We start from the raw sequence: 72089 nt of genomic DNA, 5'->3' as shown, positions 1-72089 counted from the left end.
CAAACACTAACCCTAACCCTGACCCTTATTCTGACCATAGCATAAACCCTAGGGCTAAACCTGAACCTAAACCTAAATGAAACACTAATCCTAGCACTACTTGTAACCTTATACCTAAACCTAAACCTACCACTAGCTCTAGACCTAAAACTAATTCTAAATCTAGCCTGAACTCTAGCTCTAGACCTAAACAAAATCCTAGGCCTATCCCTAAAAAAACCTTTTCCTAACCCAAACACTAACTCTACCCCTAGACCTAAACCTAGACCTAATTCTGGCTTTAAACCTAACTTTAACTCTAACCCAAACACTGACCCTGCATTTAACACTAAACCTACCTCTAAACCTGAAACTAACCAAAACCTAATCCTCATTCTAGACCCAGCCATAAACCTAACCCTAAAACTAGCCCTAATCAAAACCCTAGATCTTACATTACCCATAGCCCTAACCTTAGGCCTAAACCTAACTCTAAACATAGAGCTAATTTTAGGCCTAAACCTAGCCCTAAGCCTAACCCTAACCCTAACACTAGCCCTATACATAACCCTAGCCCTCGCCTGAGTCCTAAGATAGCTCAAAGCCTAACCTTTACCCTAAACATAAACTTAGACCTATCCCTAACTCTCACCCGAACCCTATCCCAAATCCTAAACTTAACCCAGCCCCAAACCTAGCTCTAAACCTACACATTACCCTAACCCTAAACCTAAACTTATTGACAATCCTGGCCCGAAACCTTATGTTAACCCTAACCCTAACTGGAAAACTAACCAGAGACATAACCCTGAAATTAACATTCAGCATAGCGCTAACTCTAGATCAAACCATAAACCTAACCCTAAACCTAAACACAACCATAGCTCTAATCCTAAATATATCACTTTTTCTAACTCTAAGCCAAATCGAAACCTAAACTAACCCTGTCCGTTACCTTAACCCTTACCCTAATGTTAATGCTAATCTTAAAACTAATGTTAATCTTAAAACTACCGTAATCCTATCCCTAGACCTAACCCTAAACCTAGCCTTAGCCCTAGCTCAAAACCTAACACTTATGCTAAACTTAACTCTAAACCTAACCCTAACCCTAGTTCTAACACTAACTCTAACCCTAAATCAAGGCACCCATAAATCTAGTTCTAATCTAAGCTCTAACCCTATCAATTACCCTAACCATAACCCTTACCCTAATGCAAACCATAAGCCTAAACTAACCCTATGACTAATGCTAACCATATCAATTACCCTAAACCAAACCTGAACCTTAAATCAAACCCTAAGTATACCCTAACCCTTACCCTAATGGTAATTTGAGCCGTAATCCTAAATCTTTACCTAAGCCAAATCCATATCCTAATTATTCCCCGAGCTCTAAACCTGACCTTTACCTTAAACCTAACCCTTACACTAGACGTAGCCATAAGCCTAACCTAAAACTATCTTTAACCATAACCCTAGACCTGATATTAGCCCTAGCACTAATCCTAGCCCTGAATATAAAACAAACACTAGCCCTCATCCTAGCCCTAAACCTTGCCTTAATCATAACCCTATCCCCAACCCGAACCCTAACCCTAACTCTAACCTTCACTCTATGTCTAAACCTAGCTATAACGCCATTCTTTATCCTAAACTTAAACCTAACCCTATACTTATCACTAGGCCTAAGCTGAACACTAACTCTAGCCTAATCCTAGCCCTAATTTCACCCTATCCCAAACCCTAACTCTAAGTTTAGCCCTATCACTAACTTTAACTCTCAAACTAGCCCTATCCCTACTTCTAGCCCTATCCCTAACCATAACTCTAACCCTGGCCCTAACCCTTGCCCTATCATTAATCCTAGCCTAATCCTAGATCTAAATCTAACTATAAATATAACCCTAACCCTAAGTCTAAGCGGAAAACTAACACTAGCCCTAACCCTAATACTAATTGTAAAACTAGCCCTAACCCTAACCCTAGAACTAAAAGAAAATAGAGCAATAGACCTAACAATGAACCTTAACTTAAACCAAACCCAAAACTACAATAAGAACTAATCCTAGCCCTAATTGAGTCCTAACCATAACCTTAAAACTAAACCTAACCCTGATTCATATCCTAACACTCACCCTAGTTCTAAACATGGCACTAAACTTAAACCAAATCCTAACAATAAACCTAGCCCTAATTCGAGTTCTAACTCATACCCTAAAGCCTATCCATAAATCTAACACTAACACTAGAAGTACCCCTAACCCTAACTTTAAAGCTAACCCTAATTGTAACCCTGGTTCTTATTTTACCTGTTGCCCTAACCCTAGCCCTAACACTAACACAAACCTAGCCCTAATTGGAGCCCTAAACCTAGCTTTAACCCTAAACCTAACCCTGCCCCTACCCCTAACACTTGGTTTAACCCTATCCCTAAACCTAAGAATAACCCTAACACTAATGGTAACCCTAGACCTATCAGTAATCCTCAGGATAATGAAAACTCTCGCCATATTAATAGTCCTAACCCTAGCCCTCATTCTAGCTCGAACCTTATCCCAAACCTTAACCATAACCCAGACCCTTATTCTGATCATAACACTAACCTGACTCTAACACTAGACGAAACCATAACACTAGCCCTACCAGTAAACTTATATCTAAACCAGACCCTATCACTAGATCTAGGCCTAAACCTCATCCTAAATCTAGGCTTAACTCTAGCTCTAGATCTAAACAAAATCCTAGCCTTAGCCCTAACAATAACCCTTAACTTAATGCAATGACTAACCCTCCCCTAGACATAAACCTAGTCCAAATTCTGGCTTTAACCTTAACTCTAACTCTAAACTGAACACTGACCCTGCCTTTAACACGAAATTTATCTCTAAGCGTGACCCTAACCCAAAACCTAAACCTAACCCTAGACATAGCTATAATCCTAACCCTAAAACTAGCCCTAATCATAATCCTAGCTCTTATTACCCATAGCTCTAACTCTATGCCTTAACCTAACACAAAACCTAGAGTGAATTCTGGGCCTAAATCTAGCCCTGAGCATAACCCCAACCCTAACCCTAGCCCTAACCCTAACCCTAAACCTAAACCTAACCTTAGCCTTATTCTCAAACTTTACTCAAAGCCTAACCCTACCATAAATATAAACTTAGACCTATACCTTTCTCTAAACCCTAACCCTAGCCCTAACCCTAAACTTAACCCTAGCCATAAACCTAGCTCTAAACCTACACCTTACCTAACCCTACACCTAACTCTATTGATAACCCTAGCCTTTACCCTAAACGTAACCCTAACCCTAACCCGAAAACTAACAATAGACCTAACCCTAAAAGTAACACTCGCCATAGCCCTAACCCTAGCTCAAAACCTAACCCGTACCATAAACCGAAACATAACCATAGCCTTAACATTAATCTTAAAACTAAATCTAACCGTAAACCTAAACCTAAACCTACATCTAACCATATCCATTACCCGAACCCTTATTTTAACCCTAATGTTAACCCTAGCCCTAAACTTAACTCTAACCCTAAACCCACCATAATCCTCTCCCTAGAACTAAGGCTTAACCTAATACTCAACCTAGCCCCAGCACTAACACTAGCTCAAACCCTAGCCGTTAACCTAACCATAAACCCAGCCCAAAACCTAACCAAAATCCTAGCCCTAATCCTAATTGTAACCATAACCCAAACTCTAGTTCTAACTCTAAATATTACCCTAATCATATCACTAAACCTAATGATAAACCTAGCCCTAACCATAACCCTAATTCTAACTCTATCCCTAGCCCTGATTCTAACCTGAAGCCTCAACCTATCCCTAACACTTACACAATCCCTGACCCTTACCCTTAACCTTACCATAAGAAAACGATAAGCCTAACCCTAACCGTAACCCTAACCCTAGCCCTAATCCTAAACTTAAAACTAGACTTAACCTTAGGTCTAATACCATCAATTACCCTGATCATAAGCATAAACGTGATGATAACCTTAGCCCTAACCCTAAACCTACTCTAACCCTAACTCTAAACCTAACCCTAGACCTAACCATAAATCTAAACCTTGCCATAATCCTAACCCTAGCTCAAACCCTAAAAATTATGCTAAATTTAACACTAACCCTAGTCCTAAATCTAAACCTAACCCTAACACCCCTAACCCAACATCTAAACCTGTCCATTAACTTAACCCTAAAGATAACCATAATCCTAACCCTAGCCCTAATCCTAAACCTAACCATATCCTTAGCACTAACCCAAGCTCAAACCTTAACCCATACCCTAAACCTAACACTACCCTAACTCTAACCCTAAATCTAGCCCTAATCCTAAACATAACCCTAGCCTTAACCCTAGCTCTAACCGCTTCCATTACTCTAATGATAACCATAAACCTAATGTTGACCCTAGGCCTAACCTCAATCATATCCATTACACTAAACCTAATCTGAGCCCTAAACCTAACTTGAGGCCTAAGCCTAACCTTATCCATTATCCTAACTCTAACTCATACCTAATGCTAATTTGAGCCATAACCCTATACCTCAACCTAACCCAATCCCAAAACCTGACTCTATTATAATACCCCTAGCTCTCAACTTGAAACTCACCCTAAACCTAACTCTGACACTAAACCTACCATAAATCTTACTCCAAAACTAATCCTAAAAATAACCCTAGACCTGATATTAGCCCTAGCTCTAATTCTTGTCATAACCCTAACACAACCGCTAGCCCTCATCCTAGCCCTAAAACTAGCCTTGAGCCTAACCTGAACCCGAAATCTAGCCCTATCCCTAATTTTATCCCTCGCCCTAGTTCTGAACCTTGCTATAACCTCATCCTTTCCCCCAAAACTAACCCTAACTCTAACTCTAGACATAATCCTTACACTAATCCTAGACCTGATCCTAGCCCTAACCCTACCACTAGTACTAAGACTAATTCTAACTCTCACTCTAGCCCTATTCCTAGATCTAACCCTATTCCTTACCATAACCCTAACACTTGCCCTAACCTTAGCCCTAACACTAGCCCTAGCCCTAACCTTAGAATTAACCATAACTCTAAGTCCAACCTTAATCCTAAGCCTAAATCTCACACTAACACTAGCCCCAACACTAACACTAATCCTAAAACTAGCCCTAATCTAGTTCAAGCCCTAGAACAAAACCGAGCTATAGTCCTAACCCTAACCCTTAACCTAAACCAAAACCTAACCTTACACCTAGTCCTAACATTAGCCCTAATTCCAGTCCTAACCTAACCCTAAAATTAACTTTGAGCCTGACTCTGACCTTACAATAACACTAGCTCTAACATCACCCTAAAAGTATACCTAACTCTAAAACAAGAACTAGCCCTTTCAGTTATCCTAAAAGTATCCCTAATAATAACTCTAATTCTTACATTAGCCTTAGCCCTAATCCTAGCCCTAACCTAACCCAAAATCTAGCCCTAAACTGAGCCCTATGACTTATTTTATCCCTAACCCTAACCCTAATCATTACCCTAAACCTAACCCTAACCCTAAAACTGGCCCTAACCCTAAACCTAACCCTAGACTTAATCCTAACCATAATCCTAGCCCTAACTCTACCTCTAACCCTATCCATTACCCTAAACATAACCCTAAACCTAATGTTAATCCTAGCCCTATACTTAACCCTAATCCTAAATGTAGACCTGACACTAAACCTAACAGTCACCCTAGCCCTAACCATAGCTCAAACCCTAACACTTACCCTAAACCTAACCCTAAAACTAACCCTAGACCTAACCCTAACCCTAACCCTAGCCATAATCCTAACTACAAACCTAGCCCTAACCTATCCATTACCCTAAACATAAGCCTAACCCAAACATAGCTCTACATATAGTTCTAACCCCACCCATTACCCTAACCCTAACTATAAATGTCATGATAACACTAGCCCTAACCCTAAAACTATTCTAACCCTAACTGTAATCTTAACCCTTGTCCTAACTCTAAACCTACACTAACCCTAACTGTAAACATAGTCCTAGACTTAACCATAAACCTAACCCTTGCTGTAGTCCTATTCCTAATTCAAACCCTAACAATTATGCTAAACCTAACACTAACCTTAGTCCTAAACCGAAATCTAATCCTATCCATTTAGGCTTAACCCCAAACCAATCACTAACACTAAACTTATTCTTACCTAAACCTAACCTGAACACTAAACCTAACACTATCAATTACTCTAACCCTAACCCTAACCCTATTGCTAATTCAAGCCCTAAAACAAAACCAAGTCTTAACCCAAATTCTGAACAAGACACTGACTCTAATAACACACCTAGCTCTAAACCTGACCCATACCCTAAACATAATCCTTAAACTAGACTTAGCCATAAAACTAACACTAACAGTATCCCTAACCATATCCGGAGACCTGACATTAGCACTCGACCTAATTCTTGCCTTAAACACAAAGCAGAGCCCTCATCCTAGCCCTAAACCTAGCCTTAACCCTAACCTAAACCATAACCCTAGCCCAAACCCTAATTTCAACCTTCACCCTAGTTCTGAACCTAGGTATAAACACATCTTTTCCCCTAATCCTAACACTAACACTATCACTAACACTAAACCTAGCCCTAACTCTATGCCTAATCCTAACACTAACCATAGCTCTAATCCTAGCCCTAATTCATTGCTAAATGTAACCCTAACTCTAACCTTAGCCCTAAGACTAACCCTAACTCTAGCCCTAGACCTATTTCTAGTACCAACCTTATCTATTGCCTAACCCTAACACTAGCCCTAACCTTAGTCCTAAACCTAGTCATAGCCCTAAACCTAGAATTAACCCTAACTCTAAATCTAACCCTAACTCTAAACCTAAACCCCACCCTAACACTAGCCCTAACCCTAATTCTAATTTGAAAACTAACCCTAACCCTAGCCATAGCCCACAAACAAAATTGAGCTATAGCCCTAATACTAACCCTTCACCTAAACCAAATCTGAATGCTACACCTAGTCCTAACCCTATCCCTAAAACTAATACTGACCCTGATTCTAACCCTAGAACTAACCCTATCTCTAAACATCAACCTAACCCTAAACCTAACCCAAACACTAGACCTAGCCCTAATCCTAAGCCTAAAAGAATATCTAAATGTAAAGCTAGTTCTTACATTAGTCACAGCCCTAACTCTAACACAAAACCTAGCACTAATCTGAGCTTCAACTCTAGCTTTAACCCTAACCCTAACACTAAAACTAACCCAAACCCTAGCTCTAAACATATTCCTTACACTAAGCCAAACTCTCACCCTAATGCTACCCTAGTTCTTACCCTAACCCTTAGCTTACCCAAAACCCTAACTCAATTACTAGTCCTAACCCTAGCCCTAATTCTCTCTGTAACCCTAACCCATAGCCTAAGCCTAACCCTTCCCTTATTCTGACCCTAACACTAAACATAGGTCAAAGCCTGACCTTAAGACTAAACTGAACCCTAAGACTACCCCTACCAGTAAACCTATACCTAAAAGTAATATAACACTAGCACTAGACCTAAACTGAACCCTAAATATAGTATAACTCTAGTCCTAGTCCTAAACAAATACCTAGCCCTAGCCCTAAATTAACCATAAACCTAAAGAAAAGACTACCGCTAGCCCTAGACTTAAACCTAGTTCTAATTCTGACCCTAACCAAAACCCAATGCTAGCCTGAACAATGATGCTTATGCTAACACGAACCCTAGCTCTAAACCTTATCTTAACCGAAAACTTAATCATAACACTATACATATGTATAACCCTAAAACAAAAAACTAGCCATAACCATAACCCTAGCTCTTACATTATCCATAGCCATAACACGAGCCATAAACCTCATACAAAACCTAGCCCTAATACAAGCCCTAAACCTAGACATAAGCATAAACTTAACCCTAACCCTAGCACAAACACTAAACCTAATGTTTCCCCTAGATCTAACCCTAGCTCAAACTCTAACCTTTCCTCTAAACATAACCCTATCTCTAACCCTAACTCTAACCCTATCCCTCATCCTAACTAAAACCATAGCCCAAATCCTAGCTCTAACTTTATCCATTACCTTAAACATAACCTCAAAACTAATGGTAAACCTAGCCCTAAACCTAACCCTAACCCTAACTGTAGCCCTGATTCTAACCATAACCCTCGCCCTAGCCCTAACACTAGGTCAAACCCTAACACTTACCCTAAACCTAACCCTAACACTAGCCCTAGATGTAACCAAAACCCTAGCCCTAATCCTAACCTTAACCTAAGCCCTAACAGTAGCACTAAACATATCCATTACTCTAAATCTAAACCTAAACCAAACACTAACCTTAGGCCTAACCTGAACCCTATCCCTAACACTAACCCTATACATTACTCTAAACCTAACCTGAACTGTAAACCTAACATTATCCATTACTCTAACCCTAAACCTAACCCTAATGCTAATTTGAGCCCTAACCTTAAACCTTAATCCAAACCAAACCCTAACCCATACTCTGACCATAATAATAACCTAGCTCTATACCTGACCCCTATGCTAAACCTAACCCTTACACTAGACCTAGCCATAAAACTATCCCTAACTCTATCCCTAACCATAACCCTAGACCTGACATTAGCCCTAGCCCTTTTCCTAGCCCTAACCCTAACACAAACTCTAGCTCTCATCCTAGCCCGAAACATAGACTTAATCCTAAACAAAACCCTCACCCTATCCCTATCCCTAACACTCGCCCGAGCACTGAAGCCAGCTATATAACCCCATCCCTTCCTCTAAAACGAACCCTAACCTTAGCCCTAACCATACACCTAACCCTAACACTAATCATAGCACTAATCCTAGCCCTATTTGTACCCTAACATTAACCCTACCCCTAACCCTAGCTCTAAGACGAACTTTAACTCACACACTAGCCCTATTTCTATATATGACTCTATTTGTTACTGTAACCCTCACAATAGCCTTAACCTTAGCCCTAACCCTAGCCATAGCCCTAACCCTAGATCTAACCATAACTCTAAATCTAACCCTAATCTTAAGCCTAAAACTCATTCTACAACTAGTTCTAACATTATTGCTAATCCTAAAACTAGCCCTAATCCAAGCTCTAGCCCTAAAACAAAACCAAGCCATTGCTCTAACCCTAAATATTAAGCTAAACCAAACCCTAACCCGTAACTAGCCATAACCTGAACTCTAGTTCGAGTCCTAGGCCTATTTTTAAATTAAATCTCCCCCTGACACATATAGAAACACTAACCCTAGCTCTAAATATCACCCTTACCCTAAAACAAACGCTAACACTAGACCTAGCCATAACCCTAACCCTAAAACTAATCTTAATAGTAACACTAGTTCTTATATTGGCCTTAGCCAAAACCTAGTCCTAACTCTAACACAAAAATAGCCATAATCTGAGCCCTAACACTAGATATAACCCTAACCCTAACCCTAAAATTAGCGGTAAACCTAACCCTAATCCTAGCCCTAACCCTAGATCTAATCCTATCCATTACCCTAAGCCAAACCCTATACTTAATGCTAACTCTATTCCTAATCCTAATCCTGAGCCAACCCCAAACAATAACCCTACTACTCCTCCTAACACCAGCCCTCATTCTAGATCTAACCTAAAACCTCACCCTTACATTCACCCTTATTCTGACCCTAACACTAATTATAGGTCTAAATTTGATCCTAAACCGAAACTGAAACCTGAAATTGGCCCTACCTGTAAACTAATACCTAAACCTAACCCTAACACTAGTCCTAGACCTAAACCTAATCCTAAATCTAGCTATTACTCTAGCCCTTGTTCTAAACAAAAAGATAGTCCTAGCCCTAACAATAAACCTTAACATAAACCAAACACTAACCCTACCACTAGACCTGACCCTAGTCCTATTCGGGCTTTCACCCTAACCCTAACTTTAACCTGAACACTGGCCCTGACACTAACATTAAACCTAGCTATAAACCTGACCCTATCCCAAACAAAACCTAACACTAAATCTAGCGTTAAGCCTAACAATAAAACTAGCTCTAATCAGAACCCTAGATCTTACATTACACATAACACTAAAACTAGGCCTAAATCTAACACAAAACTTAAATAACCCTAACCCTAATAGAGGTCTAAACCTACCCTAAGCATAACCCTCACCCTAACCCTAACCCCAGGCATAACCCTAACCCTAACACTCACCTTGGTCCTAACGATAGCTCAAAGACTAACCCTTAGCCCAAATATGACCCTATCACTATTCCTAAACATAACCCTAACCATAGCCCTAATCCTAACCTTAACACTAAACCTAACACAATCTCTTACCCTAGGCATTAGCCTACCTCTAACCCTAACCCTAATGATAACCCTATCCCTAACCCTAACTGAATCCCTAACCCAAATCATAAACCTATCCCTAGACCTAAGCCTAAACCTAAACCTTGCCATAGCCTTAACCCTACCTAACTCAAACCCTAATTTTACCTTAAAACCAACAGTAAACCTAGCCCCAAAACTAAACTTAAACCTAAACCTAATTTTAACCATAAATCTAGCCTTACATCTAACCCAATCTATTACCCTAAACCTAATGCTAACCCTAATGAAAACCCTAGCACTAACCCTGACCATAACACTAAACCTAACCCTCGTCCTAGACCTAACCCTACCAAAAAACCTAACCTTTACCCTAAATCGAACCCTAACCCTATCCTAAGCTAGGGTTACCAGCCCTAACTCAAAACCTAAGCTAACTCTAGCCCTAATGCTAACCTAACCCTAGCCCTAACCATAGCTCTAACCCCATATATTATCCTTATGATAACCCTAATCCTAATTCTAACCCTATGCATAACTCTAACCTTTTTGCTAACCCTAAAGCACTTTATTTCCCTAAACTTTCCCTGAAACCTAAACGTAACACAATCAGTTACCCTAACCCTAACCCTAATGCTCATTTGAGACCTATCCCTAAATTTTAACCTAAAACAAACCCTAACCCTGATCCTGACCCTAAAAATACACCTAGCTCTAAACCTGACCCTTACACTAAGCTTAAAACTTACACTAGAACTAGACACAAAGCTAACCCTAAATCTACCCCAATTTGTAACACTAGACTTGACATAAGCCCTAGCCCTAATTCTAGACCTAAACCTACAACGAACCCTATGCCTCATCCTAGCTCTAAACTTAGCCTTAATCATAAACCTAACCCTAACCCTAGCCCTAACCCAAATTCTAAACCTCACCCTACCTCTAAACCTACCTATAACAACATACTTTACCCTAAAATTAACTATAACCCAAGCCCTAACACTAGGCCTAAGCTGAACACTAACCCTAGCCCTAATCCTAGCCCTAACTTAGCCCTATCCATAAAACTAACCAAAACCCTAGGCCTAAGACTAACTCTAACTCTCACCCTAGTCCTTGACCTAGTTCTAACGCTATCAGTTACTGTAACCGTAAACCTAGCCCTAACCCTTGCCCTATAGTTAGACCTAGCCGTAATCTTAGATCTAATGTTAAATCCAAATCTAACCCTAACCCAAAGCCTAAGCCTAACACTAATATTAGCTCTAACCCTAATGCTAATGTTATAACTAGCCCAAACCCTAAACCTAGGACTAAAACAAAACTGAGCAACAGACCTAACCCTAAACCTTAACTTAAACCAAACCCTAACACTACACCTAGACGTAACCCTAGCCCCAATTTGAGTCCTAACCCTAACTTTCAAACTTACCCTGACCCTGACTCATATCTTAACACTGACCTTAGCTCTAAAGACCACCCTAAATTTAAACCAAACCCTAAAAGTAACCCTAGCCCTAATTCAAGTCATAACCCTAACCTTAAAACAAACCCTGACCTGACTGATATCCTAACAGTCACCCTAGCTCTAAACGCAGCCCTCACCTTAAACCGAACAGTAACCGTAGCCCATATTTGAGTGCTAATCCTAACCCTAAAATTAACCTTGATGCTTTCTCATATCCTAACAATAACCCTAGCTCTAAATATTCCCCTAACCTTAAACCTAAATCTAACACTTGACCTACGCCTAACTCTAACACTAAAACTAACCCTAATTGTAACCCTGGCTCTTGCATTAACCAATGCCCAAATCTAGCCCTAATCCTAACATAGAAACTAGCCCTAATCTGAGCTCAAAATTTATATTTAAGCCTAACCCTAACGCTAGCATTAACCCTAGTTCTAAGGCTATCCCTTAACATAAGAAAAACCCTAACCCTAATGGTAAACCTAGACCTATCTCTAATCCTTAGGTTGACCAAAACTCTAACCCTATTAATAGTCTTAACCCTATCCCTCATTCTAGCTCTAACCCTATCCCAAAACCTAACCCTAACCCTGACCCTTATTCTGACCCTAACCCTAGGTCTAAAACTGACCCTAACCCTCGACCAAACCCTAGCACTAGCCCTAGAACTAAAGCAAATCCTAAATCTAGCCTTAACTCTACCCCTAGGCCTAAACATAAACCTAGCCCTAGCCCTAACAATCATCCTTAACCTAACTCAAACACTAACCTAACCCTAGACATAAACATCATCCTAATTCTGGCTGTAACCCTAACACTAACTCTAACCCAAACACCGACCCTGCCTTTAGAGTAAACCTGTCTCTAAATCTGACCCTAACCAAAAATCTAAACCTAATACTAGAACTAGCCATAACTCTAACCCTACAACTAGCCCTCAACATAACCCTAGCTCTTACATTACCCATAGCCCTAACCCTAGGGCTAAACCTAACACAAAACCTACAGCTAATCCTTAGCCTAAATCAAGCCTTAAGCATAACCCTAACCCTAACCTTAGCCCTAACCCTAACCTAACTATCACCTTAGTCCTAATCCTAGCTCAAAGCCTAAACATTATTCTAAACATAAACCTACACCTATCCCTCAATTTAACCCTAGCACTAGCCCTAATCCTAAGCTTAACCCTCACATTAAACCTAGCTCTAAACTTACCAATTACTCTAAACCTAAACCTAACCTTATTGATAATTCTAGGTTTAATGCTAAACCTAAACCTAACTGGAAAACTAACCCTAGACCTAACCTTAAATCTCACACTTGCCATAGACCTAACCCTAGCTCAAACCCTAACCCTTACTATAAACCTAAACATAACCATAGCCCTAACTCTTAGCCTAAATCTTAATCTAACGTTAAACAGAACCCTAAATCTACATATAATCATACACATTACCCTAACGCTAACCCTATCCCTAATGATGTCACTATCCCTAATCCTAACCCTAACCCTATGAGTACTATAATCTTATCCCTAGAAGGAACCCTAAACCTAACCCTCACCCTAGTCCTAACCCTAGCTCAAAACCTAACCCTTATGCTAAACGTAAACCTAAGCCTAACCCTAGTTTTAACCCTAACCTTAATTCAAGACCTATTCCTAACCATAAACCTAGCCCTAAACTTAGCTCTAATTCCATCCATTATACTAACCATAAACCTTACCCTAATGTGAACCCTAGGCCTAATCTTAACCCTATCACTAATCCAAACCCTATCAATTAACCTAAACCTAATGTAAACTAAAAAAAAACCCCTATCAGAATTCTAAACTATCAAAACTCTAAACAAAACACACACCCTAGTGCTAACTCAAGCCCTAACCATAAACACAAACCTCAAGAAAACTCTAACAATGACCCTGACCCTAATAAGTCTCTTAGCTCTAAGGCTGAATTTACATTAAACCTAACACTTGCACTAGACCTAGCCATAGCCCTGATCCTAAAACTATCCCCAACTGTAACCTTAGACCTGACCTTAGCCACAGCCCTAATCCTAGTCCTAAACCTAACACAAACCCCAGCCCTTATCCTAGCCCTAAACCTAGCCTTAATCCTAACCCTAAACCTAACTTTAGGCCTAACCCCAAAATTAAACCTAGCACTGATCTTATCCCTATTTTAGGCCTATTCCTAACCCTAGCCCTAACCCTAGCCCTAAGACTAAATCTAACTCCCACCCTAGCCCCATCCCTAGTTTGAACCCTATCCCTTACTGGAACCCCAATCCAAGCCCTAACCCTAGCCCAAACCCAAGCCATATCATTAGCTCTAGTCCTGACCTAGATCTAATTTTAACTCTCAGTCAAAACCTAATCCTAAGCCTAACCCTAATTCTAAATCTAACACTAGCCCTAAAACAAAACATAGCCGTAGCCCTAACCCTAACCCTTAATGTAAACAAACCTTAACACTAACCCTAACCTTAGCTCTAATTCTAGTTTAAGCTGAAAACTAGAACTAACACTGACCCTGACTCTGACCATAATACTAACCCTAGTCTAAACATCACCCTAACCCTAACACTAAACCTAATACTAGACCTACCACTAACCCTAACCCTAAATTTAACCCTAATTGTAACCCCGGTACTTACATTAGCCTTACACCTAACCCTAGCACTAAGTTAACTCCAAACCTAGCCCAAATCCAAGCCCTAACCCGAGTTTCAACCCTAAACCTAATCTTAACCCTAGCCCTAATCAAAATCTTAACCCTAGCCCTAAACCTATCTCTAACTCTATCCATTGCCTTAACCATAACCCTAGGGCTAAAATTAAACCTATCCTTAATCCTAAATCTATGCATTATTCTAAATCAAACCTAAACCCTAAACCTCACCCTATAATTACACTAACATGAATCATAAAGATAATTAGAGCCCTAACTTTAAACCTTAACCAATCCCAAATTTCTAACCCAAAACTTGACTCTAATAATACACGTAGCTCTAAACCTGACCATAAACCTAAACCTAACCCTTACATTACATGTAGACATAAACCTAACCCTAAAACTATCTTTAAACATAACCCTAGATCTGATATTATCTCAAGCCCTAATCCTAGCCCTAACACTAAAAGAAACCATAGCCCTCATCCTAGCCCCAATCCTAGATTTAATCATAACCCTAACCCTAATCATAGCCCTAACCCTAATCATAGCCCTAACCCTAATTCTAACCCTCACCCTATCTCAAAACCTAGCCATGATGCCATTTCTTAACCTAATCTTAACCCTAACCCTAACCCTAATGCTAGGCCTAAGGTGAACACTAACCCTAGCCCTAATTCTAGCCCTAATTTAATTCTTTCCCTAAACATAACCCTAACCCTAGCCCTAAGACTAACTCTAACTCTCACACTAGCCCTGTCTATACTTCTAACCCTATCCATTACCATAATTCTAACCCTAGCCCTAACCCTGTCCCTAATCCTAGCAATAACCATTGCCTAATCTTTATTCCTACTCCTAACCCTAGATCTAACCCTAACTCTGAATCCAACCCTAACCCTAAGACTAAGCCTAACATTAACACTAGCCCTAGCCTAATGCTAATCATAAAAATAGTACTAACCCTAACCCTTGCATTAAAACAAAACTGAGTAATAGCCCTAACCCTAAATCTTAACTTAAACCAATCCTTAACACTACACCTAGATCTAACCCTAGACTTAATTCGAGTCCTAATCTTAGCCTTGATATTAACCCTAACTCTGACTTATATCCTAACACTCACCCTAGCTCTAAACACCGCCCTAACCCTAAAACAAACCCTTACAGTAACCCTGGCCTTAATTTGAGTCCTAACACTAACCTTAAAGTAAATCTGATCCTGACAATTAACCTAACACTAACACAGCTCTAAATTTCACCCTAACTGTAAACCTAATCTTAACACCAGAGGTTTAACCCATAACCATCACCCTAAAACTAACCCTAAAAATCATAGTTTTTACATTAGTCATTGCTCTAACCCTAGCCTTAATCCTAACACTAAACTAGCCCCAATCCGAGCCATAAACCTAGCTTTAACCCCAACCCTAGCACTAATCCTAGCTCTAAACCTATCCCTTACCCTATGCCAAACCCTAAAACTAATGCTGATCCTAATTGTAATCCTAATCCTAATCCTTAACCTAACCCAAACCCTAAAACTAATAATAGGGTTATGGTTTGGGTTAGGTTAAGGATTAGGATTAGGATTAGGTTAGACCTAATTCTTCAATTAACCCAAACCCTAACCCTAGTCCTCATTCTAGGTCTAACCATAAACAAAACCCTAACCCTAACCCTGACCCTTATTCTGACCCTAACAGTAATCATAAATCTAAACCTGAACCTAACCCTAAACCAAACCCTAACACTAGCCTTGCTGGTAAACTTATACCTAAAACTAACCCTAACACTGGCCCTAGACCTTAACCGAATCCTAATCTATACATAACTCTATGCCTAGACATAAAGAAAAACCTAGCCCTTGCCCTCATAATAACCCTTAGCCTAAAGCCAAAACTAACCTTTCCCCTAATCTTAACCCGGGACCTAATACTGGCTTTCACATTAACCATAACCCTAAACTGAACACTGACCCAGACGCCAACACTAACCCTAGCTCTAAACATCACCCTAACCCTAAACCTAACCCTAAAATTATACTTAGTTTTAACAGTAACACTAAAACTAGCCCTATCATAGCAAAGTTCTTACATTTGCCATAGCCCTAATCTATTGCAAAACCTAGCGCTAGCCCTAGCCCTACCCTAGATTTATCCATAAAGCTAGCCATAACCCTAACCTTAGCCCTAATCCTAAGCATAACACTAGCCCTATCACTAGATCTAAGCCTATCCATTACCCTAATGATAACCCTAACTCTTCTGCTAACCCTAGGATGAAGCCTAATCCTATTCTTAACCCTAACCCTATTCATTACCCTACACCTAACCTGAACTACAAACCTAAAACTATCATTAACCTATCCCTAACCATAATGATAACTCGTGCCTTATCCCTAAACCTTAATCTAATAAAATCCCTAACACTGACCCTGACCCTAATAATACCCATAGTTCTAAACCTGACCCTAACAAGAAACCTGATCCTTACAATAGACCTAGCTATAAACCTAACCTTAAAACTCTCCCTAAATGTAACCCTAGACCTGACATTAACCCTAGCTCTAATCCTAGTCCTAATCCTAACACATACCTAAGCCCACATTCTAGCCATATACCTCACCTTAATCATAAACCTATCCCTAACCATAAGCCTAAATGTAATCCTCACCCTAGTCGTAAAAGTAGCTATAATCCCATCCCTTAACCTAAACCTAACCCTAACCCTAACCCTAACACTAACCCTAGCCCTCAAACTAGGCCTAACCCTAACACTAACTCTAGTCTTAATCCAAGCCCTAATTTAGCCCTATCTGTAACCCAACCCTAACCTTAGCCCTAAGACTAACTCAAACTCTTGCCCTAGCCTTATATCAAGTTCTAACCCTATCCCTGTCCTAACCTTAGCCCTAATCCTAGCCCTATCCTTACTACTAGCTTAAAGCCTAGATCTAACCCTAACTCTAAATCTAACCCTAAACCTCACGCTAAAACTAGCCCTAATCCTAAAATTAATCCTAAAACTAGCCCTAACTCTACCCCAGCCCTGAAACAAAACCGAATCATAATCCAAACCCTAACACTTAAACTAAACCAAACCCTAACCCTACACCTAGCCCTAAACCTATCTCTAATTCTAGTCCTAACCCTAACTTGAAAACTAATCTAGACTCTGACTCTGACCCTAACATTAAACCTAGCTCTAAACATCATCATAACCATAAACTTAACCCTAACTGTAGATTTACCCTAATCCTGACCCTATCACTAGCTCTAATTATATTGCTACTTTGAACATTAGCTGTAGCCTTAACCCTAGCCCTAACCTAACCCAAAACCTAGCCTTAATCCGAGTCCTAAACCTAGTTTTTTTTTTTTTTTTTTTTTTTAAGATTTATTTTTAACTTTTTGGTGAACACAACATCTTTATTTTATTGGTATGTAGTGCTGAGGATCAAACCTAGTGGCCTGTACATGCCAGACGAGCATGCTACTTCTTGAGCCACATCCCCAGCCGCTAAACCTAGCTTTAACCCTAAACGTAAATCTAACCATAACCTAAACAAAAGCCCTAATCCTATACATAACCCTACCCCTAATCTTAGGTATAACCCTATCCATTACCCTAATGATAACACATTATGCTAACCCTAGGCCTAACCCTAACCCTATCCATTACACTAAACCACACCTTAATCCTAACCCTAACCCAAACAAAAGCCCTAATCCTATACATAACCCTACTCCTAATCTTAGTTCTAACCCTATCCACTACCCTAATAATAACTCTTATGCTAACCCTAGGTCTATGCATTACACTAAACCACACCTAAACCCTAAACCTAACCCTTTCATTACCTTAACCCTAAACCCTAATGATAATTCAAGCCCTAAACCTAAACTCTAACTTAACTCAAACCCTCACCTTGATCCTGACCCTAATAATAACACTAGCTCTAAAACTGACCCTTAGTATAAACCTAACCCCTACACTGGACCAAGCCATAAACCTAAAACTTAATCTATCCCTAATGGTAACCCTAGACCTGACATTAGGCCTAGCCCTAATACTAGCCCTAACCCTAACACAAACATTAGCCCTCATTCTACTCTAAACCTAGCTTTAATCCCTAAACTTAAACCCTAGACCTAACCCAAATACTAACCCTTGCTCTAGACCTCAGCCTAGCTATAACCCAAAACCTTAACCTAAACGTAACCCTAACTCTAACCCTAAACCAAGGCCTAAAGCTAATATTAACACTAGCCCTAATTTATTCCTATCACTAACCCTAACCCTAACCCTAGCCCTAAGATTAACTCTAACTCTCACACTAGCCCACTAGTGCTAACCCGATACCTTAACATATTCCTAAAACTAACCCAAACCCTAGTCCTAACCCTTGCCCTATCCTTAGTCCTAGCCCTAACAATAGATCAAAACCTAACTCTAAATCTAACCCTAACCCGAAGCCTAAACCTAACCAATATAAATACATTTTTGTTTAGACTCTGTGTCTACAGATGTTGGCTTCAATTATTATTTAGAATATAGTCATTAGTTTCACAAAAGGCATACCATTTCTGGTGGTGTATAGAGAACTAAAGGTCAGGGGTAGGATGCTATGTTAAGGGGTGAAGGAATGAGGGTATGTGATTAATCTGACTTAGCAACATTGAAGGAGAACTCTAATGAATAGACAGAGGGAATTTAGGGAAGAAGGTATAAATCCAAACTCCTTATCTGTATTCATTAAATTACCCTATGTATAAATAGTAAAAGTTAGGAGGCTGAAAGTGGGATAGAGGGAGAAAGAAAAAATAACAAGTAAATAGAGGGAGAAAGAAAATAAGAGCAAATAATGAGGTTGTGAGGTGGGGCCTATGCAATTCCTCTGTATTATACTATTCTAGTGATTCAGGTCTTAAAGTCCAATTTCATGGAAAGTTCTTGGTTTCACATATGTTGATGTTGTGAGGACCAGAGGGGAAGAGTAGAGGAGAATGAATGAGAACAGCAAGAAAAGAAAAGTAAGAAAAAACGTCTCTCGGAACTCTGTTTTCTCTTCTTGCAGTAGGTGGAGTTGTCTATTCCTAGCTTGAGTCTCTGTGCTCAGGGTGGTGGAGGTAGCCAGGGTGAGAGAGATTGACCTTCTTCCTGGAGCCTCCCTACTCTTAGTCTCTGAATTGGAAACCAGGTGCCTGTACAGTTGCTGTTCCACATTGATAGCTACACCCCTGAAATGTTTGTAAGAAAAATCTTGAGTTATCATAGCTGGAGGTAGGAGAGTTGGAAACCGCTTACCTGATAAGCTGCAGAACAAAGCTGGTAGCCACGCCCACTGATAGATAGCAAGTAAGGTTTTGCAAGATGGATTGCATCTATTACCCATGTATGGTGTTCAGTGAAGTGGGTGGTTCTGGAGTGACATTGTACTGTGTCCAGAGCTCGTTCTGGTGATTCTAAAGCATAGTCTCTGTGTTCTGTGCTGCCTTCTGTATGCACAGTGAGCGCCCATGTGGCTGAGACTGCAATCTGTGCCCAGAGAAACTGCACAGCCGAGCCTTCCATCTGAGCTGAGAGCACCCATGGTGCCCTAGTTTTCTTCAAATTTCTATGATACTGGGCAGGATTCACCTTTTACTTAGCCTTACTATGCTCCACAGGTTTGAGCCTTCTCGGTTCAATGGTTCACTCTCAGGAACAGTTTGTATTTTAAGGTTTCCCTTCATTATGGCTTATTGATGTGAATGAAAATTGAGCTGGAAATCCAACATGGTTGGCAGGAAGTGCTTGAAACTTCACCCAATCAGTTCTCAGTGGGCACTCTCTGGTTTCTTTCTTTTGAAGGTAGGCCAAAAATGAAGCATGCAAAAGAAACTGTATCCGAGAGCACTTAAGGAGAAAACAGAGAAACATGTATGTACTGAAATAAGTCTCCCAACAATTTGGTCAGAAATCTTTGATACTACACAGTATTCATCTTTTAGCTTGCTGCACTAGGCTCCCCAAGGTTGGCACTTCTAGGATCAATGGTCATCTAAACAGGTAATTGTTAGTGTTACAGGTAGAGTTAGGGCTAGCTTTAGAGCTAGTGTTAGGGTTAGAGTTTGATTTGTTCAAATTTCTTTGATACTGGGAAGATTTATCTTTTCCTATCCTTAGTATATGCAACAGTTTGGGGCCTTCTTGGTTTAATGGTTCACTGTTTGGAATAGTTTGTTTTTAATGTCTCACTTCATTTTGACCTAAATGGGTAAATACAAATGAAGCTTGAAATCAGAGGGTTGGTGCTAGCTGTTTGAAACCTTACATTCTCAATAAGTTGCCTGTGGGCACTCTCTGGTTTCTTCCTTGTAAAAGTAGCCATAAGCTAAAGCATGCAAAACAACTTTATTCAAGAGTACTTTAGTACTTTAGGAGAAAACATGGCAAACATGTACTGAAATACCTCCCCCAATTATTTGGTCAAATTTCTTTGATATTGTGCAGGATTCATATGTAAGCTTGCCCCACTAGTCTCCCCAAGTTTAAAACTTTTATGACCAAAGGTTGTCTTAACAGGTTAGGATTAGGGTTATGGTTAGAGTTAGGGTTAGAACTAGTGTTAGGGTTAGAGTTAGTTTTCTTCAACTTTATGTATACTGGGCAGTATTTATCTTTTTTTTTTTTTCTATTCTTAGTATGCTCCCCAAGTTTGGGCCACCTAGTATAAGGGTCATCTCTCGGGAGTAGTACTAATTTTCATCTTTCACCTCATTTTGCCCTATAGGGGTGAATGGAAATGGAGCTGGACTCAAACAGGGTTTGTGCTAGCTGCTTGAAACTTCACACACTCAACCAGTTCTCAGGGCACATTCTCTCCTTTTTTTTTTTTTCTTTTGGGAGTAGCCCAAAGCTGAATTAGAAAGAAATAGCTTTATCTGTGAGCACTTAAGGAGCAAGCTTCAATTTTTTTGCATGGATTACTTTGAGATTTTACAGGATGCATCCTTTTCCTAGTCTTAGTAGGATCCTCAATTTTGAGTTTTCAAGGTTTGCCAGTACACTGTCAGAAACAGTTTAAATTTTTAGGTTTCACTTTATAATGGCCTATAGATGTGAAAGAAAATGGAGCTGGAAATCAAACAGAGTTAGTAGTAGCTGCTTGAAACTTCACACACTCAAACAGCTCTCTTTGGGCACTCTCTGGTTGTTCCTTGTCCAAGTACCTTAAACTGAAGCATGAAAAAATAATTTATCCATGAGAACATTAGGAGAAAACAGAGAAATATGGACGTACTGAAATACCTCCCCCAATTATTTGGTCAGATTTCGTTGATACTGCACAGTATTCTTCTGTTAGCTTGCCCCACTGGGCTTCTTTATTTGGGGACTACTCTGATCAATGGTTTTCTAAACAGGTTAGGTTAGATTTAGTATTAGATTATTGCTGGGGTTACAGCGAGTGTTTGTTAGATATAGTTTTGTTCAAATTTCTTTGATATTGGGCAGGATTCACCTTTTACCTAGGATTACTATATTCTCTAGGTTTGGGCCTCTTGGGTCAAGGGTTTGCTCTCCAGAACAGTTTGTATTTTAAATTTTCATTTCATTTTGACCTATGCGTGTAAATGGAAATGGAGCTGGAAATCCAACAGGGTTGGTGCTAGCTACTTCAAACCTCACACACTCAATCAGTTTTTTATGGGCATGCTCTGGTTTATTCCTTGTAAAAGTAGCCCTAAGCTGAAGCATGCAAAGCAACTTTATGTGAGAGTACTTTAGGAGAAAACAGGGAAATGCATGTCCTCAACTACCTCTCCAATTTTTTGGTCCGACTTGTTTGATATTGTGAAAGATTCATCTGTCCGCTTACCCAATGTGGCTCACCAAGTGTGGGACTTCTAGGATCAAAGGGACTCTAAACAGGTTAAGGTTAGTGTAAGGGTTAGTGTTAGGACTAGGATTAGACCTAGAGATAGGGTTAGAGTTAGTTTTGTGTTCAAATTTCTATGCTACTCTGCAGGATTAATCTTTTTCCTATTTTGACTATACTCCAAATGTTTGCGCCTCCTACATAAAGGGTTTGCTTTCAGGAACAGTTTCAATTTTCATGTTTCTCTTCTTTTTTCCATGTAGGGGTTAATGGAAATGAAGCTGGAAATCAAACAGGGTTTGGGCTAGCTGCTTGAATTTTCACACATTCTATCAATTTTCAGTGAGCATAATCTGGTGTTTGCCACGGAAGTAGCCCTAAGATGAAGTAGAAAGTAACAGCTTTAACTCTGGGTGCATTAGAAACAAGCAGAATGCCCATGATTGAAAGAGCTTCAATTTTTTTTGGTTGGATTAATTTGATACTGTACAGGATTCATGTTGACCTAGCCTTAGTAGGCTCCCCCAGTTTGGGCCTTCAAGGTGCAATGGTTCAGTGTCAGGAACATTTTGTATTTTTAGTTTTCACTTCATTAGGGCATATAGGTGTGAATGCAATGGAGCTGGAAATCAGTGTTTGTGCTAGCTGCATGAAACTTCACACACTCAATCAGCTCTCTGTGGGCACTCTTTGGTTTTTCTTTGTGAAAACACCTTAAGTTGAAGCATGAAAATCAATTTATCCATGAGCACCTTAAGAAAAAAAAAAAAAAAAAACAGGGAAATATGAATGTACTAAAATACCTCCCCGAACTTTTCGTCAAATTTCTTTGATACTGTGGAAGATTCATATGTTAAGTTGTGCCTCTAGGCTCCTCAAGTTTGGGACTTGTATGATCATAGGTACTCTAAACAGGTTAGAATTAGATTAGGGTTGGGTTAGATATAGTGTTAGAGTTAGAGTGAGTTTTGTTCAAATTCATTTGATACTTGGCATATTTTGTCTTTTACCTAGCCTTACTATTTTCCCCAGATTTGGGACTTATCCCTTCAAATGTTTGCTATCAGCAACAGTTTGTATTTTAAGGTTTCCTTTATTTTGACCTATATGGGTAAATGGAAATGGAACTTGAAATCAAACAGGGTGCTCGCTGCTTAAAACTCCACGCACTCAATCAGTTCTATGTGGGCACTCTGGTTTCTTCCTTGTGTAGTTTCCCCAAGTTGAAGCATACAAAAACATCCCTAACCCTAACCCTAACCCTAACCCTAGCACTAAGACTAACCATAATCCTTGCCCTAAACCTAACACTTACACTAACCCTAAAACTTACCCCAAATCACACCCTAGCCCTATCCCTAAACCGAACCCTAATTCTAGACTTAATCCAAACCATAACCTAGCACCAACCCTAGCTCTGAACCTATCCATTACACTAAACATAACCCTAACCCTAATGGTAGCCCTAACCCGGTTGCTAAACCTAACACATCCATAACACTAAACCTTAACTGAAACCTAAACTAAACCATATCCAGTACCCTAATCCTAAAATAATTCTAATGCTAATTTGAGACTTAATCCTAAAACTTTAGCCAAACCAAATGCTAACCTTGACCCTGACCATGACACTAATAATAACCCTAGCCCTAAAGCTGACCTTTAACCTAAACCTAACTCTTACACTACACCTAGCAATAAACTAAACATAAAATTATTTTTAACATTCACCCTAGACCTAATATTAGCCCTAGACCTGGTCCTAGCCATAACTGTAAAAGAAACCGTAGCCCTTAACCTCGCCCGAAACCTAGCATTAATCCTTAAGTGAAATATAACCCTAGGCCTAATCCTAATTCTAACACTCACCCTATCCCTAAAGCTAAATATAACCACACCCATTCCCCTAAACTTAACCTTAACACCAATGCTAAACATAATTCTAGCCCAACACCTTAGTCTAACCATAACACTAACCCCAGCCTTAAAACTAGCTCTAATGTAGTCCCAACCCTAATACTAACACTAGCCCTAATCCTAAACACTAATTTAGCTCTAACCCTAACCCTAAAATAAGCCCTAATCCTAGCCCTAATTTAGCCCTAACTCTAACACTAACCCTAGCCCTAATCCTAGCCCAAACATAGCCCTAACCATAGCCCTAATCCTAGCCCTAATTTAGCCCTAACTCTAACCCTAATCCTAAGACTACTACTACACCTAACTCTAATTCTCACCCTACCCGTATCCCTAGGTCTAAATATATTCTTTACCGTAAACCTATCCCTCACCCTAATCCTAACCCTAGCCCTAGCCCTAGCCCTAGCCCTAACCCTAGATCTAACCCTAACTCAAAATCAAACCCTAACCCTAAGCCTAAACCTTAACCTAACACTAGCCCTAACCCTGATGCTAATCCATAATCTATCCATAACCGTAGCCATAGCCCTAAAACAAAACCAATCTATATACCAAACCGTAACCGTACAACTAGCATTAACTTTAGCCCTAATTTGAGTTCTAACACTAACCCTAAAACTAACCCTGACTCTGACACTAACCCTAACATAACCCTTGCTCTAAATATCACCCTAACCCTAAACCTAAAGGTAACACTAGACCTAGCCCTAACCCTAACCCCAAAACTAGCACTAATTGCAACACTAGTTCATGCATTACCATAGCCCTAATCCTAGCCCTAACAAAACCCAAAACCAAGCCCTAATTTGTGTCTTAACCCTAGCTTTAAACCTGACCCTAAACCTAACCCTAAACCAGAACATAGCCCTAAACTTTCCCCTAACCCTAGCCAGAATTCTAACTATAACCCTAGTCCTGTCACTACCTCTAACCCTATCCATTACTCTAACCATACCCATAACTCAAATGGTAACCCTAGGCCTAACCCTAAACTTATCCCTAACCCTAACATATTTCATTAACCTAAAACTAACCTCTACCCTAAACCTACCCCTATCATTACCCTAACTCTAACCCTAATGCTAATTCAAGCCCTAACCCTAAACCTTAACCCAACCTAAATTCTGACTTTGCCCCTTCCCATAATAATATACCTAGCTCTAATCCTGACCCTACCCCTAAACCTAACCCTTATACTAGACCTAGCCATAAACCTAACCCTAAAACTAGTCCTAGTCACATTCCTACACCTGACATTTGCCCTAGCCGTAATTCTAGCCCTAAACTTAACACAAAATAACCACATAACCCTAATCCTAACCCTAGCCATAGTCCTTTCCATAACCCTAGACCTAAATTTAGCAATAACCCTATCAATTACCCTAAACATAACCCTAATTATAATGCTAACCCTAGGCCTAAATCTAACCCTATCCCTAACCATAACCCTATCCATTATGATAAATCTAACTTGAACCCAAACCCTATCATTACCCTTACCCAAATTCTAATGCTAATTCACTCTCTAACCCTAAACCCTAACCTAAACAAAATCCTAAATATGACCCTGACCCTAACCCTAATAATACCCCTAACTCTAAATTTGACTCCTACCCAAAACCTAACACTTATACTAAACATAGCCATAAAACTAACCCTAAAACTATCTCTAACCATAACCCTAGACCCGACATTCACCCTAACACTAATCCTAGCCCTAACCCTAACACAAACCCTAGCCCTCATCCTAGCCCTAAAAATAGCCTTAATCATAACTCTAATGAACCCCTAGCCATAACTCTAATTATTCACCCTAGCCCTATCCCTAGCTCTAACCCCATCGTTTACGTGAAACCTAACCCTAAGGCTAAAACTAACCTTAGGCCTAAACATAACCATACATCTAGACCTATTACTAGGCCTACTTAAGCCCCATACCTAACCAAACACTAAGCTTAGCTGTAAGACTAACTCTCACTCTCACCCCAGCCCTATTCCTAGTTCTAACCCTATGCCTTACCAAAACCCTAATCCTAGCCATAAACCAAGACCTAACAGTAGCCCTATACTTAGCTCTAGACCTAATCCTAGATTTAATCCTAAATCAAAATCTAACTTTAACCCTAAGCCAAAACCTAAGCCTAACACTAGCCCTAAACCTAACGCTAAGCCTAAAACTAGCCCTAACCATAGCCCTAGTCATAAAACAAAACCAAGCCATAGCCTTAATTTTAAAACTTAACCTAAACCAAAACCTAACCCTACACTTAGCCCTAACCCTAGCCCTAATTCGAGTCTAAACCCTAACTGTAAAACTACTGTGACCTTGAATTTTACCCTAACACTAACCCTAGCTCTAAAGGTTATACCTAACTCTACCAATAGAACTAGTCCTAACCCTAATCCTATAACTAGCCGAAATCGTAACCCTAGACAATATATTGGCCATAAATCTAAAACTAGCCCTAACTCTCACCAAAACCTAGCCTTAATGCAAGACCTAACCCTAGCTTTAACCCTAAACCTAAACTGAACGCTAGCCCTAACCCTAACCCTAATCCTAAACATAGCCCTAATCCTAGCTCTAATCTTATCTCTTACCCTAAGCTAACCCTAACCCTAATGCTAACCCTAGGCCTTACCCTAATCTTTAGCCTAACCCAAACCCTAACCCTATTACTAGTCCTAACCCTAGCCCTCATTTTACCTCTAATCATAACCTTAACCCTAACCCTAACCCTGACACTAATGGTAACCGTATGTCTAAACCTGACACTAACCATAAACAAAACCCTAACACTAGCACTAGCAATAAACCTTTGCCTAATCCTAACCCTAACACTAGCCCTAGACCTAAACTTAATCCTAATTCTAGCCATATCTCTAGCCCTATACCCAAACAAAACATAGCCCTAGACCTAATGATAAACTTAACCTAACACAAACACTAATCCTACCCCTAAACCTAACTCTAGTGATTAATCTGGGTTTAACCCTAACCCTAACAATAACCCGAACACTGACCATGACCCTAACACTAACCCTCCCTCTAAACATCACGAAAATGGTAACCCTAACCCTAACACTTGATCTACCATAACACTTACCCCAAAAGTAGCCCTAATCATAACCCTGGTTTATACATTAGTTGTAGGCATAACACTAGCCCCAACCTAACCCAAAACCTGGCCCTAAGCCGAGCGCTAACCCTACTTTTAACCCTAACCCTAAAACTAGCCCTAATCCATACCCTAACCCTAGATCTAACCCTAGCTTTTACCCTATGCATTACCTTAAGCTAAACCTTAACCCAATGCTAACTCTATTCCTAACCCTAATTCTTAGCCTAACCCAAACCCTAACCCTATTACTAGGCCTAACCCTCAACTTTGTTCCAGCTCTAACCCTAAACGAAAACCAAACCCTAACCCTGATACTTATTCTGACCCTAATACTAAAGGTAAATATAAACATGACCAGAACCCGAAACCGAACCCTAACATTAGCACTACCAGTAGTCATATAATTAACCCTAAACCTAACACTAGCCCTAGACTTAAACCTAATCTTAAATCTAGCCATATCTCTAGCCCTGGACCTGAACATCATCCTAGCCCTAGCCCTAATAATAACCCTTAACTTAACCCAAACACTAACCCTACACCTAGACCTAACCCTAGTCCTAATTCTGGCATGAAACCCCACACTAACTCTATCCTGAACACTGGCCCTGACACTAACATAATCCTAGATCCAAAGCTCACTCTAAACCAAAACCTAATCCTAACACTAGACCTAGCCATAACCCTAACCATAAAACTAGCCCTAATCATAACCCTAGCTCTTACATTACATATGGCCCTAACCCTAGGCCTAAACTAACACAAAACCTAACCCTAATTTTAGGCCTGAACATAGCCCTAAGGGTAACCCTAAATCTAACCCTAGCCTTAACCCTAACCCTAAGCTTTGCATTAGACCTAACCCTAGCTCAAAGCCTAACCTTTACCCTTAACATAACCCTAGCCATATCCCAAACCCAAACTTAACACTAGCTCTAATCCTAACATTAACCATAGCCCTAACCATAGCTCTAATTATATCAAATACCCTAAAATAACCCCAATCATAACCATAAGCCTACCTCTAAACCTAGCTCTAATTCTATCCACTACCCTAAACATAATCCTAACACTAATGCTAATCCTAGGCTTAACCCTAACCCTATCACAATCCCTAAACCTATCCATTGCCCTAAAACTAACCACAACCCTAATCATAAACCTATTCATTACCCTAACCCAAACTCTAACCCTAATGCTAATTCGAGCCCTAAACCTAAACCTTAACCTAAACCAAGCCTTAAGCCAAACACTGACCCTAATAATACACATAGCTGTAAAGCTGACCCTTACACTAAATCTAACCCTTACACTAGACCTAAACATAAACATAAACTGAAACCTATCTCTAATGTAACCCTAGACCTGACAATAGCCAGAGCCCTAATCCTAGCCCTAACCCAAACACGAATACTAGCTCTCATCCTAGCCTAAAACTTAGCCTTAATCATAAACCTAACCCTAATTCTAACCCTTTCTCCAGCCCTAAACCTAGTTATAACCCCTTTACTTACCCTAAAGCTAACCCAAACCTTACCCTTAACATTAACCCTAGCCCTAAACTTAAACCTAGGACTAACCCTAGCCCTAATCCTAAACCTAACCCTAATTCTAGCTTTAAGAGTAACTATAACTGTCGCCCTGGCTCCAGCCCTAGCCCTAATTCTAACCCTATCACTTACCATAATCTTATTCCTAGCCATAGCCTAGAATAACCCTAGCCCTACCTTACACCTTTCCCTAACCCTAGATCTAAACCTAACTCTAAATCTAACACTAATTCCACAACTAAACCTAACCCTAACACTAGCCCTAACCCTAATGCTAATCCTAAAACTAGCCCTAACAATAGGCTTAAACCTAAAACAAAACTGAGCCATAACACCAACCCTAAACTTTTACCTAAACCAAACCCTAACCTTATATCTAGCCCTAAGCCTAGCCCTAATTTGAGTCCTAAACTTAACCCTAAAACTACCCCTAAACCTGCCTCTGACATTAACACTAACCATACCTCTAAACATCACCCAAAACCTAAACCTTAACCTAACACTAGACCTGGTCCTAACCCTAATTCTACAACTAGTGCTAAACATAAACCTAGAGTATAAATTAGCCGTAACCTTAGACCTAATGCTAAACCAAACCTAGCCCAAATCTGATACCTAAACCTAGCTAACCCTAGCTATAAAACTGACCCTAACCAAAATCTAAATCTAACACTAGATGTAGGCATAAACGGAAACGTAACCCTTACTTTACCATAGCACTAAAACCAGCTCTAAACCTAACACAAAACCTAACCCTAATTCTAGTCCTAAATTGAGCCCAATGTGTAACCCTAACCCTAACCTAACCTTATCCCTTATCTGAACCCTAACCCACACGCTAACCCTAACCCTCGCCTTAAACCTAACCCTAGATAAAACCGATATCTGAACCCTAAACATAACCCTAGCCCTATCCCTAAACCTAATCCTAATCTTAGCCCTAATCATAATGTTAACACAAGCCCTAATACTATCTCTAAAATTATCCATTACCCTAAACTGAATCTTAACCCCAATGATAACCCTAGCTCTAATCCTAATTGTAAACCTAATACTAGACCTAACACTAAACCTAACCCTCATTGTAGCCTTAACCCTAGATAAAACCCTAACACTTACTCTAACACTAACCCTAGCCCAAACCCTAACACTAACCCTAAACCTAAAACTACCCTTTACCCTAACCTGACATCTAACCCTATCCATTACCGTAACTCAAATGATAATCTTAGCCTTAACCTTAACACTAACCCTAAACCTAAAGCTAACCCTAAACCTAACCTCACATCTACCCTATCCATTAACCTAACTCTAAAAATAACCTTTGCCCTAACCCTAAAACTAATGCTATCCTTAACCATAAATCTAACCCTAGACATAATCCTAAACTTAACCCTCACCCTAGCACTATCCCTAGCTCAAAATCTAACCTGTACCCTAAACCTAACCCAAAACCTAACCCTAGGCCATACCTTAATCTAACCGTGAACTTAATGATAACCCTAGCCCTAACCACAGCTCTAACCCTACCCATTACCCTAACCCTATCCCTAATCCTGATGATAACCCTAGCCCTTACCTAAATCTACACTAATCCTAACCCTAGACATAACCATAAACCTAATCCTTGCCATAGAGCTAACTCTTGCTCAAACCTTAAACATTACCCTAAACCTAACACTAAACCTATCCCTAACCCTAACCTTAAGCCTAAACCTAACCTTAACCCTAACCCTAACACGACAACAAACCCTATCCAACACCCTAACCTAATGATAACCCTAGCCCTAATCTTAACACTAACCACTAACCGTAACTATAATCTAGACCTAACCCTAAACCTCACCCTTACACTAGTGCTAACCATAGCTCAAACTCTAAACCATACCCTAAACCTAAGCCTAACCCTAACCCTAGGCCTAACCCTAACTCTAGCCCTAACAATAACCATAACCCTAGCCCTAACCCTATCCCTTACCCTAAGCACAACCATAACCCTAAGGCTAATCCTAGGCCTAACCCTAACCCTTTTGCTAACTCTAACCCTATCAATTACCCTACACCTAAAATGAACCCTAAACCCAAACCTTTCATTATCCTAACCAAATCCTAATGCTAATTCAAGTCTAAACCTAAACCCTAACCTAAACCAAACCTGAAACCTAATTCTAACCCTAATAATAACCCTAGCTCTAACCTGACCCTTACCTTAACCCGAACCCTTACCCTAGACCTAGCCATAAATCTAACCCTCAAACTATCCCTAATGTAAGACTAGACCTGACACTAGCCCTAGCCCGAATTCTTGCCCTAACCCTAAAACAAACCGTAGTCCTCATCCTAGCCCTAAACCTAGCCTTATTACTAAGTCAAACGAAAACCCTAGTCCTCTCCAAAATTCTAACCTTTGACCTAGCCCTAAAATTAGCTTTAAACCCATCCCTTCCTCTAATGCCAACCCTATCCCTAAACCTAAACCTAAGCCTAAACTAGGCCTAACCCTAATACAAACACTAGACCTAATCCTAGCCATAATTTAGCCCTAAACCTTACCTAAACATAGCCCTAAGACTACATCTAACTCTCGCCCTAGACCTGTTTCTAGTTCTAACCCTATCCCTTACCATAATCCTATCACTTGCCTTTACATTAGCCCTAAACCTAGCTCTAGTCCTAATCATATATCAAACCCTAACTCTAAATCTAACCCTAAACCTAAGCTAAACCTCTCACTAACACAGGCCATAAAACTAATGCTAGTGCTAAAACTAGCCCTAACCTAGCCCTAACCCAAAAATCAACCCAGCCATAGCCCTAACCCTAACCTTTAACATAAACCAAACCCCAAGCCTACACCTAGCCCTAAACCTTGATCTAATTTGAGTCCTATCCCTAACCCTAAAACAAACCCTGACCCTGACTCTGACGCTAACACTAACCCTAGCTCTAAACATCACTCAAAACTTAAACCTAAACCTGACCCTAGACCAAGCCCTAACCCTAATCCTAAAACTAGTTCTAATCATAACCCTAGTTCTTACATTGGCTGTAGCCCTAAACCTTACCCTAAACTAACCCGAAACCTATCTGTAATCGGAGCCATAACACTACCTTTAACCCTAAACATAACCCCAATTCTAGCACTAACCCTTACAGTAAACCTAACACTAACCCTAAACATAACCCCTGACATAACCCAAAACCTAATCCTAAACCTAGCCTTAATCCTAACCATAAACCTTGCCCTAATCCCAGCTATAACTCTATCCATTACCCCAATCCTAATCCTAATCCTAGTGCTAATCCTAGGATATCCCTCAACCTATTCCTAACCATAAATTTATACATTACCCTAAACCTAACCTGAACCCTAAACCTAATCATATCCATTAACCTAATCCTAACCCTAATGATCTTAACCCTAAAACTATCTCTAACCATAACCCTAGACCTAACATTAGCCATAGCCCTAATGAAGCTTTAACCCTAAAACAAACTCTAGCCCTAATCCTAGCCCTAATCTTAGCCTTAATCCTAAACCTAACCCTAACCATAGACCTAAAACTAATTTTAACCCTCGCCCTAGTTTTAAAGCTAGTTATAACATCATACCTAAAAATAACCATAACCATAACCTTAGCCGTAAACCTAGGCTCAGCCTTAATACTAACCCTACCTCTAATTCTAGCTCTAATTAAGCCCTTATTCTAACCCTAAATATAATCCTTATTCTAACTCTCTTGCTAGCCCTAGCCCTAGTTCTAACTCTTTCCCTTATAATAACTCAAATCCTAGCCCTAACCCTAGCCCTAACCTTCACTGTAGTCCTAAACCTAGATCTAAACCTAACTCTAAATGTAAATTAAAACCTAAGCCTAAACCACACACTAACACTAGCTCTAACTTTAACGCTAATTTGAAAACTAGCCCCAACCCAAGCCCTAGCTCTCAAGGAAAACCGAGCCATTTCACTGACCCTAACCCTTACCCTAAACCAAACACTTTTCCTACAGTTCGCCCTAAACCTATCCCTCATTCGAGTCCTAACCCTAACCCTAGAACTAATACTAACCCTGACTCTGACCTTAACACTAACCCTAACTCTACAAATCACCCTATCCCTAAACCTAATCCTAACACTAGACCTTGACCGAAACCTAACCCTAAAACTAGCCCTAATTGTAATGCCAGTTCTTAAATTAGCCGTAGCCCTAAACCTAACACAAAACTTAGACCTAATCCAAAGCCTAACCCTAGTTTTAATCCTAATCCTAACCCTGGCCCTAACTCTAACCCTATCCCTAGTCCTAATCTTAGTTCTAACTCTATTTCATACACTTAGTCAAACGCTCACCCTATTGCTACCCTACTCTTAACCCTAATTCTATGCCTACCCCAAACCCTAACTCTATTACTAGTCCTAATCCTAACCCTCATTCTAGCTCTAAACTTAACCCAAACCCTAACACTAACCCTGGCCCTTGTTCTGACCCTAACACTAAACCTAGGTTTAATCTGACCCTAACCTTTATCCGAAAACTAACACTAGCCCTACCATTAACCCTAAACCTAAACCTAACAATAACACTAGCCCTAGACCTAAATCTAATCCTAAAAATAGCCATAACTCTAGCCTTAGCCATAACAATAACCCTTAACTTAAACCAAACACTAACTCTACCCCTAGACCTAACCCTATTCCTCATTCTGGATGTAACCCTAAATCTAATCCTAACCTATCCCTAATCCTAACCCTATCCATTACCCTAAACCAACCCTAAATCCTAAACCTCACCCTATCATTACCCGAACCCTAAACTTCATGCTAATTCAAGCCTTAAATTTAAAGCATAGCCTATCCCAAACCCTAAACAAGGCTCTGACCCGATTAATACCCCTAGCTCTAAACCTGACGTAAAACTGAACATAACCATTACACTACCTGTATCCATAAACCAACCCTAATTATATCTTTAACCATAACCCTAGACCTGATATTAGTCCTAGCACTAATACTAGTCCTACCATAAAACAAATCCTAGCCCTCATCCTAGCCCTAAAACCAGCCTTAATCATAACCCTAACCCTAACCATAGGCCTAACCCTAATTCTAACACTCACCCAACCTCTAAACCTAGCTACATGCCAATCCTTACCGTAAAATTAACCCTAACCCTAAACCTAATGCTAGGCCTAAGCTGAACAATAACCCTGGCCCTATTTCTAGCCCTAATTTAACCCTATCCCTAACCCTAACCCTAGCCCTAAGACTAACTCTAAATTTCACACTAGCCCTATCCCTATTCCTAACCCTATCCATTACAATAACTCTAACCCTAGCCATAAACCTTGCCATGTACTTATTTCTAGCCATTACCCTTGATCTATCCCTAACTCTAAATCTAACACTAACCCTAAGCCTAAGCCTACCATAAACACTAGCCCTAACCCTAAGGCTACTCGTAAAACTAGCCCTAACCCTGACCAAGAAGTAAATCAAAACCAAGCAATAGCCTTAATACTAAAACCTTAATTAAACCAAATCCTAATACTATACCTAGACCTAACTTTTTAGCTCTAATTCAACTCCTAAACTTAACCTGAATACTAACCCTGACTCTCATATCCTAACACTCACCCTAGCTCTAAACACCATCCTAACCTTAAACCAAACACTTACAGTAACCCTAGCTGTAATTTGAGTCCTAACCTTAACCTTAAAACTAACCCTGACCCTGACTACTAACCTAACACTAACACTAGCTCTAAATGTCATCCTAACCTTAAAAGTAATCCTAACACTACAGGTCTAACCCCTAACCATAACCCTAAAATTAACCCTAATTGTAACCCTAGTTCTTACATTAGCTGTTACTCTAACCCTATTCCTGATCCTAACACTAAATCTAGCCGTAATCTTAGCTCTAAACCTAGCTTTAACCCTAATCCTAGCCCTAACCCTAGTTCTAACTCTATCCCTTATCCTAAGCCAAACCCTAACACTAATTCTACTCCTAATTCTAACCCTAATATTCAACCTAACCCAAACCTTAATCCTATTACTAGTCCTAACTCTAGCCCTCATTCTAGATCTAACCTTAACCCAAAACCTTACCCTAACCCTGACCCTTATTCTGACCCTAACACTAATTGTAGGTCTAAACCTGAACCTAACCCTAAACCAAACTCTAACACTAGCCCTAGACTTAAACCTAATCCTAAATCTAGTAGCCATAATTCTAGCCCTAGACCTAAAAAAAAACCTAGCCGCTGCCCTAATAAAAACCATTAGCCTAAGCCAAACACTAACTCTTCCCCTAGACCTAACCCTAGTCCTAATTCTGGCTTTAATTCTAACCATAATCCTAAACTGAACACTGAACCTGACATTAACCCTAGCTCTCAACATCACCCTAACCCTGAAACTATACCTAGCCCTATCATTAACACTAAAACTAGCCCTAATCATAACAAGTTCTTAATTTAGCCATAGCCCTATCCTTTTGCAAAACCTAGCCCTAATCCAATCCCTAACCTATCTTTAACCCTAAAGCTAACACTAACACTAACCATAGGCCTACCCCTAAGCCTAAGCCTAAGCCTAACCTTAGATCCAATACTAAGCATAACCCTAGCCCTAAACCTAGCTCTAACCCTATCCATTACCCTAAGGATAACTCTAACCCTTATGCTAAACCTAGACCAAACCTTAATCCTATGCCCATCCCTAACCCTATCCATTATCCTACACATAACTTGAACCCTAAACCTAAAACTATCGTTAACCTATCAATAAACCTAATGCTAATTCGAGCCCTAAACATAAACCATAACCTAACCTAAACCCTAACTCTGACCCTAATAATACCCTAGCTCTAAACCTGACCCTACCCATAAACCTAACCCTTAATAGACCTATATATAAACCTAACCCTAAAACGATCCCTAACTCTAAACCTAGACCTGAAATTATCCCTAGCTCTAATCCTAGTCCTAATCCTAACACAAACCTTAAACCACATCCTAGACATAATCCTTGTCTTCATCATAACCCAAACCCTAACACGAATTCGAACCCTCACCACATCCCTAAAACCCTATCCCTATAAACTCATCCCTTAACCTAAACCTAACCCTAATCCAAACCCTAACATTAAACCTAGTCGTAACCCTAGGCCTAACTCTAACATTAACACTTGCCCTAATCCCAGACCTAATTTAGCCCTATCCCTAACAGTAAACATAACCCTAGCCCTAAGACTAACTATAACTTTTGCCTTAGACCTATAGGGTAGTTTTAAACTTTTCCTTTACCCTCACCCTAAACCTAGACCTAATCTTAGCACTAACTGTAGCCCTAGCCTTAAAACAAAACCGAGTTATAGCCCTAATATTAACCCTTAACCTAAACCAAACCCTAACCTTACACCTAGCCCTAACCCTATCCATAACCCAATCCCTAATTCTAGTCCTAACCTGAAAACTAACCCTGACCCTGACTCTGACCCTAACACTAAACCTAGCTCTAAAATCATTGTAACCATAAATTTAACCCTAACTCTAGATCTAGCCTTAACCCTAACCATATAACTAGCGCTAAGCACAACTTTGTACATTATCCATAGTCTTAACCCTAGCCCTAACCTAACCCAAAACCTAGCCTTAATCAGAGAACTTATCCTAGTTTACCCTTAACTTAAACCTAACACTAACCAAACAAAATCCCTAATTCTATGCATAACCCTAGCCCTAAAATTACGTCTAATTCTATCCATTATGCTAATGATAACCCTAACCCTTCTGCTAACCCTAGGCCTAACCCTAACCCTACCCATTAACTAAACCACAAATAAATTCTAAACCTAACCCTGCCATTAGCCTAACCATGAATCTAATGCTAATTTGAGCCCTAACCTTAAATTCTAACCTACCTCAAACCCTAACCTTGATTCTGACCCTAATAATAACCCTAGATCTAAAACTGACCTTTAACCTAAACTTACACTTACCCTGGACCAAGCCATAAACCTAACACTAAATGTATCCCTAATTATAACCCTAGACCTGACATTAGCCCTACACCTAATAATTAGCCCTAAACCTAGTACAAACACTAGCCCTCATCCTAGCCCTAAACACTAGCATTAATCATAACCTTAACCATAACCCTGGCCCTAACCCTAATACTAACCCTCACCAAGCCCTCAATCTTGCTATAACCGATTCTATTAAAGTAAACATAACCCTAAATCTAACCCTAAACCTAGGCCTAAACCTAACACTAACCCTAGCCCTAATTTAGCCCTTTCCCTAACCATAAACCAAAACCTAGCCATAAGACAAACTATAAATCTCAAACTAGCCCTATCACTATTTCTAACCCTATTCCTTACTTTAAACATAATCCTAGCCCTAACCATTGTCCTAACCCTTGCCCTATCCTTAGCCCTAGCACTAACCTTTGATATACACCTATCTCTAAATCTAACCATAATCTGAAGCCTAAGCATAACCCAAACACTAGGCTAAGCCTAACACTGATCCTAAAACTAGCCCTAACCCTAGCCCTAGCCTAAAACAAAACTGAGCCATAGCTCTAACACTAATCCTTAAACTAAACGAAACCCTAACCATACACCTACCCCTAACACTAGAACTAATTCGAGTTTTAAGCTGAACCCTAAAACTATCTCTGACCCTGACTCTGACTCTAATATTAAACCTATCTCTAAACATCACCCTGACCTTAAACCTAACCTGAACACTCAATCTAGCCCTAAACTTAACCCAAAAATTAGCCTTAAATGTAACTCTAGTACTTACATTAGCCAAAACCCTAAGCATAGCACTAACTTAACCTGAAATCTAGCCATAATCTGAGCCCTATCCAGAGCTTTAAACCTAACCCAAGCCCTAATCACAACCCAAGCCCTAAACATAACCATAAACCTAGCCCCAACCCCAGTTTAACACTATCCATTACTGTAAACATAACCCTAACTCTAATAGTAACCCTAGGTCTAAACCTAATGCTATCTCTAATCCTATTTCTATCCATTTACATAAACCTAACCTGGGACCTAATACTAACCCTATCATTACTCTAACCCCAACCCTAACGCTAATTGAATACCTAAATTTAGACGTTAACCTATGCGAATCGTTAACCCAGACCTTGTCCATAAAAATACCCCAAACCCTAAGCCTGACAATACCCCTAACCCTTACACTAGAAACAGCCATAATCCTAAACATAAAATTATCTTTAAACATAATTCTAGACCTGAAATTAGCCATAACCCAAATCCTAAAACAAATACTAGCCCTCATGCCAGCGCTAAACCTACCCTTAATCATAACCCTAAGCATAACCAAAGATCTAACCCTAATTCTAAATAACACCGTACCTCTAAACAGAGCTATAACATTATTCCTTAAACTAAACTTTATGCTAACTCAGACCCTACTCTATATTTAAGCTGAACAAAAAACATAGCCCTAATCCTAACCCTAATTTATCCATTTCCATAACCCAAGCCCTAAGACTAACTCTAACTCACACTACCCTATCCCTAGTTCTAACCCTATTACATACCGTAATCTAACCCTAGCCCTAACCCTTGCCCTACCTCAGTCCTAACCCTAAAACTAGATATAACTCTAAATCTAAATCTATCCCTAAAACTAAGCTTAAGCCTAAAACTAACACTAGCCTTAACCCTAATGGTAATAATAAAATTAGCACTAACTCTAACCTTAGCAGTAAAACCAAAGCAAGTAATAGCCCTAAACCTAAACCTTAACTTAAAACAAAGTAACACTACATCTAAACCTAACCCTAGCCTTAAATTCAACTCCTAACCCTAACCTTAAAAGTAACCCTGAAACAGACTCATATCCTAATGCTCACCCTAGCTCTAGACCCCATCCTAACCTTAAACAGAAACCTACCATTAACCCTAACCCTAATTCGAGTTCTAACCTTAACCCTGACCCTGATTCATATCCTAACACTAATCCTAGCTCTAAATATCACCCTAACCCTAACACTAGACCTAGCCCTAACCCTAACCCTAAAACTAACCCTAATTGTAACCCTAGTTCTAACATTAGCCAATGCCCTAACCCTAGCTCTAATACTACCACATAAACAAGCCCTAATCCAAGCTCTAAGCCTAGCTATAACCCTAACCCTAACTCTAACCCTAACCTTAGCTCTAAACTTATCCCTTACCCTAAACAAAACTGTAAACCTAATGGTAACCCTATACCTATCCCTAATCCTTAGGCTAACCAAAATCCTAACCCTATTAATAGTTCTGACCCTAGGCCTCATTTTAGCTCTAATCCTATCCCAAACTCTAATGCTAACCCTGACCCTTATTCTGACCTCAATACTAAACTTAGGTCTATACGTGATCCTAACCCTAGACCAAACTCTAACACTGGCACTACCGATAAACTTATTCCTAAACCTAACTCTACCACTAGCCTTAGACCTAAATCTAATTCTAAATCTAGCCTTAACTCCAGTCCTAGGCCTAAACAAAAACCTAGTCCTAGCCCAAACAATAATCCTTAACCTAACCCAAACAGTACCCCTACCCCTAGACCTAAACATAGTCCTAATTCTGACTATAAACCTAACTCTAACTCTAACCTGAACAATGAGCAGCCTTTAACAGAAAACCTACCTCTAAACCTTACCCTAACCGAAAATATAAACATAACACTAGACCTAGCCATAAACCTAACCCTCACACTAGCCCTACTCATATCCCTAGCTCTTATATTACCCAAAGCCCTAACCCTAGGCTTAAACCTAACACAAAACCTAGAGCTAATTCTAGGCCTTAACGTAGCCCTAAGCATAACCCTAACCCTATCCCTAATCCTAACTTAACCCTAGCCTTTGTCCCAACCCTAGCTCAAAGCCTAACACTTACCATAAACATAAACCTAGAAATATCCGTAAATCTAACCCTAACCCTAGCCCTAATCTGAACCTTAACCCTAGCCCTAACCCTAGCTCTAAACCTACAAAATACACTAAACCTAACCCTAAACCTATTGGCAACCCTAGCCTTAACCTTAACCATAACCCTACCCCTAACCATAAAACTAAACCTAGACCTAACCCTAAACCTAACACTTGCTATAACCCTAACCATACCTAAAAACCTAAACCTTACCATAAACCTAAACATAGCCATAGCCCTAAACTTAACCCTAAACTTAAATCTTACCCTAACCCTAAACCTAAACCTAAATCAATCGTATACATTACACTAAACCTAACCCTTACCCTAATGATAATCCTAGCCCTAAACCTAACTCTAACCCTAAAACTACCATAATTCTATCCCTAGACTTATAATTTAACCTAACACTTTCTCTAGCCCTACCCATAGCTCATAACCTAACCCTTAGGCTAAACATAACCCTAATCATAACCCTAGTTCTAACCCTCACCCTAACCCAAACTCAAGACCTAATCCTAACCATAACCCTAGCCCTAAACTAAACTCTAACTGTATCCATTACCCTAAACATAAACCTTACTCTAATGCTAACCCTAGGACTAACACTAACCCTATCACTAGCCCCAACCTTATCAATTATCCTAAACCTAACCTGAAACCTAAACCTAATATTACAATAACCCTAAACCTAATGCCAAATTGATCACTAACACTAAACTGAAACTTAAATGAAACCCTAACTCTGAACATGATCCTAATAATTCCCCTAGCTCTAAAACTGACCCTTTCCTTAAACCTAACACTTAAACTAGACCTAGCCAAAAACCTAAGCTTGAAATTATCCCTAACGATAACCCTAGACCGGACATTCGTACTAGCCATAATCCTAGCCCTAACCTTAAAACAAACCCTAGCTCTTAGCCCTAAACATAGCCTTAATCATAACCCTAACCCTAAACTTGGGCCTAACCCTAACACTAACCCTAGCCCTAATCTTAGCCCTAATTTAGCCGTATCCCTAACCCTAATCCTAACCTAGCCCTAATAGTAAGTCTAACTCTCACCCTTGCCTAAAACTAGTTCTAACCTTATCCCTTACTAAAACCCTAATCCTAGCGCTAAACCTAGGCCTAACCCTAGACCTTTTCTTAGCCCTAGCCCTAACCCTAGATGTAACTCTAAATCTAAATCTAACCCTAACTATAAGCCTAAACCTAAACCTAACACTAGCCCTAAATCTAGCCCCAATGCTAATCCTAAAACCAGTCCTAACTCTAGCCCTAGCCCTAATACAAAACAAAGCCATAGCCCTAACCCTGACCCTTAACCTAAACCAAAACTTAACCCTACACCTTAGCCATAATTTGAGTTTTAGCGGAAAAATTAAACTTAACCCTACACCTTAGCCATAATTTGAGTTTTAGCCGAAAAATTAAACTAACGCTGACCCTGACCTAACCCTAAACATAGCTCTAAACATCACTCTAACCATAACCCTAAATCTAACACTAGACTTAGCCTAACCCTAACCATAAAACTAGCCTTAATCATAACCCTAGTACTTATGTTAGAGGTAACCCTAACCCTAGCCTTAATTTAACCCAAAATCTAGCCAGAATCTCTGCACTCACCATAGCTTTAACCCTAACTCTAACCCTAACCTTAACACAAGCACTAATTGTAACCATAACCCTAGCCATAACCTTAGCTCTAACCATGTCCATTACCCTAACCATAACCCTAACCATAATGCTAACACTAGGCTTAAACCAAAACCTACCCCTACTCATAACCCTATTCATTACCCTAAAGCTAACCTGAAACCTAAACCTAACACTATCAGTACCCTAATTTTAACCCTAATGCTAATTCGAGCCCTAACTTAAAATCTTAACCTATCCCAAACACTAATAGTGACCATGAACCTAATAATACTCTTAGCACTAAACTTGACCCTAACCTTAAACCTACCATTATACTTCATGTAACCATAAACCTAACCCTAAAACTATTTTTAACCATAATCCTGGACTTGAAATTAGCCCTAGCCCTAACCCAAACCATAACCCAAGTTTTAACCCTAATTCTAACCCTTGCCCTAGCCCTAAACCTAGCTATAATCCCATCCCTTACCGTAAACCTAACCATAACCCTAAACCCAACCCTAACCCATCACCCTAATTCTAGGCCTAACAATAACTCTAAGCCTAGCACTAATACTAGCCCTAATTTAGTCCTATCCAAACCCTCGCCTTAGCCCTAAGACTAACTCTTGTCCTAGCCCTATCACTAGTTCTATCCTTAGTCCTAGCCCTAATCCTAACTCTAAATATAAACCTAACTCTAAATTTAACTGCAAACATAAGCCTAAACCAACCTCTAACATAGTCCTAACAATAATGCTAATCTTAAAATTTGAACTACGCCTAGCCCTAGTCATAAAACAAAACCAAGCCATAGCCCTAACACTAACCCTTGTTCTCAACCAAACTCTAACCCTACAATTAGACCTAACCCTAACTCTAAAACTAACCTGGAACTTGACACTGTCCCTAATACTAATCTAAGCTCTAAACATTTCCCTAACATTCAATTCAGCCTAGCATTAGACCTAGCTTTAACCCTAACCATAAAACTAGCTTTTATCATAAGCCTAGTTCATACATTAGTCATTATCCTAAACCTACCCCTAACCCTAACACAAATCCTACCCATAATTTAAGCCCTAAGCAGAGATTTAACCCAAATCTTAACCCTCACATTAGCCCTAACCCTAAACCTAGCCCTAACCCTTTCCCTTACCCAAAGCCAAACCCTAACCCAAAGGCAAACCCTAGGACTAACCCTAATTCTTAGCCCAACTTATACTCTAACCACATTACTAGTCCTAACCCTAGCCCTTATTCTTGCTCTAACACTAACCCTGATCCATATTCTGACCCTAACACTAACTCTGGGTCTAAACCTGACCCTATCCCTAAACCAATCCCTAACACTAGCCCTACTTGTAACCCTATATCTATAGTTAACCCCAACAATTGCCTTAGACCTAAAGCTATTCCTAAAAATAGCTATAACTCTAGCCCTAGACCTCAACAATAACCTAGCTACAGCCCTCACAATAACCCTTAACCTAAACCAAACACTAACCCTATGCCTAGACCTAAACCTAGTCCTAATTTTGGTTATAACCCTAACCCTAACCCTATCTCTAACACTGACCCTTACCCTAACATTAAATCTAGCTCGAAACCTGACCCTAACAAAAAACCTAGACCTAACACACGACCTAGACATAATTGTAACCCTAAAACTAGCCCTAAATATAACCCTAGCTCTTTTGTTACCCATAGTTCTAACCCTAGCCCTAAACTTGACATAAAACCTAGCCATAATCCTAGGCCTAAACTTTGTCCTAAGTATAACCCTAACCCTAATCATAGCCCTAACACTAACCCTAACCCATGACTCCAATCCTAACTTTGATCCTAGCCCAAATTTTAGCTCTAACACTATCCATTAGCCTTACACTAACCCTAATTATAACCCTATACCTATCACTAAACCTAACCTTCAACATGAATGTAACCCTAGACCTAACCTGAAACCTAACCTTTGCAATAGCCCTAATCTAAGCTGAAACATTAAGCCTTACACTATAACTAATCCTAAGACTAGCCCTAACCCATACCCTAATCCTAAACCTAAAACTATTTCTAATATTATCCATTACCATAAACTGAACCCTAACCCTAATTAAAACCCTAGCCATAATCCTAACCCTAAACTAAACCATAAACTTAAACATAACCCTAGACCTAAACTTAAACCTAAACCTCGCCCTAGTTCTAACCTTAGCTCAAACACTAATCTTTACTCTAACCTAACCATAACTCTAGCCGTAACCCTAACACTTTTCCTAACCTTAATACATACCCTAATCCAAACCCTAGCCCTATCCCTAAACCTAACCCTAATCCTAGATTTAATCCAAACCATAACAGAGCCCTAACCAGAGCTTTAAACCTACCCATTACACTAAACATAACCCTAACCCTAATGCTAATCCTAACCATATCAATAAACCTAACCCATTCTTTACCCTAAAACTTAACTGAAACCTAAACCTAACCATATCCATTACCCTAACCCTAAACCTAAACCAACCACTAACTCAAGCCTTAACCATAAAATTTAACCTAAATCAAATCCCAACCCTGATTCTAACCCTAATAAAACACCTAGATCTAAACCTGAACCTTACACTAAATTTAACTCACTAGAACTAGGCATAACTTGATCCTAAAGCTATCCGTAACCATAACCCTAGACCTGACATTAGTCCTAGCCCTAGTCCTAGCCCTAAACCTAACAGAAACCCTAGCCAACCCTCTAGCCCTAAACCTACCTTAATCCTACCCTGAACACTAACCCTAACCCTAATCTTAATTTTAGCCCTCATCCTAGACTTAAAGCTAGCTATAACACCACCCATTCCCCTAAACCTTGACCCCAATGCTAAACCTAAACCTAGCCCTATCCCTAGGCCCAACCCTAACACTAACCTAAGCCTGGTACTAAGTCTAAAACTAACTCTCTTCCTAGCCGTATCCCTAGTTCTAACCCTATTCCTTCCGGAATGCTGACCTAGCCCTAACCCTAATCCTAGATCTAACCCTAAATCTAAATATAACCCTAAACCTAATCCTAAACCTCACCCTAACACTAGCCCTAATTCTAACACTAATCCAAAATCTAGCCCTAACACTAGCCCTAGCCCTAAAACAAAACTGAGCCATAGCCCAAACCCTAAACCTTAACTTAAACCAACCCCTAACACTTGAACTGAGAAGGTCCAAAACTGGGAAACGTAACAAGGGTAAGGAAAAGATAAATACTGCCCAGTATCAAATAAATTTGAACAAATCTAACTGTAAATCTAATGCTAGATTTGACTCTATCCCCAACCCTAATGCTAAGCTGCTTAGATAGCTTATGATCATAGAAGTCCCAAAATTGGGGACCCTAGTGGGACCCTATTGTGTGAAGTTTGAAGCAGCTAGCACCAACCCTGATTGATTTCTAGCTCCAATTCCATTTAGGTAAAAATGAAGTAAAACCTTAAAATAGAAACTGTTCCTGAAAGCGAACCATTGAATCTTGAAGGCCCAAATGTGGGGAGCCTACTAAGGATAGGTCAAGGTTGAATCCAGTACAGTATCAAAGTAATCGGACCAAAAAATTCGAAGCTCTTTCAGTACATGTGTATTCTGCTTGCTCCTAAATCACTCAGAGATAAAGCTGTTTCTTTCTACTTCAGATTAGGGCTACTTCCACAGGAAACAAACCAGACAATCTTCACTGAGAACTGATTGAGTGTGTGATGATTCAAGCAGCTAGCCCAAACCCTGGGTGATTTCCAGCTTCATTTCCATTCACCCCTACAGGGCAAAAGGAAGAGAAACATGAAAATTGAAACTGTTCCTGAAAGCAAACCCTTTATGTAGGAGGCCCAAACATTTGGAGTATAGTCAAAATAGGAAAAAGATGACTCCTGCAGATATCATAGAAATTTGAAAACAAAACTAAATCTAACCCAAACACTAGGTCCAATCCTAGTGCTAACACTAACCCTAACACTAACTTTAACTTGTTTAGTGTCCTTTTGATCCTAGAAGTCCCACACTTGTGGAGCCAATGGGGAAGGCTAACAGATGAAGCTTTCACAGTATCAAAGAAATCTGACCAAATAATTGTGGGGAGGTAGTTCAGTTATGCATATTTCCATTTCCTCCTAAAGTGCTCTCACATAAAGTTGCTTTGCATGCTTCCACTTAGGGCTACTTTCACAAAGAATAAACCAGAGAATGTCCATAGAGAACTGATTGAGTGTGCCTACTGAGAACTAATTTGTGAAGTTTCAAGAACCTACTACCAACCCTGTTTGATTTCCAGCTCAATTTCATTCATACCAAAAAGCCATAATGAAGGAAAATCTTAAAATACAAACTGTTCCTGACCACAAACCATTGAACCAAGAAGGCCCAAACCTGTGGAGCATAGTAAGGCTAAGTAATAGATGAATGTTGCCCAATATCATAGAAATTTGAAGAAAACTAGGCCCACGCGGGAGCTCTCTGTGCAGATGGAAGGCTCGGCTGTGTGGTTGCTCTTGGCTCAGTTGGAAGTCGGAAGTCTCAGCCATGCAAGAGCTCTCTGCATAGATGGAAGTCTTGGCTGCACATGTGCTCTCAGCTCAGATGGAAGTCTTGGCTGTGGGTTTGCTCTCGGCTCAGATAGAAGTCTCGGCCATGGAGGCGCTCTCGGTGCAGAGGATAGGTGGCACAGACCACAGAGGCTTTGCTTGTGGGTCACCAGGCCAAGCTCTGGACACGGCCAAAGGTCACCCCAGAACCACCAACCTCACCAAACACCCTACACAGGTAACAGATGGAATCTGTCTTGGAAAACCTTACTCACCACATCAGTGGCCATGGCTACCAGCTCGGTTCTGCAGCTGCTCAGGTACCCGGTTTCCAACTCCCCTAACTCCAGCTGTGATAACTCAAGATTTTTCTCACAAGTTTTTTTTTTTTTTTTTTTTTTTTTTGGGGGGGTCGTAGCTATCAATGCAGAGCAGCAATTGTACAAGTACCTGGTTTCCAACTCAGAGACTAAGAGTAGGGAGGCTCCAGGTAGAAGCTCAAGCCCTCTCAAACTGGCTACTTCCACCACCCTTAGTATAGAGACTCAAGCTAGGAATAGACAACTCCACCTACTGGAAGAAAACAGAGTTCTGAGAGACTTTTCTATTCTCGCTCTTCTCATCTATTCTCCTCTACCCTTACCCCTCTGGCCCTCACAATCTCAACATACATGAAACCAAGAGCTTTGCATGAAATTGGACTTTAAGAACTGAATCACCAGAATTGTTTAATATAGAGGAATTGCATAGGCCCATCTCACCCCCCATTCATTTTATATTATTGTAATTATCCCTCTCTTTCTTGTTTTTTTTTCTTCTTTTTTCTTCCTTTCTCTATCCCACTTGCAACCTCCAAACTTTTACTATTTATACATAGGGTAATTTAATGAATACAGATAAGGAATTTGAATTTATACATTCTTCCATAAATTACCCCTGTCTATTCATTACAGTTCTCTTCCAATTTGCTAAGATAGATTAATCTAATACCCTCACTCCTTTCCACCTTAACATAGCATCCTACCCCTGACCCTCCGTTTTCTATACACCACCAAAAATGGTATGCCTTTTAGGAAACTGATGACTACATTCTCCATAATAATTGAAGCCAACATTTGTAGACATAGAATCTAAATATAAATGTATTTATAATGGTTAGGCTTAGCCTTTGGGTTAGGGTTAGATTTAGAGTTAGGATTTGATCTATGGTTAGGGCTAGGACTAAGGATAGTGCAAGGGTTAGGATTAGGTTTAGGGTTACGGTTAGGGTTATAGTAAGGGATATGGTTAGAACTAGTGATAGGCTAGTGTGAGAGTTAGAGTTAGTCGTAGGGCTAGGGCTAGGGTTATGTTTAGGGATAGGGCTAAATTAGGGCTAGGGTTAGTGTTAGGTTTAGACCTCAGTTTAGGGTTAAAGTTAGGGTTACATGTAGGGTAAGGAAGTGGGTTATAGCTAAGTTTGGGGCTAGGGTGAGGGTTAGTATTATGGTTAGGCTAGGGTTATGGTTAGGGTTATGATTAAGGCTAGGTTTAGGCCTAGAATGAAGGCTAGGGTTTGTGTTAGGTTTATGGCAAGTATTAGGGCTAGGGCTAATGCCAGGTCTAGGGTTACAGTTAGAGATAGATTTAGTGTTAGGTTTATGGCTTCGTCCAGTGTAAGGTTTAGGTTTAGGGTAAGGGTTAGTTTTAGAGCTAGGGTTATTATTAGGGTCAGGTTCAAATTTAGGGTTTGGTTTATGTTAGAAGTAAGTAAGGCTTAGGGCTTGAATTAACATTGGGTTTAGGGTTAGGGTTAATGACAGAGTTAGGTATAGGGTTTAGATGTGGTTTAGTGTAATGGATAGAGTTAAGGTTAGCCCTAATGTATAGCATAAGGGTTAGGGTTAGCGTTAGGTTTAGGGTAAGGGTTGGGATTACAGCTAGTTTTATGGCTAGTGTGAGGGCTATAATTAGGGTAAGGTTTAGGTTTATGATTAAGGTGAAGTTTATTTCTTGGATGTTGGCTAAGGTTTGTGTTAGGGTTAGGAGTAGGATTAGAGCTAGGGCAAAAGTCAGGTCTAGGGTTACAATTAGGGATAGTTTAGGGTTAGGTTTATAGCTATGTCTATTTTAAGGGTTTTAAGGGTTAGGTTTATGGTTAGCGTCAAGTTTAGAGCTAGGAGTATTATTAGGGTTAGGGTCAGGTTTAGGGTTTTGTTAGGTTAAGTTTTAGGTTTAGGGCTCGAATTAGCAATATTGTTAATGATAGGGTAATGATAGTTTTAGGTTTAGGGTTCAGGTTAAGTATTGGGTAATTTATAGGATTAAGTTTAGGTATAGGATTAGGGTTTGGTTTACGGTTAGCCTAAGGGTTAGGGTTATCATTAGAGTAATGGATAGGTTAGAGCTAGGGTTAGGGCTAGGGTTATGCTAAGGATTATGTCTAGGCTTAGGCTTAGGCTTAGGCTTAGGGTTAGGGCTATGTTTAGGATTAGGATTAGCTTTAGCGTTAAAAGTAGGGTAGACCTTGGATTAGGGCTAGATTTTGCAATAGGTTAGGGCTACAGCTAATGTAAGAACTTGTTATGAATTAGGGTAGTTTTAGGGTTAATGTTAGGGCTAGGTATAGTTTTAGTGTTAGGTTTAGGGTTGGGGTGGTGTTTAGAACTAGGGTTACTGTTAGTGTCAGGGTCAGTGTTCAGGTTAGTGTTATGGTTAGAATTAAAGCCAGAATTAGGTGTTAGGGTTAGGTTTAGGTATAAATTTACCAGAAGGGCTACTGTTAGGGTTCAGTTTAGGCTTAGGTTCAGGTTTAGACCTATGATTAGTTTTAGGGTCAGAATAAGGGTCACAGTTAGGGTTAGGATTTGGGTTATGTTTAGAGCTAGAATGAGTGCTAGTGTTAGGTCTAGTAATAGGGTTAGGGTTTGTGTTAGGTTAGGGTTTGGCTTAGGTTTAGGGATAGGGTTAGAGCTAGGGTTAGGGCTTGGAATAGGGCAAGGGTTAGGTTAAATCTAGGTTTAGGGCTCAGATTAGGGCTAGTTTTGTTTTAGGTTTAGGGCTAGGCAATGGCTAATGTAACAACTAGGGTTACAATTAGGGTGAATTTTTTGGTCATAGTTAGGGATTAAACCTCTAGTGTTAGGATTAGGTTTAAGGTTAGGGTGACATTTAGAGCAAGTGTTAGTGTTAGGTTAATAGTCAGTGTCAGAGTTAGTTTTAGAGTTAGGGTTAGGACTCCAAATAAGGCTAGGGTTAATGTAAGGGTTTGGTTTAAGGTTAGGTTGGTGTTTACAGCTAGGGTGAGTGTTAGGATATGTGTCAGAGTCAGGGTTAGTATTAAGGTTAAGGTTAGGACTCGAATTAGGGCTAGGGTTAGGTCTAGGTGTAGTATTAGGATTTGGTTTAAGTTAAAGTTTAGTGTTAGGGCTATTACTCGGTTTTGTTTTACTGCTAGGGTTAGGGTTAGGGCTAGTTTCATGATTAGTGTTAGGGTTAGTGCTAGTATTAATGTTAGGCTTAGGCTTAGAGTTAGTGTTAGAGTTGGAGTTAGATTTAGATCTAGGGTTAGGACTAGAAATAAGGATTAGGCAAGTGTTATGGCTAGGTTTATGGCTGTTTAGGACTAGGGTTAGGGTTAAGTTAAGGGATATGGTTAGAACTAGGGATAGGGAGAGTGTGAGAGTTAGAGTTAGTCTTAGGGCTATGGTTAGTGTTAGAATTAAGAATAGGGTTAAATTAGGGCTAGAATTAGGGCTAGGGTTAGTGTTCAGCTTAGGTCTAGTGTTAGGGTTAGGATTAGGATTAAATTTTGTGTAAGGGAGGTGTTAAGTTGCAGGGTGAGGGTTAGATTAGGTTAGGGCTATGGTTAAGGTTAGGGTTATGATTAGGGCTAGGTTTAGGGCTAGGATTAGGGCTAGGGCTAATATCAGGTCTTGGGTTATGGTTAAAGATAGTTTTAGAGTTAGATTTATGGCTACATGTAGTGTAAGGGTTAGGGTCAGGTTTAGAGCCAGGACTATTTTTAGAGTCAGGGCCTAGTTTAGGGTTTGGGATAGGTGAAGTTTTAAATTTATGGCTCAAATTAGCATTAGGGTTTGTGTTAGGTTAATGATAGGGTTAGGTTTAGAAACTAGATTTGGATTAGGGTAATAAAATGGGTTAGGATTAGGGATAGGGTTAGGTTTAGAACTATGTTTATCATTAGAGTTAGGGTTATGTTTATTGAATAGGATAGGGTTAGAGCTAGGTTTAGAGATAGGGTTATTTTTATGTTTAGGGCTATGGTTAGGGTTAGGATTAGGGTTAAAACTTGAGTTATGGCTCAATTTAGGACTATTTTTTGTGTTAAGTTAGTGCTAGAGTTAGGGTTATGGCTAATGTAAGTACAGGGGTTATTTAAATTTAGGGTTAGGGTTAGAGCTATGTATAGTGTTATGTTTAGGTTTAGGATAAGGGTTATGTTTAGAGCTAGGATTAGTGTTACAGTCAGAGTGAGGTCCAGGGTTAGTTTTAGTGTTCGGATTAAAACTCAAATTAGGGTTAGGTTTAGGGTTAGGGTTTGCTTTAGGTTTAGGGTTAGGGTTTGGTTTAGGTTAAGGTTTAGGGTTAGGGCTATGGTTCAGTTTTGTTTTAGGGCTAGGTAGGGTTAGGGCTAGTTTTAGGATTAGCATTAGGGTTAGTGCTAGTGTGAGAGTTAGAGTTAGTGATAGGGCTAAAATTAGATTTAGGGTTTGGGATAGGGTTAAATTAGGGCTAGGATTAGTGCTAGTGTTAGTATTTAGCTAAGGCCTAGCGACAGGGATAGGGTTAGGTTTAAATTTAGGATAAAGAATGGCGTTATAGCTAGGTTTAGATGTAAGGTGAGGGTTAGAGTTAGGGTTAGGTCTAGGGTTGGAGTTAGAGTTATGATTGAGGCTAGGTATAGGGCTAGGATGTGAGGGGTAGTGTTCAATTTAGATTCAGGGCTAGGATTAGTACTAGGGCTAATATCAGGTCTAGGGTTATGGTTAAAAATACTTCTAGGGTTAGCCTTATGGCTACGTCTAGTGTAAGGGTTAGGTTGAGGGCAAGGGTCAGGTTTAGAGCTCGGGGAATTATTAGGATTAAGATTTGGCTTAGGTAAGGGTTTAGGTTTACGGCTCAAATTAGCATTAGTGTTAGGGTTAGGGTATAGTTAGGGTTTGTTTTAAGATTCAGGTTTGGTTTAGGGTAATTGATCTGGTTAGCATTAGAGATAGGGCTAGGGTTAGGGTTAGGGCTAGCATTAGGGTAAGGGTTATGATTAGGGTAATTGATTGGGTTAGAACTAGAGTTATGGTTAGGAATATGCCTTGAGTTAGGGTTAGAGTTAGTGTTAGAACTAGGTTTAGGGTTAGGATTAGGGTTATATTTAGCATAAAGTTAAGGTTTTGAGCTAGAGTTAGGGCTAGGTTTAGGGTTAAGACTACGGATAGGATTATGGTAGATTTAGGGTTAGGGTAGTGTTTTGAACTAGGATGAGTGTTAGGATATAATTCAGGTACAGGTTTATTTTTAAGATTATGATTAGGACTTGAATTAGGGCTAGGGTTAGATATAGGTGTAGTACTAGGGTTTGGTTTAAGTTAAGGTTAGTGTTAGGCCTGTTGCTCGGTTTGGTTTTATTGCTATGGTTAGGGTTAGGGCTAGTTCTATAATTAGCTTTAGGATTAGGTTAAGGATTAAGACTAGATTTAAAGATAGGATTAGGGCTAGGTTTTGCGAAAGGTCTAGGGCAACAATTAGCGCTAGGACTAATGTCAGGTCTAGGTTTATAGCTACTGTTATTTTTAGGGTTAGGTTTATGGCAAAGTCAAATTAAAGTGTTACGTTTAGGGAATGGGTCAGATTAAGAGCTGGGATATTATGAGGGTCAGGGTCAGGCTTTGTATTTGGGTTAGGTTAAGTTTTAGTGTTAAGGCTCAAATTAGCATTAAGTTTAGAATTAGGGTTAGGGTAATGGATAGTGTTAGGTTTAGGATTAGGTTTGGTTTAAGGTAATGGATACGATTAGGGTTTGTGATAGGTTTAGTGTTAGGCCTAGGGTTAGCATTAGGGTTATAGTTATCATTAGGGTAATTTATAGGTTTAGACCTAGGTTTAGGGCTAGGATAATGGTTAGGATTAGGGCTAGAGTTAGGGTTAGGGTCAAGGTTAGGGCCAGGGTTACACTTAGGATTAGGTTTAGGGTACGGTCTAGGATTTGGGCTAGGATTTTTGCTATGGCTAAGATTAATTTATGGTTTGGTCTAGGGTTATGGTCATGGTTATTGTAACGGTTGGGGCTATGGTTATCATTAGGGTTAGGGAAATAGGTTTAGATGTCAGGTTAAGGATAGTTTTAGGTTTAGTTTATCGTTAGGTTTAGGTTTAGGATTAGGGTTAGCATTTGAGCTAGCTTAGGTTTAGGGTTAGGGTTAGGTTCACTGTTAGTTCTAGGGATGGATTATGTTTAGGGTTAGGGTAGGTTTAGCTTTAGGTCTAGTGTTATCATTAGGGTTAAGTTTAGGTTTAGAGTAATGGGTAGGGTTCAATCTAGGGTTAGGGCTTGGGTTAAGGTTAGGATTAGGGCTGGGGTGAGGTTTAGGGTTTGACCTTGGGTTAGTGTTAGGATTAGATTAAGTGTAAGCATTAGGGATGGAGCTAGATTTAGGGCTAGGATGAGGGTTAGGTTTACAGTCTGGGCTAGGGTAGGTTTACGGTTAGGTTTAGGGCTAGGTTAAGCATTATTTATAGGGTTATTGTCAGTATAATGGATAAAATTAGAGATAGGGTTTGGGCTATGGTTCCAGTTAGGATTAGGGCTAGAATTCGGGTGAGGTTTAGGGTTTGGGCTAGGGTTATTTTATGGTAAGTTTTAGTGTTTGAGCTAGGGTTAGGGCTAGAACGAGGGTTAGGGTTAGGGCTAAGTTTAGGGTTAGAGTTATGCTTCGGGTTTTGTTTTGGGCTGTAATTAGGGCTTGGTTTTGTGTGAGGTTTAGGGATACTGTTAGGTATATGGGTAATGTAAGAGCTAGAGTTATGGTTGTGGCTATATTTAGAGTTCATCTAGTGTTAGGGTTAGTTTTTGGCATAGCATAAGGTTTAGAGCTAGGGTTTTTGTTAGGGGAAATGTCAGGTTTCAGGTTAGGATTAGGTTTAGGGTTAGGTCCAGAATGAGTATTAGGGTTAAGTCTAGGGTAGAGTTAGTGTTTGGTTTAAGTTAAGGGTTATTGTTATGGCTATGACTAGAGTTATGGCTATATTTAGGATTAGGTTTAGGTCTAGGGCTAGTGTTATTGTTAGGTTTAGGTTTAGGGTTAATGGTAGGGCTAGTGTTAGTTTTCGGATAAAGGTTAGGGTCAGGTTTAAACCTAGGTTTAGTGTTAGGGTCAGAATAAGGGTCAGGGTTAGTGTTAGGTTTTGGGTTAAGTTTAGAGCTAGAATGAGGGCTAGGGTTAGGACTAGTAATAGAGTTAGGGTTTGGGGTAGGTATAGAATTAGGGTTAAGACTAGGGTAGCAATAGGGTGAGGGTTTGACTAAGTGTAAGAAATAGAGTTAGAACTAAGATTAGGACTAGGGATAGGGTTAGCGTTAGGGCCAGGGTTAGGATTAGGGTTAAAACTAGGGTTAGGCTTTGGATTAGGGCTAAGTTTTGTGTTAGGTTGAGGGCTATGGCTAATTTAAGAACTGGCATTACCATTAGGGCTAGTTTTAGGGTTAGGTTTAGGGCAAGGTCTAGTGTTAGGATTAGGTTTAGGGATAGGGTGATTTGTAGAGTTAGGGTTAGTGTTAAGGTCAGAGTCAGGGTTAGTACTAGTTCTAGGGTTAGGGTTAGGACTCGAATTACGGATAGGGTTAAGGCGAGCTGTAGGATTAGTGTTTGGTTTAGGGTAAGGATTAGGGTCAGTGAAATGGCTCGGTTTTCCTTGAGAGCTAGGGCTTGGGTTAGAACTAGTTTTCAAATTAATGTTAGGGTTAGAGCTCGTGTTAGGGTGTGGTTTAGGCTTAGGATTAGGGTTAGATATATAATTAGGGTTAGATTTAGATTTAGGGCTACAGTGAAAGTTAGGGCTAGGGTTAGGGCTAGGATTTGAGTTATAATAAGTGAAAGAATTAGAACTAGGGCTAGGGCTAGTGCGAGAGTTAGATTTAGTGTAAGGACTATATTTAGGTTTAGAATTAGGGTTTAAGTAGAGCTAGAATTAGAGCTAGGGTCAGTGTTAAGGCTGAGCCTAGGTTTATGGCTAGGGTTATGGTTATGGTTATTTTTAGGTATGATGTTATAGCTAGCTTTAGAACTAGGGCGAGTGTTAAAATTAGTTTTAGGTCTATGGTTAGGGTTAGGGTTAGGTTTAGGATTAAGGCTAAGATTACGGCTAGGATTAGGGCTAGAGTTTGTTTTAGGGTTAGGACATCTTTAGGGCTATGGCTAATCTTAAGTCTAGGGTTATGGTTAGAGATAGTTTTAGGGTTAAGATCATTAGGGTTAGGATTAGATTAATGGATATGTTTAGGTTTATGGTTCAGGTTAGGTTTAGGGTAATGTATAAGTTTAGGGTTAGGAATAGGTTGAGGATTATCGTAGGGTTTGCACTAGGATTAGGATTAGGATTGGGGTAATGGATAGGGTTATACCAGGGGATAGAGCTAGGTTTAGGGTTAGGATTAAGGCTAGGTTTAGGGTTAGGTTTTGGGTTATGTCAGGGGTTAGGTTTAGGTTCAGTGTTAGGTTTAGGGTAAGGGTTAGGGCTACAGTCAATGTAAGAACTAGGGTTATGATTAGAACTAGTTTTAGGGTTAGGGTTAGGGCTAGGTCTAGTGTTAGGTTTAGATTTAAGTTTTGAGTGATGTTTAGAGCTAGGGTTAGTGTTAGGGTCAGAGTCAGGGTCAGGGTTTGTTTTAGGGTTAGTGATAGGACCTGAATTATAGCTAATTTTAGGGCTAGGTGTAGGACTAGGTTTTGGTTTATGTTAAAGGTTAGGATTAGGGCTATGGCTGGGTTGATTTTTGGGCTAGGGATAGGTTAGGGCTTGTTTTAGCACTAGCATTAGTGTTACGGCCTGTGTTAGTTAGAGGTTTAGCTTAGGGTTAGGGTTAGCTTTAGAGTTAGGGTTTGATATATGATTAGGGCTAGAGCTAGGTTTAGGGCTAATGTAAAGGCAAGTGATAGGATTATGGTAAGAGATAGAGTTAGAACTAGAAACAGGGCTAGCGCGAGAGTTAGAGGTAGTCTTAGGGCTAAGTTAGGTAAGGTTTAGGGCTAAATTATGGCTAGGATTAGGTCTAGTGTTTGTATTAAGGTTAGGCCTAATTTAGGCTTAGGTTTAGGTTTAGGGATAGAGTTGGGATTAGGGGAAGGGATGGGTTTAAAGCTAATTTTAGGGCTAGGTCAAAAGTTAGAATTTCGGAGAGGACTAGGGTTATGGTTTGACTTAGAAATAAGGCTAGGTTTAGGGCTAGGATGAGTACTACTGTTTGTTTTAGGGTTATGGCAAGAATTAGGGCTAGGACTAGTGTCAGGTCTAGGCTTATATTAGGGATATATTGAGGGTTAGATTTATGGCTAGGTCTAGTGTAAGTGTTTGAGTTAGGGTAAGGGTCAGGTTAGAGCTAGGGTTATTATTAGGGTTAGAATTAGGTTTCAGGTTTGGTTTAGGTTAGGGTTTAAGTTTAGATTTGAATTAGTATTAGGATTTGGTTAGGGTAATTATAGGTTTGGGTTTAGGGTTCATGTTAGGTGTAGGGTAATTGATAGGGATAGAGTTAGCAAAAGGATTAGGATTAGGCCTAGAGTTAGCCTTAGGGTTATGGTTGTGCTTAGGGTAAGGGATAGGGTTAGGGCTAGGTTTATGATTATTATTAGGGCTAGAGTTAGGAGTAGGCCTAGGGTTGGGATTAGGCTTAGGTTTAATATATGGTTTAGAGTTTGAGCTATGGTTAACACTAGGTCAAGGGTTAGGTTTAGGGTTAGGTCTAGGTTATAGTATGGTTAGTGTCAAGGTTAGTGTTAAGATTAGGGCTAAGGCTATCATTAGGTTTAGGGTATTGGATAGGGTTTGATGTCGTATTAGGGAAGGGTTAAGGTTAGGTTTAGGCTTAAGGTTAGGGTTAGGGATAGGTTTAGTGTTAGGTTTAGGGTAATTGTTAGGGTTTGAGCAAGGGTTTGCTCTATGGCAAGGATTAGGTTTATGGTTCTGTCTAGGGTTAGGGTTAGGGTAAATTTAGGTAAGGGCTAGGGTTATCATCAGGGTTAGTGATAGGGTTAGGGTAATGGGTAGGGTTAGAGCTAGGGTTAGGGCTAGGGTTATCATTAAGTTTAGGGTTAGATTAGGGTAATATGTAGGCTTAGAGCTAGGGTTAGGGATTGGGTTACGGTAAGTATCAGGGCTAGGGTTTAGGTTAGGTTTAGGTTTAGGCCATGGGTTAGTGTTAGGGTTAGGATAAGTTTAATGGTTAGGGATTGAGCTAGTGTTTGGACTAGGATGAGGATTAGAGTTAGAGTCAGTGTGAGGGTTAGGTCTAGGGTTAGCATTAGGGTTAGGGTTAGGGTAATGGATAGATTTAAAGGTAGGTTTTGGCCTATGGTGATGGCTATTTTCAGGGTTAGTGATATGTCTAGGTCTAGTGTTAGGGTTATGTGTTTTGTTAGGATAAGGTTTAGAGCTAGGGTTTGTGTTAGGGTAAGGGTCAGTGTTCAGTTTAGCATTAGATTTATTGTTAGGGCCAGCATTAGGACTAGGGTTTGGTGTAGGGGTAGGGTTAGTGTTTGAGTTAGGTTAAGGTTTATTATTAGGGCTAGGACTAAGTTTTTGTTTAGGGCTAGGCCTAGAGTTATCACTAGATAATAGATTAAGTGTAGGTCTAGGTCTAGTGTTAGTGTAAGTTTTAGTTATAGGGATTCGGGTAGTGCCAATGTTAGGGGTTGGTTTAGGGATAGGGTCAGGTTTAGACTTATGGTTAGTGTTAGGGTCAGAATAAGGGTCAGGGTTAGTGTTAGGGTTTTGGATAGTGAAAGAGCTAGATTGACGATTAGGGTTAGGACTAGTAATAGAGTTAGGTTTTGGGTTTGGCTAAGAATTAAGTTTAGGACAAGGGTAGCTTTAGGGTTAGAGTTTGGCTTAGGGTAAGTGATAGGGTTAGCACTAGTGTTAGGGCTAGGGTTAGAGTTAGGGTTATGGCTATGGTTAGATTTAGGATTAGAGTTAAAGCTAGGGTTAGAGGTTGGATTAGGGCTCGGGTAGGTTTTGTTTTAGCTTTAGGGATATGGCTAATGTAAGAACTAGGGTTTTAATTAGGGCCAGTTTTAGTTTAGTGTTACGTCTTGGTTTAGTGTCTAATTAGGTTTAGGGTTAGGGTTATGTTTAAGGTAATGGATAGGATAGGGTTAGTGAATGTGTTAGGGTTAGGCTAAGAGTTAAAGTTAGAATTAGGATTAGGGTTAGGGTTAGGGTATTGGAAAGGGTTAGAGCTAAGGTTAGGGCTAGGGTTATGGTTAGTGTTAGTGTTGGGGTTAGTGTTAGGTTTACGGATAGTGCAAGGATTAAATTTAGGGTCAGGTTTAGTGTAAGGGTTAGTTTTAGAGTTTAGGTTTAGAGTTAAGTTTAAAGCTAGGGTTGGGGCTCACAATAGGGCTAGATTTTGGGTAACATTAGGGCTTGTATTAGGGATACAGCTAATATAAGAACTAGAATTATGATTAGGGCTATATTTAGGGTTAAAGTTAGGGATAAGTCTAGTTTTATGGTTAGGTTTAAGTTAGCTAATGTTAATGTTAGGTTCAGAGTCAAGGTCAGGGTTAGTTTTAGGGTTGGGGATAGAACTCGAATTAGGCATAGGCTTAGGGTTAGATGTAGGGTTAGGTTTTCTTTTAATTTAAGGTTTAGGGTTAGTGATATGTCTCTTTATGTTTTAGGGCTAAGGATAAAGTTAAGGGTAGTTTTACAATTAATCTTAGTGTTATTGCTGGTGATAGGGTGAGTTTAGGCTTAGGGGTACATTTAGAGTTACGGTTAATTCTAGGGTTAGGGCTATGGCTAGGGTTAGGGCTAAGGTTAGGTATAGTGTTTGGGTTACGGTAAGGGATAAGGTTAGAACTAGGAATAGAGCTAGGGCGATAGTTAGAATTAGTCTTATGGCTAGGGTTAGTGTTAAGTTTAGGCTAAATTAGGGCTAGGGGTATGTCTAGGATTGGTGTTAGGATTAGACCTAGGGTTCAGGCTATGTTTAAGATTAGGTTTAGTGTTAGCTTTAGGGGAAGAGATGGGGTTATAGCTAGGTTTATGACTAGGGCAATGATTAGAATTAGGTTTAGGTCTAGGGTTAGTTTTGTGTTAGAATTAAGGCTAGATTTGGGGTTAGGATGAGGGCTAGGTTTTGTGTTAGGGTTAGGGCAAGTTTTAGGGATAGGTATAATGTTAGGTTTAGGGTTATGGCTAGGGATAGTTTTAGGGTTAGGTTCATGGCTAGGTCTAATGTTAGGTTTAAGCGTAAGGCTCAGGTTAAGAGTAATGTGTATTTTAGGGTCGGGGTCAGGTTTTGGGTTTGTGTTAGGTTAATTAATAGGGTTAGGGCTCAAATTAGTGTTAGGGTTAGAATTAAGGTTAGGTTTATAAATAGGTTTAGGTTTAGGATTCAGGTTAAGATTAGGGTAATTGGTAGGGTTAGGGTCAGTGATAGGGTAATAGTTAGGCCTAGGGTTAGCATTTGGGTTAAGATTATTGTTCGGGTAATGGATAGCATTAGATCTAGGGATAGGGCTAGGGTTTTGAATAGGATTAGGGCTAGTGATAGGTTAGGGCTAGGCCTAGGGTTAGGGTTTGGTTTAGGTTTAGTGTACAGATTATGTTTTGAGCTAGTGATAGTGCTAGGGTGAGTGTTAGGTTTAGGATTATGTCTAGGGTTAGATTTACGGTTAAGGATAGCATTAGTTTTAGGGTTAGGGCAAAGGTTAATTTTAGAGTTAGGTTAATGGATTGTGTAGATGTCGGGTTAAGTTTAGGGGTAGTTTTTGGTTTAGTGTTAGTGTGAAGGTTAAGGCTAAGATTATCATTTGAGTTACTGTAACGGATAGGGTTAGATGTCACGTTAGGGTAAGGGGTAGTTTTAGGTTTAGGGTTAGTGTTAGGGTTGGGGATAGGGTTAGTGTTAGAGTCAGGGTTAGGGTTTTATCTAGGGTTAAGGCTACAATGAGGGTTAGGTTTAGTGTTAGGTCTAGTATTAGGATTAGAGCTAGGGTTATCATTAGGGTTAAGATTCAATTTAGGGTAATGGATAATTTTAGAGATAGTATTTGGGATAGTGTTAACATTATGTTTAGGGCTAGTATTAGGATTAGGTTTAGGGATAGGGCTAGGTTTATGTTTAGGGTTCGGATATGGGTTTTATCTAGGGTTAGGTTTAAGGCGAGGGTTAGGGTTAGAGTGAGGGTTAGGCTTAGGATAAGGGATAAGGTTAGGTTAGGGTTAGGTTTACACATTGGGCTAGATTTAGGGCTAGGATCAGGGTTAGGTTTTGTGCTAGGTTTAGAGCTAGTTTTAGTGTTATGGTAATGTAAGGGTTATGTTTACGTTTATGGCTATGTCTAGTGTTAGGTTTTCGTTTCGGTTAGGGTCAGTTTTTTAGCTAGGGTTAGTGTTAGTGTCAGGGTCTGTGTTTAGATTAGGGTTAGGGTTAGGGCTGGAGCCAGAATTAGGATTGATTAGTTCTAGAGATAAGGTTAGTGTTTGGCTTAGGTTATCATTAGAGATAGGGCTAGTTTTTTCTTTAGGTCTTGGTTAAAGATATGGCTAGATTTATGATTAGGTTTAACCTAGAGCTACTGTTAGGATTAGGTTTAGATATAGGGTTATGGGTAGGGCTAGTGTTAGGGTTTGGTTTAGGTTCAGGGTCAGAATGAGGGTTAGGGTTAGAATTTGGGTTATGAGTATAACAAGAATGAGGGCTAGGGTTAGGACTATAATAGTGTTAGGGTTTGGGTTAGACTAAGTATTCGTTTTCTGACTATGGTTAGCATTAGGCTTGGGGTTTGGCTAGGGTAAATTATAAGTTTACAGCTATGGTAGAGCTAGGGTTCCAGTTAGGGTTAGGGATAGTGTTAGGTTTAGGGTTAGGGTGAAAGCTAGGTTTAGGTATCAGATTTGGTCTAGGTTTGTGTTAGCATTAGGTTTAAAGTTACGGCTAATGTATACTCTAGGTTTATAATTAGAACTAGTTTTAGAATTAGGGTTAGGACCAGGTCTAGTGTTAGGTTAAGGTTTAGGTTTTGGGTGATGTTTAGAGGTAGTGTTAGTGTTAATGTCAGAGGCAGGTTTAGGGGTAGTTTTAGGGTTAAGTTTAGGACTCAAATTAGGGCTAAGCTTAGGGCTAGATATAAGGTTAGGGTTTGGTTTAGGTAAAAATTTAGGGTTAGTGTTATGGCTCAGTTTTGTTTTAGGTTTAAACCTATGGTTAGGGCTAGTTTTAGGATTAGCATTAGGGTTAGGGCTAGTGTTAGGGTTAGGTTTAGTTGTAGAATTAGGGTTAGATTTAGAGTTAGGTTTAGATCTAGGGTTAGGGCAAAGTGTAAGGTTAGGGCTAGGGTTATTCTAGGCTATGGCTAGGAATAATATTATGGTAAGTGATAGGGTTACAATTAGGGCTAGTGCTGGGGCTAGGGCAAGAGTTATAGTTAGTCTTAAAGCTAGGATTAGTTTTAGGTTTAGGATTAGGGATAGGGTTAGTGTTAGGGTGAGTCCTAGGTTTAAGGTTAGGGCTAGGGTTAATGTTAAGTTTAAAGTTTGGGTTTGGTCTAGGGTAAGTAAATGGGTCATAACTAGGTTTAGGGCTAGGGAAAGTGTTAGAATTAGGGTTAGGTTTATGATTAAGGCTAAGTTTTAGGCTAGAATGAGAGCTAGTGTTCGTGTTTTTCTTAGGGCTAGGATTAGGGCTCCAGCTACTGTCAGGTCTAGGATTACGTTAGAGATAGATTTCAGTTTATGTTTATGGTTAGGTCTAGTGTAAGGGTTAGATTTAGGGTAAGTGTCAAGTTTACAGCTATGTGTATTATTAGGGTCAGTGTTTGGCTTAAGGCTTTGTTTAGGTTAAAGTTTAGGTTTAGGGCTCGAATTAGCATTAGGGTTAGAGTTAGGGTTAGGGTAATGAATAGGCTTAGGATTAGGGTTCAGGTTAGTTTTAGGGCAATGGATAGGTTTAGGGATTGTGATAGCGTTAGGGTTAAGCCTAGGATTAGCATTAGTGTTAGGATTATGGTTAGGGTAGTAGATAGAATTAGAGCTAGGTTTAGAACTAGGCTTATGGTTATGATTAGGATTATTTTAGGGTATTTGATATAATTAGAGCTATGGTTAGGGCTGTGGTTAATGTTAGGATTAGAGCTAGTGTTAAGTTTGGGTTTGGGATATGGCTAGGGTTATGTTAAGGGTAAAGGTTAGGCTTTGAGCTAGGGTTAGATCTAAAGCACAGCTTAGGGTTAGGGTTAGGGCTAGGGTTAGGTTTAGGGTTACACTTAGGGCTATGTTCAGGCCTAAATTTAGGGCTAGGTTTTGTGTTAGTTTAGGCCTAGTGTTGGGACCATGGGTTATGTAAGAGCTAGGGTTATTATTAGGGCTAGTTTTAGGGTTAGGATTATGGCTAGGTCTAGTGTTAGGATTAGGTTTTGGTTTAGAGTGAGCTTTGGATCTAGGATTATTTTAGGGTCAGGGCCAGTGTTGACGATAGAGTTAGTGTTGGGTTTCGTTCCAGAATTAGGACTAGGGTTAGGTCTAGGTGTAGGGTTAGTGTTTGGGTTAAGTTAAGGGTTTTAATTAGGGCTAGGGCTAGGATGATGTTCAGGTCCAGGGCTAGAGATATGGCTAGATTTAAGATTAGGTTTAAGTATAGGTCTAGTGTTACATTTAGGTTTAAGTATATGATTACCAGTAGAGCTAATGTTAGGGTTCAGTTTCGTGTTAGGGTCAGGTTTATATTTACCTTTAGTATTAGGGTCAGAATAAGTGTCAGGGTTAGGGTTTGGGTTTTGGTTAGGGTTAGAGCTGGAATGAAGTTTAGGGTTAGGCCTAGTAATAGGGTTAGTGTTTGGGTTAGGCTAAGAATTAGGGTTAGGACTAGGGTTAGCATTAGGTTTAAGGTAATGCATAGGGTAAAAACTAGGGTTAGATCCAGGGTCAGGGTATGGATTAGGGCTAGTTTTAGGGTTAGGTTTAAATGTAGGGTTAGCACTCAGCTTAATGCCAGGTTTTGGGTTAGGTTGAGGCTAGTGTTAGGCCTACAACTAATGTATAAACCAGGGTTATGATTAGGGCTACTTTTGGGGTAAGTGTTACCACTTGATCAAGTGTTAGGGGTAGGGTTACCGTTTTCGTGATGTTTAGAGGTAGGGTTAGTGTTAGGGTCAGGGTCAGTGTTCGGGTTATAGTTAGGGCTAGGGTTAAACCCAGAATTATCACTAGAGTTAGGTTTAGGGGTAGGATTAGTGTTTGTGTTAGGTTAAGTTTATCATTAGGTCTAGGGCTAGATTTTGTTTAGGTCTTGGGTTAGAGATATGGCTAGAATTAGGATTAGGTTTAGATCTAGGGCTAGTGTTAGGGTTAGGATTAGGAATAGGTTTATTGCTAATGCTTGTGTTAGGGTTTGTTTACTGTTAGGGTCAGGTTTAGACAAATGGTTACTGTTAGTGTCAGGGTTAGGTATAGGTTTAGGGTTAGGGTTAGGGTTATGATTAGAGCTAAAATCAGGGCTAGGTTTAGCACTAGTAATAGGGTTAGGGTTTGGGTTAGGCTAAAGATTAGGATAAGGCATAAGGTTAGCATTAGGGTTAGGGTTAGCTTAGGGTAAGAGATAGGATTAGAGCTAGGTTTAGGGCTATGTTTAGGATTAGGGTTAGGGTTATGGCTAGCGTTCGGTTTAGGTTTAGGGTTAAAGCTAGGTCTTGCATTAAGGCTAGGTTTTGGTTACAGTTAGGACTAGTTTTAGATTTATGGCCAATATATTGTCTCGGGTTACAATTTCGGCTAGTTATAGGATTAGGGTTGGGACTACGTCTAGTGCTAGGGTTAGGTATAATGTTTAGAGCTAGGGTTAGTGTTAGGGTCAATTTCAAGGTCACAGTAGTTTTATAGTTATGGTTTGAACACGAATTAGGGCTAGGGTTAGGGATAGGTGTAGGGTTAGGTTTTGGTTTAGGTTAAGTTTTTAAATTAGGGCTATGGCTTGCTTTTGATTTATGGATAGGGCTATGGATAGGGGTAGTTTTAGGCTTAACATTAGGTTTAGGGCTAGTTTTAGGCTTAGGTTTCAGCTTAGGTTTAAAGTTAGATTTTGATTTAGGGTTAAATTTAGGGTTAGGTCTATGGCTAAGTATAGGGCTACTGTTAGGTCTTGGTTTATGGCTAGGATTAGGGTTATGGTAAGGCATAGGGTTCGAACTAGGAATATGGCTAGGGTGAGAGTGAGAGTTAATCTTATGGCTAAGCATAGTGTTTGGTTACTTATAGGGCTTACGTAGGGATAGTAATAGGGCTAGGTTTATGGTTATGTTTAGGCCAAAGGTTAGTTTTAATCTTAGGGTTAGGTTTCATGTAAACAATGGGGTTAGAGCTAGGAATGGGGCTAGGGTGAAGAATTAGAGTTAGGGCTATGGGTTCATTAGAGTTATGATTAAGGCTAGGTTTAGGGCTATGATGAGGGCTAGGGTTTGTGTTAGGGTTAGGGCTAGCATTAGTGTTAGGGTGAATGTTGGGTCTAGGGTTATGGTTAGAGATAGTTTTATAGTTAGGTTTATGGATATGTTTAGAGTAAGTGTTAGGTTTTGGGTAGGGGTCAAATTTAGAGCTAGGGGCATTATTAGGGTCAGAGTCAGGGTCAGTTTTAGGGTTTTGTTTAGGTTAGGGTTTAGGGTTAGGGCTCAAGTTAGCATTAGGGTTTGGTTAAGGGTAATGATAGCGTTTGGTTTAGGGTTCAGGTTAGATTTAGCATAATGGATAGGGTTACAGTTAGGGATAGGGTTAGATTTAGGCCTAGCGTTAGCATTATAATTAGGGTTATGTTTAGGGTAATTGATAGGGTTATTGCTAAATTTAGGTCTAGGGTTATGGATAAGATTATGGCTAGGGTTAGGATAAGGGTTCTGGGTTTGTTTTGTGTTATGTTTGGGCTAGAATTATGGCTAGGGCAAATGTCAGGTGTAGGAATATGGCTAGGAATAGTTTTAGGGTTAGGTTTAAGGCTAGGTTTAGTATAAGGGTTAGGTTTAGGGGTAGGGTCAGGATTAGAGCTAGGTATATTATCATGGGAAGGGGCAGAGTCAGAATTTGGGTTGGGTTATTGTTTATGGTTAGGGCTTGAATTAGCATTAGGGTTAGAGTTAGGGTAATGATAAGGTTAGGTTTAGGGTAGAGGTTAGGTTTAGGTTAATGAAATAGGTTAGGGTTAGGGATAAGTTTAGGCTTTGGCCTAGGGTTACCATTCGAATTATGATTATGTTTAGGGTAATGGAAAATGTTAGAGCTAGTGAAAGGGCTATGGTTATAGTTAGAATTCTTGCTAGGTTTAGGGGAATGTTTAGGGCTATGTTTTGGTTTAGAATTAGGTTTAGTGTTCGGTTTAAAGCTAGGGTTAAGGCTCGAATTATGGCTTGGTTTTGGGTTTGGTTAGGGCTAGGATTAGGGCTATGGTAATGCATGAACTAGTGTTGCAATTAGTGCTAGTTCGGGGGTTAGGGTTAGGGCTAGGTCTAGTGTTACCGTTAGGTTTAGGTTTATGGTGATATTTAGAGAAAGGGTTATTTTAGGGTTAGTGTCAGTGTCAGGGTTAGTTTTAGGGTTAGTGTTAGAACTCGAATTAGGGCTAAAGTTAGTACTAGTTGTACTTTTAGCGTTTGGTATATAGGTTGGTTTTGTTTTAGGTTTATGGCTACAGTTATGGCTAGATTTAGGATCAGTATGAGGGTTAAGACTAGTGTTAGGTTTATATTTAGGCTTGGGTTTAGCATTTGATTTTGAGTTAGAGTTAGATCTAGGGTTAGGGCTAGGACTAGGACTAGGGCTAGTGTTAGGGTTAGGGTGAGGGATAGGTTTATGGTAATGAATATAGTTAGAGCTAGTGATACGGCTAGGGCAAGAATTAGAGTTAGGTATAGTAGTAGTCTTAGGATTAGGGTTAGAGTTAGGGCTAAATTTGGATAGGATTAGGGCTAGGGTGAGGGCTAAATTTTGGCTAGGTTTAGTGGTAAGTTTTGTGTTAGCATTAGGGCTAAATTAGGGCTAGGATTAGGGCTAGATTTAGGGTTAGGGTTAGAGCTAAAATAGGGTTTAGGATTAGGGCTAGTGTTAGTGTTACGGGTAGGGCTACATTAGGGCATGTATTAAGGTTAGGGTTAGTGTTATGGTTAGACTAAGGGGTTGGGCTAGTGTTAGGGTTAGCATTGGTGTTAAGGTTAAGTTTAGGGGAATGGGTGGGGTAATATCTAGCTTTAGGCATAGGGTGAGTGTTAGAATTAGGATTATGCCTAGGATTATGTTTCACTTAAGGATTAAAACTACGTTTAGGGCTAGGTTAAGGGCTAAGATTTCTTTTACAGTTATGGCTAGGACCAGGTCTAGGGCTAATATCAAGTCTAGGGTTAACATTAAAAATAATTTTAGGGTAAGGTTATTGCTAGGTGTAGTGTAAGAGTTCGTTTTATGTTAAAGGTCAGCTTTAGGGCTAGGGTTATTATTAGGGTCAGGGTCTGGGTCAGGGTTAGCATTTGGTTTAGCTAAAAGTTTAGGGTTAAGGGTCGAATTAGCATTCAAGTTAGGTTTAGGATTAGGATAATGGATAGGGTTTAGTTTAGGTTTCAGTTAAGGTTTAGGGTAATGGATGAGTTGGGTTTAGCAATCAGGTTAGGGTTACCATTAGGGTTAGTGTTATGTTTAGTGTAATGAAAAGGTTTAGAGCTAGGTTTGGGGCTAGGTTATGGTTTGGATTAAGTCTAGAATTAGGGTTAGTTTTAGAGATAGGGCTAGGGTGTGATTTGGGGTAAGTTTGAGGGTTAGAGTAAGTGTTAAGTTTAGGGCTAGGATTATGGTTAGTCTTAGCGCTAGGGTTAGGGTTAGGTTTAGGGTTAGTATTAGGCATGTTTTTGCATGCTTCAGCTTTGGGAAACTTTCACAAGGAAGAAACCAGAGTGCCCACATAGAACTGATTGAGTGTGTGCACATTTAAGCAACGAGCACCAATCCTGTTTGATTTGAAGTTCCATTTCCATTTACCCGTATAGGTCAAAATAAAGGAAACCTTAAAATACAAACTGTTTCTTATAGCAAACCATTGAAGGGATAAGCCCCAAACCTGGTGAAAATAGTAAGGCTAGGTAAAAGACAAATTATGCCCAGTAACAAATAAATTTGAACAAAAGTCACTCTAACTCTATCACTATGTCTAACCCATCCCTAATCCAATTCTAACCTGTTTAGAGTACCCATGATCATAGAAGTCCCAAACTTGGGGAACCTAGAGGCAAAACTTAACAGATGAATCTTGAGCAGTATCAAAGAAATTTGATGAAAAATTCGGGAGTTATTTTAGTACATTCATATTTCCCTGTTTTTTTTTTTTTTTTTGTTGTTGTTGTTGTTTTTTTGTTTGTTTGTTTTTTCTTAAAGTGCTCATGGATAAATAGTTTTTCATGCTTCAGCTTAAGGTACTTTCAAAAAGAAAAACCAAAGAGTTCCCAGAGAGCTTTCTGAGTGTGTGAATTTTCATGCAGCTAACACAAACACTGTTTGATTTCTATCTCCATTTCATTCACACCTATAGGCCCTAATGAAGTGAAAACTAAAAATTCAAACTCTTTCTGACACTGAACCATTGAATCTTGAAGGCCCAAAATGGGGGAGCCTACTAAGGCTAGGTCAAGGATAAATACTGTACAGTATCAAATTAATCCAACTAAAGAACTTAAAGCTCTTTCAATTCATGGGTATTCTGCTTGCTTCTAATGCACCCAGAGATATAGCGGTTACTTTCTACTTCATCTTAGGGCTACTTCCATGGCAAACACCAGATTATGCTCACTGAAAATTGATGGAGTGTGTGAAGATTCAAGCAGCTAGCCCAAACCCTGGTTGATTTCCAGCTTCATTTTCATTCACCCCTACGTGGATAAAAGAAGAGAAACATGATAAATGACACTGTTCCTGATAGCAAACCCTTTATGTAGGAGGCCCAAACATTTGAAGTATAGTCAAAATAGGAAAAAGATGAATCCTGAAGAGTATCATAGAAACTCTAACACTAACACTAGGTCTAATCCTAGTCCAAACACTAACCCTAACACTAACCTTAACCTGTTTAGAGTCCCTCTGATCCTAGAAGTCCCACTTTCTGGAGCCACTCTGGGTAAGTGAACAGATGAATCTTTCACAATATCAAACAAGTCTGACCAAATAATTGGAGAGGAGGTTGAGTACATGCATGTTTCCCTGTTTTCTCCTAAAGTGCTCTCACATAAAGTTGCTTTGCATGCTTCAGCTTAGGGCTACTTTTACAAGGAATAAACCAGAGCATGCCCATAGATAACTGATTCAGTGTGTGAGGTTTGAAGTAGCTAGCACCAACACTGTTGGATTTCCAGCTCCATTTCCATTACACGCATAGTTCAAAATGAAATGAAAACTTAAAATACAAACTGTTCAGGAGAGCAAACCCTTGACCCAAGAGGCCCGATCCTAGAGAATATAGTAATCCTAGGTAAAAGTTGATTTCTGCCCAGTATCAAAGAAATTTGAACAAAACTAAATCTAACACACACTAGCTGTAACCCTAGCCCTAATCTAATACTAAATCTAGCCTACCTGTTTAGAAAACCATTGATAAGAGTAGTCTCCAAGGAAAGGAGCCCAGTGTGGCAAGCTAACAGATGAATCCTGTGCAGTATCAAAGAAATCTGACAAATAATTGGGTGAGGTATTTCATTAAGTGCATATTTCCCTGTTTTCTCTTAATGTTCTCATGGATAAATTATTTTTTTCATGGTTCAGTTTCAGATACTTGCACAGGGAACAACCAGAGAGTGCCCACAGAGAGCTGATTGTGTTTGTGAAGTTTCAAGCAGCTAGTACTAACTCTGTTTGATTTCCAGCTCCATTTTCATTCACGTCTATTGGCCATAATAAAGTGAAACCTACAAATTTAAACTGCTCCTGACAGTGAACTGCCAACTCTTGAGAACTCAAACTTGGGGATCCTACTAAGACTAGGAAAAGGATGAATCCTGTACAATATAAAGTAATCCATGCAAAAAATTGAAGCTTGTTCCTAAAGTGCTCACAGATAAAGCTGTTTCTTTCTAATTTACCTTTGGCCTACTCCCCCGAAAAAAGGAGATAATGTGCCCTGAGAACTGTTTGAGTGTGTGAAGTTCAGGCAGCTAGCACAAACCCTGTTTGAGTCAAGTTCCATTTCCTTTCACCCCCTATAGTTCAAATTGTGGTGAAAGATGAAAATTAAAACTACTCCCGAGAGGTAACCCTTTTAGTAGGAGGCCCAAACTTAGGGAGCATACTAAGAATAGAAAAAAGTTAAATCCTGCCCAGTATTCATAAAGTTGAAGAAAACTAACTCTAACCCTAACACTAATTCTAACCCTAACTCTAACCATAACCCTAAGCCTAACCTGTTAAAAGAACTTTGGTCATAAAAGTTTTAACCTTGGGGAGACTAGTGGGGGAAGCTTACATATGAATCCTGCACAGTATCAAATAAATCTGACCAAATAATTGTGGAAGGTATTTCAGTACAAGCATTTTTCCCTCTTTTCTCCTAAAGTGCTCTTGTATAAAATTGTTTTGCTTGCTTCAGCTTATTGTTACTTTTACAAGGAAGAAACCAGAGACTGCCCACAGACAACTGATTGAGTATGTGAAGTTTCAACCAGCTAGCACCAACCCTCTGATTTCCAGCTCCATTCTCATTTACCCATATAGGTCAAAATGAAGTGAGATATTTAAAACAAACTATTCACAACAGGAAACCATTGAACCAAAAAGGCCTCAAACTGGGGCACATAGTAAAGCTAGGTAAAAGATAAATCTTCCCAGTATCAAAGAAATTTGAACAAAACAAACTCTAACCCTAACACTAGCTCTAAAGCTAGCCCTAACCCTAACCATAACACTAACCCTTACCTGTTTAGAGAACCATTGATCCTAAAAGTGCCAACCTTGGGGAGCCTAGTGGAGCAAGCTCAAAGATGAATACTGTGTAGTATCAAAAAATCTGATCAAATTTTTGGGATACATGTTTCAGTACATACATGATTCTCTGTTTTCTCCTTAAGGGCTCTCAGATACAGTTTCTTTTGCATGCTTCATCTTTGGCCTACCTTCAAAAGAAAGAAACCAGAGAGTGCCCACGAAGAACTAATTGTGTGAAGTTTCAAGCACCTCTGGCAAACCTTGTTTGATTTTCAGCTCAATTTTCATTCACATCAATAAGCCATAATAAAGAGGAATCTTAAAATACAAACTGTTCCTGAGACTGAACCATTGAACCGACAAGCCCCAATCCTGTGGAGAATAGTAAGGGTAAGTAAAAGATGAATCCTGCCCAGTATCATAGAAATTTGAAGAAATCTAGTGCCGCATGGGTGCTCTCGGCGCAGATGGAAGGCTGGGCTGCGGGTTCGCTCTGGGCTCAGACAGAAGTCTTGTCCACGGAGGTGCTCTCTGCACACACAGAAGGCAGCACAGAACACAGAGGCTTTGCTTGCAGGTCACCAAAGCAGCTCTGGAAACAGCACAAGGTCACTCCAGAACCACCCACCTCACCAAACACCATACATGAGTAATAGATGGAATCCATCTTGCAAAACTTTACTCATCATCTATCAGTGGGCGTAGCTACCAGCTTGGTTATGCAGCTTATCAGGTACCTGTTTTCCAACTCCCCTACCTCCAGCTGTGATAACTCAAGATTTTTCACACAAGCTTTTGGGGAGTGTAGCTATCAATGAGGAACAGCAACTGTACAGGCACCTGGTTTCCAATTCAGAGATTAAGAGTAGGGAGGCTCCAGGTAGAAACTCAAGCCCTCTCACCGTGATGACCTCCACCATCCTGAGCACAGAGACTCAAGCTAGGAATAGACAACTACACCTACTGCAAGAAAAGAAAAAAGAGATCTGAGAGATTTTTTTTTTCTTTCTTACTTTTCTTTTCTTGCTCTTCTCATCCATTCTCCTCTACTCTTCCACTCTGGTCCTCACAACATCAACATATGTGACACCAAGAACTTTCCATGAAATTGGACTTTAAGAACTGAACCACTAGAATTGTGTAATATAGAGGAATGGCACTGGCCCCACCTCACCACCTCTTTATTTTCTCTTATTTTCTTTCTCCCTCTCTTTCTTTATTCCTTGTTATATTTTGTTCTTTTTTCTTTCTCCTTCTATCCCACTTTCAGCCTCCTAATTTTTACTATTTATACATAGGGTAATTTAATGAATACAGATATGGAGTTTGAATTTATACCTTCTTCCCTAAATTCCTCCTGTCTATTCATTAGTGTTCTCCTCCAAAGTTGCTAAGTTAGATTAATCACATACCCTCATTCCTTTCCCCCTTAACATAGCATCCTACCCTTGACCCTCAGTTCTCTATACACCACCAGAAATGATATGCATTTTTATGAAACTAATGACTATATTCTAAATAATAATTGAAGCCAACATCTGTAGACATTGAGTCTATATATAAATGTATTTATAATGGTAAGGCTTAGGCTTCGGGTTAGGGTTAGATTTAGAGTTAGGTTTTCATCTATGGTTAGTGCTAGGGCTTAGGATAGCGCAAGGGTTAGGACTAACATTTGGGTTCAGTTTAGGATTATGGTAAGGGATAGGGTTAGAACTAGTGATAGGGCTAGTATGAGAGTTAGAGTTAGTCTTAGAGCTGGGATTAGAGTTAGGTTACGGTTAGGGATAGGGCTAACTTAGGGCTAGTGTTAGTGTTAGGTTTAGGCCTTCAGTTAGGGTTGGAGTTAGGATTCCTTTTAGGGTAACATATTGGGTTATAGCTAGTTTGAGGGCTATGGCAAGGGTTTGTATTAGGGTTAGGTCTAGGGTTAGGTTTAGGGTTATGATTAAAGCTAGGTTTAGGGCCAGGATGAGGGCTAATGTTTTTGTTAGGTTTAGGGCTAGTATTAGGGCTAGGGCTAATATCAGGTATAGGGTTACAGTTAGGGATAGATTTAGTGTTAGGTTAGGTGTATACTAAGGGTCAGATTTAGAATTAGGGTTATTACTAGGGTCAGGATCAAGGTGAGGGTTTGGCTTAGGTTAGGGTTTAGATTTAGGGCTTGATTTAACATTAGGGATTCGGGTTAAGGTAATGAAAGTGTTAGGTTTAGGGTTTAGGTGTGGTTTAGTGTAATGGATAGGGTTATGGTTAGGCCTAGGGTTAGCATAAGGATTATCATTAGGGTAATGTATAGGGTTAGACCTAAAATTAGGGGTAGGGTTATATATAGGTTTAGGGCTTTTGTTTGTGTTAGGTTAGGGTTTAGGTTTGGTTTAGTGTAATGGATAATGTTAGGGTTAGACATAGGTTTAGCATAATGAGTTATCATTAGGGTAATAGATAGGGTTAGACCTAAGATTAGGGTTGTGTTATGTATAGGATTAGGGCTTTTCTTGGGTTAGGGTTAGATTCACCTTTAGTGTTAAAGCTAGGTTTAGTGGCTGAGGATGTGGCTCAAGAAGTAGCATGCTCAACTTGCATGTGCAGGGCAATGTGTTCGATCCTCAGCACCACATACCAATAAAATAAAGATGTTGTGTCCATCAAAAACTAAAGAAAATATATATTAAAAAACTAGGTTTAGGAACTTGGATTGAGGTTACATTTTGTGTTAGGGTAGGGCTAGGGTTAGGGATGCAGCTACTGTACAATGTAGCATTATGATTAGAGCTAGTGATAGGGTCA

The sequence above is a fragment of the Marmota flaviventris genome, chromosome 7 (assembly GCF_047511675.1).
Source record: "Marmota flaviventris isolate mMarFla1 chromosome 7, mMarFla1.hap1, whole genome shotgun sequence".
NCBI lineage: Eukaryota > Metazoa > Chordata > Mammalia > Rodentia > Sciuridae > Marmota > Marmota flaviventris.
Note: the sequence above shows the minus strand (reverse complement) of the source record.